Genomic DNA, 71243 nt, shown 5'->3' with positions numbered 1-71243 from the left:
AATAGGAACTGTAAAAATGACCATCAAGAAAAGAACACGGAATGGTGAAGAAACCAGATGTCCTTGTGAGGGCAAAGGAGACTTAAAGGGTATAAGATGAGTTCTAGGATTGTGAAGTTTTCAGGAAGTGACTTGGGAAGCAAATTCCTTGAGGGCTGAGATTTCTTGAGGCCCTACACCACCTGACCCTCAGCTGCCAGCCCTCTGGCACAGGTGCACAGCTGGTGTCCTGCAAGGACTGAGAGCTGGCAGCCTGGGAATGGCCAGCAGCCGAACGCCTTTTCCCCAAGTGGGAGGAAGTTGGTTCCTGTGTGACGATTAATTACATCCTGACTGGGTGGGCACTTTTAACGTCTTTTCCAGGGGCACTCTTGCTAGCAGAGTTCATAACTCAACTGCAGCCAGCCTCAGTCAGGGAGCAGGAAACAACCTTTGGCTGGGGCCAAATCACTTGTTCCGCATCCAAATTTCGTCACCCAGGTAGGGGTCTGAATTGGAGGTCAGCCTGCGATTCTCAATGGATTGATTGTTTCCACCCATCTCCCTCCTGCAAGGTCCGGAAGACGCGAGATAGGATTTGGGGGAAGATTAACATGCTGCTTTACCATATTGTCTATCTGGAAGGCACACTCTGGGTATTGTGTGCAAGGACAAAGAGTCTTTCAGAGTTGCCCTATAAAGGACTGCGTTTTGGAAGATTATGTTTGGGAGTTAGGTGTCTCAGTATCCCCAGTACGAAGTGGCAAGGAGATTTAGCAGTGATCTACATAATCTTATCACCCCAGATCATTCAGATGTTGGTTTTACTGCCCTCAAGTGCACTAGCCAAATAATCAGCAGCTAGTTCAATTACTTTCCAAAGCATCTACTGCTCTACAGACAAAAATGGGCTATTTACTGAGGCCCCATGGCATGCTAAGGTGCTTTGTATGCACTCTCTCCTAAGTTCTTGCATCAAACCCCTTGTTATCATTTCCTCCCTTGAAGCATAAGGGAAGTGAGGTTCCATAAAGGGAAATAATTCACTTAAGGTCACACGGTAAAACCTGACAGTACAGGGTTTAGAACGCAGGTCTGTTTCAGGTAACGAAATACTTGGGAGTGGAGTCAGAATTTTAGTCTCTTTTAAGCTCATAGAGATGATTCTGGCACACAGCCAAGATAGAGAACCACAGCCGTAGACTGAACCTAAGTCACGTGGCTAGTCTATGGCAAAGCTCATACTAGAACCCAGTTTTACCTGACTTGCTTTCTACAAGCTCCACTGCCCCTCAAAAATAGTAAATTCAGCCCCATTCTCAACAACGACTAATGGAACCCAATATACTGGTTCCCTCCTGGATGCCTGAGGTTCAATCCTTAAAGAAAGAGATCTTAAGATTTACTGTCTCTACGCCCGGAATTGATGAAGTAGACATTACTAAGTGCATTACTTACTAAGTACATTGGAAAGAAGACCACATTGCAAACCAGAAAACCTGGGCTTCAGACTTTGCTCTACATTAAAGCTCTACATTAATCCTCTGGACGAACTTGATGTATTCTGATTCCCTCCTTGAGCCCAGGCCATCATTAGATCTTGTGATTCTCAACCCTAAATGTACATTATAATGACCCAGAGAGAATGTAAAAAATTTTATGCCAATGCCTCATCTCCAGAGTTTCTGATTCCATTGATTTGGGATAGAGCTGTAAGTTCCACCCCCCATGTTATTCTTATATTCCACAGGGCTGGGAACTGATGATTTAATTCCAACAGCATTGTAGATGAGTCATTTCAGGGTTCTTCCAAGCCCTTGAATCTTCCACAATTTTATGACGGTTTCCATTCTCACTGAAAATCTAAGAATGACTTCAGCCTATTGTGTAAGCTGCCTGAAACTACAGTTTCTAAAGCAATTTATCTATCGGCCCTGGGTGGGTTCAACAAGCAAAGATGAAAAACATCTGGGCCGAGTGTTAGTTGCTGCAGTGACATGGGACACAATGAAGACAGGGGAGATGGTCCTCGGGGAACTTGTTGCTGGAAAACGCAAATCAAAACCTTTTTATATATAGGTCACTGCTGCTACGATGCTATATTGGTGGGCTTGGTGCTAGGGGACACTTGACTTCTCTGGTTCCACAAAGACCTTCTTTCCCTCCTCCTCACCCAAGAACATCTGAAAACTCACACGGATATTGGCTTAACTCTTGAATGAGAACTACTTGTACCTTTTGGATGGTGAATGTCACAAAGGAAATGGGACAAGAGCATAAATGAGCCCTGATCTACCAAGTGGGGGGCGGGGGTGGGGTGGGGGTGGGGAGGGGAATAAAGCTTAAATTGAAAACCAAATTTGGGGGCGCCTGCGTGGCGCAGTCGGTTAAGCGTCCGACTTCAGCCAGGTCACGATCTCGCGGTCCGTGAGTTCGAGCCCCGCGTGGGGCTCTGGGCTGATGGCTCAGAGCCTGGAGCCTGTTTCCGATTCTGTGTCTCCCTCTCTCTCTGCCCCTCCCCCGTTCATGCTCTGTTTCTCTCTGTCCCAAAAATAAATGTTGAAAAAAAATTTTTTTTTTAAATAAAAAAAAAAAAGAAAACCAAATTTGAAAAAAATCAGTGTTCCCTCTTCTCAATTCCCTTGATTTCCTACTCCTAAAAGGAAGTCAGTTTTACTGTTGAATATGAACTTACTTTCAATATTTACTTGGCAAGGCCTGCACCCCTCCATCTATTTTCCCTTCTCCCAGAAAAACCACCCCACTCTAAAAGTTAGGGTTCTTGGGGCACCTGGGTGGCTCAGTCAGTTGAGTGTCTGACTTCAGCTCAGGTCATGATCTCACAGTCGGTGGGTTTGAGCCCCGCATCAGACTCTGTGCTGACAGCTCGGAGCCTGGAACCTGCTTCGGATTCTGTGTCTCCCTCCCTCTCTGCCCCTCCCCTGCTCAAGCTCTCTGTCTCTCAAAAATAAATAAATGTAAAAAAAAATTTTTTTTAAAAAGTTAGTGTTCTGTATTAAGAGTAGACAATACTGGAGCCCAGAGCAGAGGTAAGTGGGGTCTCCTCCAAATTTTTTCCTTTCTTTTATTAAAGAGCTCTCCTCTACCTATATCTGGCACCAGATGCCTGAGCCTTCTCTTAATGTTGTGGAATTATATCTGCTTTCCCTGTCCCTTTTGACTCGTTCAATTAATTAAACCTATATGGCTTTTCTTCCAGAGAAATTTATGGGGAATGACATTAGACAGAAGGATAAAAACCAAATCTATTCAAATGATCTAATTCTCTTCTAGTTTCTTCCGTGAAAAAGTATGTGTTAAAATTGAACCTCAATCTTTCCCATTTCCAAAAGGAGAAATTTGGGCAACATAACTTTTAAGGCTTTTTCCTGCTCAGATAGCTGTAATTTCCATTTTATCTCAGTCTTCTCCTACAGAAAGTTGTTGCCTATGAAAAGTTCACTTAGCTTTGGTGTTTAAATAAAATATAACATGTGGCCTTTTACTTTATCTTGTGTTCTATTTTGTACTTTACTCCATTAGCATTGATTGTGGCCCCTAAAATTACATTTGGGTTGATGAGGGAAATGATATTAACTCATTGACCGATCCCTTAAGTACCTGTTATTTGCCAAAATTTAACTCAATATTAGAAACGCCAGATAAGATATGGCCCTTTCTCTTGTATGTCTCTTTGTAGAGAGATAAAATTGTACTTTACAGTAAAATGCATCTTCTTTATAAGAGATAACATAGAAGTATGTTCAGATTGCTGTGGAAAAGCAGAAAATTATTAGTTCTGTTTAATGGATTCAGAGAATGCTCCACAAAGGCAATGTCATTTGAGGAGGTCCTAGATGGATGGACAGGAGAGGACCAGTTAGAAAGGAGGTGAGGGCAGCTGAGGCAAAAGGGACAGCATGTTCAGAGTTATGAGTGCAACAGCAAGCCTCCAAGAAAGTCCCCAATCACCTCTGCCTCCTGGGACTCATGCCCTTGTATAGTTCCCTCTCATCATGAAAAAAAGCCAACTTGTGTAACCCATGAAATATGGCCAGAACAACTGTGTGATTTCCAAGGCAAGGCCGTAAAAGACACTATGGGTTCTCCATCATGCCATCTTGGATTTTACACTGTGGAGTAATCAGTCTCTATGTTGTAACGATGCTCAAACAGCCCATAAAGAAGCCCCTGGAAGAGGAACTGAGGGTTCCTGATGGCAATCAGAGCCATGTGAGAGCCATCCTACAAGCAGATCCTCTAGCCAAGTGTTCAGATGACAGAGACCTGCCTGACATCTTGCCTGCAACCTCATGAGACACCCCAAGCCACAACCAGACAGCTAACCACTTCTGAATTCCTGTGAGACAATAAATTTTTATTGCTGTAAGCCACCATGTTTGGGGATAGTTTGTTACACTGCAATAGATTGCTGATAGAGGTGGCATCCAAGTTTATGTCATGCTCAGAGATAAGAACGAGAATGATAAAGGATGGGGTCCAAACGGAAAGGGGAAGATCCAGTTGGAAAAGTTTCATAGTCAGAGTGGACCACAGCGAACTATTAGATTGTTGTTGATTTTAGCAATGTAGTGCTTCGATTGAATGTGTGAGTTAGAAAATACACACCTCGACATGAGAGCACGAGCTGAAGGAAGGTGTTGGCACATATGATATGAAGTGTGAATGATAGGGAATTTTTTGCATTGGCTTATCTGTGTCTATCTTAATTAGAGAATGATTTTCAGAGTCAAGAGAATTTATGGATTCCCACCTACTTCCCTCTTCAAGACTCTCACCCACAGCCTACTTGACAGATGACCTTGCTGCCTCTGCCCAAATATCTCCAGGAATAGGGAGCTCACCACCAGTTGAGCCAGTCACCAATACGTTTATTTGAAAAGCTGTATGACTCCCTATAATTCTAACAGACTCCTGGACTGGGTTTTAGGCTTGTATCTCCCACTGAAGAACTAGTGACCTTGGGACTAGAACTTTTAAGATCAGTGCAGACTGGATAGGATTCAAGATTCTACTGTCTGCCACTAGTTTGCTCATTCTCTTGAGACACAGAGCAGTAAAATGCTCTCTCGTAGAGCAGTAATAAAGTAATAACCTCAGAAATACTTAGTAACTCTAGGTTGGGGTCTGAGAAGTAGAGCAACAGAGGCTTTACCCTTACCGCCATTTCTAGACCTGACCTTACCAAATTAAGCAATAGAATCATTTGAAGGAAAACGGAATACATCGCAATCTCTCTACCTGACATCTCAATTTGCAGCTATTTCAAAGCAATGGACTGAAAGAAGAGGCTTTGTATTGATGTGTAGTTTTCTGAATACTCCAGAGAGTTGGTGCTACAATAGATCCCATGCCATCCCACTCTGATGGCTCTCAAGCCATGGATGGAGGTGGTCTGAAGTCTGCAGTCCCAGGATGTCTGTGATGAAGATGAGGTAATAGTTAATCAAGATTTGGCTCAGATTAAGCTCTGGTAGAGGAAGCATGAGAAGCAGCCCAGCTTGTATAAATCCCTTGTCTCCCTGGCCCAGGGTTACAACACTTGGCGACCATCAGAGTGATTTGGATGTACACACAGTTGCTTAATCAGTAGGCTCAATCATCTGGGGTTTTAAGAACTTCATCATTTAGTGTATTATGTGATCTCTGTAGGTCCTGCCAAAACACAATTTCAAGACAGAGAAAACAGAGTAATGGAAGCAGCAATGTGAACAAGAAGGCCACCTTGTATCCTGTTTTACACTGGAGCTGAAACTTGCATGTCATACCCATGTTAGCATTGTGCTGATGTAGGTCATCCACTGATCTCTGAAACTCTATTTCAGGATAACAGGAGGCCCCATAAGTTTCAGAAGTATAATGTAGAAAAACTGGACTTGAAAGTCCGGCTGAGCCGCTTTCAAATCATGACGGTGTCGGGACATCTAGATTCGATGCAGCAAGGTGTCCGGTTAGCTGAGACTGTCCAGCTTCGGCACCTTCATCACTCACCTCAACTCTGCATGAGGTGGGGATACTGGAGGATGACCATTTCTGCTCAGCTGGGGGACATCTCTAATGGGCAATCTCTGCTCTGGAGCACCCGGTTGAATTGACCGATACTTGATCAAATCCGCCTCATGGTCTGCAGCTCTCCGTGCCACATCCTGTGTCCCCACCCCCCAGCCCACCTCCATTTCTTTGACAGACGTCAGATCCACCCTGTAGTCTTAAGGATCTCCCTCCTGAATTCTGCCTTCTCCCTCTTTGAGCTTTCAACCTCCCAGTCCATTCCCTCCCACAGAATGACCCGCTTGGACTACTATATCCATCTGAGTGTCTGATCCCCAAAGGCTATAACTGACAGAGTAAGTTATTGAACTCTGAGAGTCAATTTCTGCCTCTTTCGAATTCTATTGCTACTGTACACAACATGAGAATTTGAAGAAGTTAAATAAGGTGGAATACATACAGAATCATGGCTTGTAAGTAGACCATCGGCAAGATTTTTTTTCCCTTCACTCAGCTGACATCAATAGGACCACTGGTGTGTAAATATAAGACACACTCCTCACTTTCAGTCACCAACCGTGGTATGTATAGAATAGCATTAACCACCATGAGTGGGGATGGGAAGCTAGAAACATACAATTGTGGAAGAGTGTGACACATCTGTCACAAGTCTGTGAGCCTCTTTGATAGTGGGGACTTTGGGTTTCCTAAGTACCATGACAGGTGCCAGAGAAGAGCACAGAGCAGGTATGTCTAGACTGGCATGTCAAGCACTTGGGAAGGAAACACGTGATTTCAGTCTGGAAGAAACGAACACATGTTCACCAAGCAAAAGATGCAGGTTGTTGCCAGAAGAGGCAGAAGCCCTTGTAGAGTCTGAGAGACACCAGAGAACACGGTAGAGGGAGATAAAGTCAAGATGGTCCACAGATATTATACAGCAAACTGGGGAAGGGGGCAGAGGAGCTCCAACAGAGCCATTCCATGAAGGGCTCAGGGCAGAGATTCTCTGCCCTGCTGGACAGAAAAGGAAGCCAAGTGTGGCCCATAGGGCTTAAATGCCTGGCCCGAGCTCACAGAGTGGTAAAGTCACCTAGCCCCCCCAATAGACAGAGCTCAGGTGTCTGGTGCTCCTCTACCTAAAAGTATAGGAAGGCTCCCCTCCCACGGAGTTACTGAGGTGATCTGCACAAGCCCTCGAGGAGGTCTTACTCAGCAGATTGCCTACAGAGCAAGGAGAGGGGTGCAGTTAACAACCTCAGAACCAACACTTGCGGCTTTGTCCATGGACAGGATCTCTGCCCTCAATAGTTCGGGGAATCTGAGCTCCTTTAAAGCATGACTTTGGGGAAATAGAAGCCAATGTACACATTCACAGCATTCAATTCCCCTGAATCAATTATGCTTAAGTGATGTTAAAGGCCTGACAGAGCCACAAAAGAAAGAACAGTCTTTAACCTCAACACTGAAGCTGATCCCCTCGCCTCCATCTAAGCCATTGTGTCTGGCCCTCCTTGCAAGCCCGGGTCTGGTTCTCATTGCTTTTGCGGATTTAAGTAAAATCCTTCACATAACTGAAATTAGGGTTTGTGTTGATGATACTTCTTTTGTTAGAATATAAAAAAAAGAAAGAAAGAAAATCACCCAAATCCCTACAATCCAGGCCACTGGCCCAGTGGATACACACTGTCCCAAGAGACAGAAAGAACATCTTCCCAAAGACTAAGAGGGATGATGGTGTGGGTATCAGCACATGGGGTGTGAAATGCAGCCTCTTTTGAAAGAGCCAGATGTTCTTGAGCTGTTTCCATCCCCACCATTGCTTTTTGGTGCAGAGAAACTAATGGAAACCATGCGGAATCAGGCGGCTACTACAGAAGCTACAGACACAACCTAGGGAGCAGCTGGATCGAAAGCAGCCTTTGGATGCCATCTATCTAAAAGAAACCACATCGTATACCGGGAGAGAACACAGAGACTAGCCTAGCTCAATTCCCCCCACCTTCTAGCTGGGGAAATGCAGGATTCGATTAGACAAGTGACTTGCTCCAAACCAAGGGTCAAGTTCATGGCACAGGCAGAATTAGAATCCAAACTTTCTGGTTTCCAGATCATTGCTCTGATTTGGCTCAGCTACTCAGAAGGCCACGAAAGGCTTCTGGTCTCAAGATTTCCTTTCCATTTGGGTGAGAAAAATGGGACCCAATTCCGAAAGAACAGGCTACCCAGGAAACAGTGAAAAAACCTAAAAGCCAGTTTGGGCAGCAGTAAGAATGTTGTGAAATGCATTTTTAGATGGTGTATATTGTGGTTTTCTTTGTGCATGCACTGACGGGTGTGTATTTTACCCACATGGCTCTGTGTAAACATAGACCTGTCAGTTGCCTGTACCAAGTGGTTTGGGATTGACAGAGGTGGTCCCCATCAACAGGAAAGCATTTCCACTTGTACCTGATGTTGCAACTATAGAAACACGGAACGTAGATGATGTTGGTAGGGAGAAAAGATTGCCAAAATTGAGAAGGCTCTTAGGAGATCACCTAGTTCAGGATGACCAAAAGAATAATCCACGGGAAGGGGATTTGTTGTGATAGAGGGAGAAAGTACTGTGGTCAAACAGCTTCGGCAACTTGAGCCCGCAACCAACAGGGTTCTTTACCACAGGATTCCTTTACTGCAGGGTCCTTACTGTGGTCACGTGCATGGAGGTGTTCCAGGAGAGGAATGCAAGATAGAAACTTCCCCAGACTTCTATGTCCACTGAACATTCCTTTTCATTCTAAGGACAATTTCACCAAACTAATGTTTCTTGAAAAAAAAAAAAAAAAAACCTTTAAGTGTTGACCATTTCCAACATCCTCGTTTTACATGAGTACAAAAGAGTCTCAGAGAAAAAGTGACTGTCCTTAGGTCACACTAGTCACGGTGACAGAACCAGGACTCAAAACTAGACCCTCAGACAATAGCCAAAAAAACCCCACAAATTCCTTTCTTGTTGCTCTACCCCTATGTGTTTCCAATAGAGTTGTAAGTATTAAGGTGATGACTAACCAAAATAGCCAAGTATCTTGCCTGCATTATGTTGTATGATCTTGATCAAAATCCTAAGGGATAGGTACTCTCCTACTCTCCTTTTTTAAATGTTTATTTTTGAGACAGAGTGCTTGAGCAGGGAGGGGCAGAGAGAGAGAATCCCAAGCAGGCTCGGTGTGCATCACAGAGCCCAACGTGGGGCTCAGTGCCACGACCGGGAGATCATGACGTGAGCTGAAACCAAGAGTCAGACACTTCACCAACTAAGACACCCAGACCTGGGATAGATAGTCTTATTACCAGTTGTACAGATAAGGAAATAGAAACTTAATATACCAGCTATTTGGCCTTGGAATTAGTAGCACACAGAAAACAAATGAATGACTGCATGAATGATACAGGATAAGCCACTCTGGATATAAACAACTACTCCCAGATACTTCCCAAAAAGCAGCAGCCATAGAATAATAAAGGAATATGGTGGTGCCCCATGACCACGGCAGAGATTCTGCTCTTAAACTGGAGCTGAAGATAACACCCAGATACAACAGGTGGGGAACTCAGTCTCCTGACCAACAGTTTATGCACAGACTAGGGACATTCTGGAGGTCCAGCAATGCAGCAGGGCTCTGAGCCTCTCTGATCACACCTGAGAGATCCCATCCTGGCCACAAGGAAAGCATTACCCAAGCCCTCCCACACTTCCACTGTCTGTTCAAAGTTGCTCAAGTCTTTCGTACCATCGTAAAAATCCCATCTCTTGGGATTTCAGACGGTTTCCCATCCCTGCCCACACTTCCATGTTCCTGGCTCACAATGAAAACCTTAAAACTTTAGGCTGGACCTGGGATTGGACTCTAGCTCTGGACCCTGCATGCCGTTTGACTCTGGGCAAATCACCTAGGAGAATCACGACTTTCGTCAGTGTCACTGGCTTTACCTACCACTAGCATCTTTAAGCTTCACAACAAACCACCGGGGCAACTATCGTTACTGTCCACATTTTATAAATAAGGAAATGTGGCACAGAAAAGTTAAACTAGTTCTTCAGTTTATGACCTTTGGCAGGTAACAGAGCTAGAGTTTGAACTCAAGTGGTCTGACTCCAGGGTCCAATGCTGAGTAACCACTTGATAAGCAACTTGGAGGTGCGTATATTGTGTAAGAGTGAATGAATTCTCCTCTATTGTCACAAGCCTATGAGAGAGGTATTATCCCCCCCCCCCCCCCCATTTATAAAGATGAGCTACGAGTCTCAAAGAGATTGAAAATCTGCTAAATGTCACACAGGTCATAAGAGGAGCTAAGAGCTGCATTTCTCTAGAACCCAACCTTTTCTGATTCCATGATGCTTATGTTATCTGGACCACAATTTTCTCGTTTGCAAATTAAGTATAGATGATGCCTCCTTCTCAAGGACTCCAGCAAAGATCACAGTATGTGAGAGGCTTCATCGACTAGATGCTCAGTGATGGTCACTTATCCTTGTCTTGGTCTATGCAAACCAACAAGAAGTCGTCTCTCTGGCAGGCTGCCACATGCCGACTCTGTGTTCATGTGTTGGCTGGACGTTAGATTCACTCACCTAATTTTTTAGGGCCCTGTAAACCATATGAGGTAATATGTCTTTGTTAGTGAAAAAGACTTAGTGATGAATTCACCCAACAGCATCATTAGCCCCAGGCCTGTCTGTCCCCAAGGGAGTCCTTCCTATCTTAGCAAAACACAGACAACCTGAGGTTCGGGGACGTGTCATTTTACAGAATCTAGCTCATCAAACACAAAATGCGCTGAATCAACAGGTCTTTATTCCTGCCACCTCTAAGAGACTCTGCTTCTCCCCAAAGCAAAACAAAGGAGTACTTTTTGCCAGCATTAAGGTTGGCCAAACAACGTAAATTCGAATTGAGAACTATTAAGAATTACTGGAGGCTTCCTCTGCGTTTCTACAGATGCTCCTTTGGGCTTCCAGCAACAAAGAGGTGTGCTTACAGAAGTGGAAGACGCTCGTGATACTTGCGATTGCTTTGAGAATGTGCCTCCACTTGATTTTCAAAATGCTTTCCAAGAACATAAAGGCCAGGAGGTTGCCAGACTGCCTCAAAATGACAGAAGGATTTGCTCAAAAGAGAGTTGGCATTCTAATTTTACATCACGCTTTGGTCCTGCCCACAGAATAGCCCAAAGTGCCAGGAAACGACACGGTTTGCTATCCTTCTCCAGTGGCTTAGGTCACTCGGCCGTCATACGACCTTTGGTGATCTAAATCACCTCTTTCTTGCCTTTGCCAAAAGCTGATTGCTGTTCACTTCTTCCTCCCACCGGCCATTGAGCAATAAAATGTCTTTTCCTTACCAACTGAAGATAAATCCACAGGAAAGAAAAACATCCTGTGGCAATCCAACTGGCAGGAGACGTGTGTTGGCTCAGATGGCTTCTGCCCTCAGGTGCTCAAGTTCACATGCCTTCATAATGGCCCTCAGAGTCACTGGCATCGGTGTCCACACTGTAGCCAAGTGGGTTTTTTTTTTTTTTTGCAGCCAGCTAAGAAAACAGCATATCTCCTCTTGTCCTGGTGAGGTAACAGGACCAAAACCAGGAAGCAGGACTCACCAAGTTGACCAAACAAGGGGATACACCAAGTACAAGCGGGGCTCTGACCAAATCCATGGGAACAAAATAATTGCGAGGCTACTTCATGCAGCGTCTGTGAAATGACATTTAAGCTATATACAAACAGAACTCGTCTATATCTCTTGATGGAAATGTTCTCTTGCTGGACTCCTGCATTGATCATACAAGGCCCTTCATAATCTTATGCAGGCAAACCAGCGCACTGTGGGGCATTGCACCTGACGTGAGAACGTTCTTCTCTTGCTGGGTCTTTCCCCGCAATTGCTTCCCTCCTCCTTGGATACAAAACCCTGTAAACTCCTCTGAACAGTCCATCTGTGCTCACCAACCTCTCTCCCTGCTGTGCTTTGTCCTCCTCTGCTCTCCTTATCAAATTTTATTCATCCTTAAGCTCAAGCTTCAACTCTCGGGAGTCCCCTTTCATTGACTGTACTTCGGGATTTCTCACCACGATTGCCATAGACTGAAGCTCACAGACACAATCTTTTGTGGTTCCTCCTGTCAAAACTAGGTATCTTTTCCTCATTCTTTTTTATAATTTTTTAAGGTTTATTTATTTTGAGAGAGAGAGAGCGCGAGCATGAGCAGGGGAGGAGTAGAGAAAGGAAGAGAGAGAATCCCACGTAGCCTCCACACATCCGTGCAAAACCCGATGCGGGGCTCAAACTCATGAACCACATCATGACCTCAGTTGAAACCAAGAGTCAGACACTTAGCCAAGTGAGACAGCCAGACACCCCATTTCCTCATTCTTTAGTTTCAAATTTGCTTTGACTACTAGGATGCGGGAAAAGTGATGCTAGGTGAGTTCTACAATCTAGTCCTCCAGGGTGCCTTGAAAGGTCTTCCTTTAATCTCCTGAAATGCTGGCCTGTGAAATGCTGACCATGTAAAGAAGGCTGTCCTTCCCACTGCAGCCTGCCAGAAACCAGGCCATCTGGACTATCTCCCCAGTTGAGCTAACGGGTGACAGCAGGTCTGTGACTGATTCTAGACAAACCAGAACAATACCACCTGACTGAGCCCAGCCCAAACTGCAGAATCGGGAGCAAATAAACGGTCATGGTTTTAAGACACAATATTTTGAGATGGTTTGTTAGGCAGCAATAGATAATGGATACAACGAGACCCTTTTCTTAGTGTTTGGGAAGCAGAAACGTTTCCATGTATGTATAGGAAGCCATGGGCAACTTTGTGTTGGAAAAGTGGATTCTTTCCAGGGGAAAATTTTCTTTTTCCCACATTCTCAATCCAAGGGACTCCCATATTCAAGTCTCGAATTAGACTGCCTTTCTCTAAGAATTGTTCTCTGACTCCCCTGAGAAGGGATGAGGGGCTTCTCTGATGGGCTCCTTAGCACCTCGTTCTTTCCCTATTATAATACAGGTCACCCCCATGGCGGTTAATGCCGTTTTCCACTTCAGATTGAAGGGTCAACGAGGCATCAGAGCCATCAGATTGAAGGCTCTGGGAGAGCTGTGGTTTTATACTTCCAGACACGGAAAGGATCTTCTTCCTTCCGCTTGTGTATCTCATCACTACACCAAGTGTTTACTGGCCCTTGCCAGGTCACCCAGGCCACTGTGGGACGGTGATACGTGCCGCCATGTTTTTCCTTAAAGGAGACACCCTCTGTGTCTACTTTCTGTTCTCGGGCCTGTATCTGATCTCCAAGGGCTCCCCAAACATCCCCTGAATATTTCAATACAGGCTCTCTGCTCTCCTAAAATCACTTCTTCTCCAGCCTACAGCGTTAGAAAGAGCTGAGGGCCCAGGGGACGTCTGGCCTGGAGCAGTTAGTGCCTGACCATCCAGTCTCTCTTCTCCTGACCATTTTCCTCTGGCCAAAATGTTGGCGTCAGCAGGAGCAGTCTGGCCAAGGTGGAATAGAGGGAAATGATCACATTCACTACTTAGAACGTGACTCCAAGGCTGATGCCACTTTAATGTGGCTTTACCAGATGGATGCACGGCCCCTATATACAACAGGCATCTGTGTCACATTCATTCCGTCTCACCTGGACCTGAGAGTATACACTTGATCTTATTTATTAACATTCTAGAAAACAAGCACAGCAATTTTCATTTAGCCGTGTTTTCAAAGTCAAATGGTTATTGGGCTCTTCCAGTGCTATTGTGATTACAGAAAATTGTGTTTTATGCAATGCCCCTGTAGAGCCATATCAAGCCAGAATTCCACGTTCCATTCCATTGAACTTGGAACTTGCCTTTGGTAGAAAAGTTTCTATGTAGCACTTGGCAAGAGTTTTTGTTTAATTCACCTGTATTCTATTTGGAAAAGGAAAAATAATTTCAATTGGCAGTAAATTCCTTTCAGAGGAATGAGTATTTCTTGTTGTCCCCATGTTGTAGGAGACACAGTTAGAGGACAAAGGAGAGAGTGTTTGGAATCAGGTAAATTCAGGATTAAATCTCTTATCTACCACTAGGTGGTTTAGGACAATGAAGAAGTGACAGAAGTGAATGGGAGAACCAAGTAATGGGGGATGAAGTTACTTCTCTCGCACCATGAAGCTAGAAATGTATTATGCTATATATATAATTTATATATTCATTATTAAAGAAGTATATACATTTTTTAGAATTTCTTATGATAGGTAACATCCATGATCATTGCACCGGGCACAGAGAAGTACACAGTCTTGATTCTTTATTTGCTGTTTTTACCTACTGGATACAACCTCCGTCCATCTGGTACCCTGGGTGACCTTGGAGTCTAAAAAAATCCCACCACTGAAACATGTATTTAATGTGGAACACTTCTTGTGATTACCTACTTAGATTTTGGCAAAGAGGAAATGGCACCTTGGGATTTAGTAGCTCATTGGCCCTGTCTCAGCTTGGGAATCGTGTGTGTGTGTGTGTGTGTGTGTGTGTGTGTGTGTGTGTGTGTGTGAGTGTGAGTGACAGTCACGTAGGCAGCCACAGAATCCTGTTTATGAATAGGTATAGGGGTGTGTGTGGTTGGGTGGAAGGAGTTGTAGGGGAGAAGGAGTTGTAGGGGGAAACATGGAGACACGGAGACCCTCCGAACCAGCCGGCTCTGCCACCAGTGGTGAGAGCTGGAGCCCTCTTGTGTCCCTTAAATACATCCCACCTTGCCAGCTGGTAGCAGTGGAGGGTTGGCGCATCTCTGGGCAGATGCTGCCATCTTCTGGTTAGACACACACATAGCAAGTCAGACTTGACTGTTCCAGGCCAGATGCTGGGCCTTTCCCACCTGAACCCCAAGACTCAGCTTTTGGAAGACAAGAAAACACAACGGAAAAGCCAGCTGGCCGTCAACATAGCCCAGGATTACCTCCAAACATACTCTGGGCCCATCGTCCCCTCCACAGAGCTGCCTTTGCACTGGGCAAACTCACCAGTTACCCCTAGTTTTCTTTCTGGTCTTTGGAGGTTCTCTTTAAGACTCATGCTTCTGCTGCACGGACGTCATGTCATGTGACGATTCTGTCGTTGGAAGTGACAATTAGAATTAAGCAACTTTACCAGAAAGTTTTAAAAGTTGTTCATACTCCGAAACAGAGGATCCTCAGTCCTGGTAAACAGGCTGTAGCTGAGAAGGTTATTTTTCACATTTTAACTCCTTTCTAACTTCCACCCCCACACGCCACACCCCAACCAGGCCTCTTACCTTAATGCCCCAACCATTGTACACAGCTGTGACTGCACACTTGTCCACTGCTGCCTGACCTATTTGATTACCTCTGCTGACAGAGCTCTCACTACCACAAGTGGCTGAGTTTACCTTTGGACCACAGTATTTACCAGCAAATCTTGCTGATTTCTTTATCCCACGAAAGATGTTCACACACACAAAGATGTCAGTAGCCAGCTCTGTGTCATCAGAAAAATTATTCTTAGCTTCTTCAGCCTCAGCTCTCACGACATAGATCTCAAAGTCTTGATCATACTTTCCTCACTGGATGGGCTTCATTTTGTTAATTCCACCTCAAATGGAGTTTACTCGACTTTTAAGAAACGGCATGAGCCAGGCAAAAACAACAGAACCATGACCTCCCTGCCCTGAACACTAGAGTCGTTTCAGTGTGTTTAAAGATGCCAAAGCAGGGTGTCAATGGATAATAAAGATTCTTGCACAATGTCATCCGGATTTCTTTCACAGGAACCTCCGCTGAATTTTCTATTCTGACCCTGGTCCTTCAGCAACACAGAAATCATTCACAATTACGCCAAGGCAGGGTTTGCAAGGTTGCCATGTACCCCTCCCCTTCTCTCGGCCCCCTATCCCCCCCACCACCCGGCTGGGACAGTTTAAGGCTGTGGCTTCCACTTACCATTCTGGAAGCATGAGAAGGATTTACTGCTTTCGATGCACGTGCCCTGACTGGTCAGAACTGAGTGGAACCCACTCATTTTATTTTACAGGTTTCTTTAAATAAACCCATTCATTTTTTACTTTAAAAAAAAAACTTTCTTATTATCGTATGAAAATCTAGCCCTGGCTTCTTTAGGAGGCAAACACAAAAATAAATAGAGAGAAAGTTAAACGTATGTGAAGTTCTAGAAAAATATAGTTGCCGGGGGCGCCTGAGTGGCTCAATCACTTGAGGGCCCAACTCTTGATTTAGGCTCAGGTCATGATTTCACAGTTTGTGGGAGTGAGCCCCACGTCAGGCTCTGTGCTGACAGTGTGGAGCCTACTTAGGATTCTCTCTCCCTCTGTCTCTCCCTCTCTCAAAGTAAGTAAACATGAAAAAAAATTCTTTCAATAAAAAGGAAAAATGTAGTTGCTGACCTAAGGTGTTACTGAAAGGGGGGTGGGTGGCATTAGAAGTTTTAGGGATGTATTTGAGGCATTTTAAAACAAAATAAAAGTGTTTCTTTTTAAACATATTTAACCATTTTTGAAAGTAGAATAACATCACCACTGTGTGTTTCAATGTGATTCAATGGGCCATCAGGATCATAGACATCATGAGTAATATGAGTCCCACACTTTGGTGAAACACTGCCCTAAGCCATTGATAAAGAATATTGCATTTCGGGGTACCTGGGTGGCTCAGTCAGTTGAACATCCGACTTCAGCTCAGGTCATGCTATCACAGTTCGTTGGTTCAAGCCCCACATCAGGTTCTGGGCTGTCAATATGGAGCCTGCTTCAGATGTCTGCCCCCTTTCTCTGCCCCTCCCTTGCTCTCTCTCTCTCTTTCTCAAAAATAAACAAACATTTGATGGGCACCTGGGAGGCTCAGTCAGTTAAGGAACTGACTTCAGCTCAGGTCACGATCTCACAATTTGTGAGTTCCAGCCCCGCATCGGGCTCTCTGCTGACAGCCCAGAGCCTGGAGCCTCCTTCAGATTCTGTGTCTGCCTCTCTCTCTGCCCTTCCCCTGCTCCTTCTCTGTCTCTCAAAGATAAATAAACATAAAAAGATTTAAAAAAATAAACATGTGAAACAAAAACTAGTTGACAGATTTATTTAGCTTTCAAAGCTGGGATTCAGGGTGAATAGGTAGATATGCTTATCATTCCCACGAATGCACAGACTACATATTATATAATAGTGACCCCCTTAATAAGGGAGGGAAATCGACCCCTTATTTTGTCTTTAAAATAACTCCATTGGGGCGCCTGGGTGGCGCAGTCAGTTAAGCGTCCGACTTCAGCCAGGTCACGATCTCGCGGTCCCTGAGTTTGAGCCCCGTGTCGGGCTCTGGGCTGATGGCTCAGAGCCTGGAGCCTGTTTCCGACTCTGTGTCTCCCTCTCTCTCTGCCCCTCCCCCATTCATGCTCTGTCTCTCTCTGTCCCAAAAATAAATAAACGTTGAAAAATAAATAAATAAATAAATAAAATAACTCCATTGACACCATCATATCTATTTGCATTTATAGGCGAGGTAGTTGGAGATTAAAGAGGAAAATAAGCCCTAGGTCACGTTTAGTTTGTGAAGATTTCAAGCTTGAACCTGAAATGTTCTGCCTTCTAAGACTAGGTGTGTGTGTGTGTGTGTGTGTGTGTGTGTGTGTGTGTGTGTGTGTGTGTGTTTATTGTACCATGAGAATGGACGTGAAAACGTGGAAGAATTTGGAAGCTTCTCCTTCTGGCACTTCAGTGGTTCTCAAATCTGGTAGGCAAGTCATTTGTAAACACAGATATGGATCCCACCCCCCTCTTTCTACATGGAGGAAAAGGAGGCCGAGAAAGCTGAATGGACATCCAAGGCTGTTTGGGGAAAATAGGAATTAAAATAAGAGGCTTAATGCTCCCGGTTGAAAATAAGGGAAGAGATTTCACCTGCCTGCCTTTTCTTAGAACATTTACTTTAGAAAACTTGTCAGCTCTTTCTGTCTTTGAAATTTATATAAATCTTTCAAAAAAAGCTACATAAGCCTCTTACCACGTCTGTGACCCATGAGACTCTTTCTGAAGAACCTGGGAACCAGCTCTGTTTTCTTAAGTTATCTCTACACCCAACCTGGGGCTTGAACTCACAAGCCCGAGACCAAGAGGCTTGCTCTACCAACTGAGCCAGCCATGTCTTTGGAATGTACCCATCCTGGAAGACAGCACCGCCATCTCCCAGGGTCTGTGGGAAGGGAGGAGTCTAACTTGCATAGGTGCCTACCTCCAAAACTCCCTCCTGCCATCTCATTGTCCTTTGGACAAAGCCCATTAGCTGCCACAGCTAGTCACTCCAATTGCCAAATGAGTTTAGGATGGCTCATGCGAGACAAAGGGCGCTATGAATTCTGCCATTCGGGAGACAGTTACTGCTTATCAATGGGCTGTATGTGTTTGGCCTCACAAAAGGGTGGCTTTCTTTGTTCATCCACGGACTGCCTGGCATATGCATCCCACTCTACTTTAACGCTTATTCAATAACAACTAAAGGGGCGCCTGGGGGGCTCAGTCGGTTAAGCGTCCGACCTCAGCTGAGGTCATGGTGTCACAGTCCATGAGTTCGAGCCCCGTGTCAGGCTCTGCAATGACAGCCTGGGGCCTGGAGCCTGCTTCAGATTCTGTGTCTCCCTCCATCTCTTCCCCTCCTTTGCTCATACTCTGTCTCTGTCTCAAAAATAAATAAAAACATTAAAAAAATTGTTTTAATGACTAAAAAGTGATATAACATGTCCAGGTAAAGGGAGTGCCTTGAAAATCTCAATCTCATGATGCTAGGGTGTCCCAAAGACTTGTAATTACCTCCCATAGGTGTGGGGTTTTTATTTTTATTTTTTTTTATGTTTATTTATTTTTGATAGAAAGAATGTGAGCGGGGGAGGGGCAGAGAGAGAGGAGGACACAGAATCTGAAGCAGGCTCCAGGCTCTGAGCTGTCACCCAGAGAGCCCAACGCGGGGCTCGAACTCACCAGCTGTGAGATCATTCCCTGAGAGGAAATCAGATGCTCAACTGACTGAGCCACTCAGGCGTCCCCCTACCCCCCGATGATGGGTTTGGCTTTCATGACACTCTTTGTGGTGGGTTTTGGTGACAACAGGCCAAACATGAGGCATACGTATTGCATCTCAAGGATAGTAGAGTTCTAAACATACATGGAAGTATTTTTAAATGTTTGGTGAAATTTGTAATCCAGAAGCATTTAAGACTGAGTACATAATACAGTCACTTAATGATGGATATTTTCCAAGAGCAAATAGCTGCTAGACATGAAGAAAATAGACTCTCTCTCTCCATGCATATACATAGAACAGGTGACCCAAATTAAAAAAAAAAAAAATTCTCTCATCATTATGCAGTTAGGAAGCAGTGACTCCTTATTTACATTTCACTGTAGGACCCTAGGTTTTATTTGTAAGAAATATTACAACTAGATAAGGGATGTGTGGATCACAGGAAACCAAAGGTTGTATGTTTCTCATGATACTTACAGTTCTATTTAAAAGGAATTCAGAGATAATTTTCATCTGTTTATTCTCTGCAGAGCATTTAAAAAATATTTTAAAATTCATGGGAATAATCAACTCTCAGAAGAACTAGGTCTTGGGCAATGAAGAAACACATTGAGAGGTTTTAGAGCCTTTGCAAACTGCCACTCAGGCTTATTATTTATGAACTCTTTGCTCTTTAAAATTGAGAACAAAGCAATTAACTACAATTTCACACCTTCAGAAAGACTAAGAACACAGTCTGCTATCTATTGTAAATTCCAAAGTGTATTCTTTCACTTAAATTTATAGTTCCATTGCATGGAAAATTTCCTCTTTTTCAAAAGAAAGTTCGAAAGTGAATCTTTTTTTTTTTCACTGAAAATGGGCAATGCATACCAATTTTGTTCTTAAGAAAATAAGCTTAATAGACTCCATTGTAAAAATAATTGAGAAGCCAATATTTAAGAACACAATACACACAGCAGACCCTATCAAGTGGGATAATGTGCTCCTTGGTTTGTTCACTGAATGTGGTGATCAAAATTTGGTAAATGCATGCCGTGGTAACAGGGTGGGTTCTAGTTACTGAGCATGAGCTCTCACTGGGGGTCAGGTCCTTAATCCCCACAGTGGCCCTGCTGTACTCACACGGCTACTAACCTCACATGCACTTGCATCAGTGAGACTGGGGAGGGGCGCACAGGTGGGGAGGCGTGGATTTGAACCCGGGTAGTCAGGTGAGAACTTGAGCACCCCTGTATGCACGTATGTGTATCCAGAAGGTGCTATGAAACGCCACACACGATCAGTGGCGTTATACCAAAATACTACAACTCAACCCCTGTCCCACCAAACAGGATGTTCCTTTTTGAGAATAAAAATAATGAAATCACTCTCCTGATTTTCAGACTTCAGATCCGCTCAAAGAAAGAATTAGAATTGAACTGGCATTCCTGTGGTCTTTAGACCCATCATCTCTGTCTTCTCTGCCTACTGCCTGGGTCAGGCCCCTGCTGCCTCCTTCTGAAATGTTCTAGGAGATGCAACGTCATCTTTCCAACCTCAGCCTCCTGCTCCATTACATTGTTCAGAGTGGCTCTGCTCCTGACCAGTCTACTGCTCAAGGAACCTTTCAATGGGTGCTCCTGAGTATGTGATAAAATGCGTACAACCGAGACTTCTTGTGTCTGGGTCCCAACTGGGCTCTCAACACTCCTCTTCCTTCTCCCCTCAGGAAGTAACCTTTGATCCAACGGTTTCCATGTAATTCCTCTCCCCCACCCCAGCCCCAGGACTATTCTACACATACTTACCAAGGTCCTGCTGCCTTTAGTGGTCTGTGCCCAGCGGGCACCCTGAGAAATGCAAACAAAGTGTACATGGATCCTGCCCTCAAGGCACAGACATTTAGGGCTCATGTGGCCCATGCACACACCCAGCTAAAATAAAATAATTCACAAGAATGCATACAACTTCGGAGATTTTATCTAATTCAGCTGGGAACTGTGTTTTAAGCTCAGCTATTTCAGTTGTCTTAACAACTGAAGCAAATGAACATACCTCGTGTCGAAAAGGGGGCTGGATTTCAGACTGGAGGAGATGAGGTCATGGTGTTGACCTTCAAGCAGAGAAACGCACAGTGATTTTTTTGCCCTCTCTTCTGATTTCACTTCTGTACTTATTTTCAAATTTGCCCCAAATATACTTTCTTACTTTCCCACTACTCGTCCCACAGTTTTCCTGCTTTACAAGAACTGTTTCCTTCCCTCTGCCCATTCAAAATACATAATACCATTACTATTCTCATCTACAAAGCTGCGCATGAAACCCAGCTCAGGGTAAAATGGCCGCTCCCTTCTGTGAGGTCCCCCAGCTCTGAGCCCTGGGGCCACACTTCCTTCACGATGGGGCGCCCAGAAAGCAGTGTGTTTCCTCCATAATCAGGTCAAGATGAATATATCCTCAGTCTTGTCAGAGCCTAGATCAGGGCCCTCAAAACGTGTTGTTCAACAAATATTTTCCCCTCAAAATTCTCCTGGGTCATATTCTTTTTCCTCAATATATTTCCTTTTAAAATTAATTTACCTTTCATTTGCTTTTTCTTTACATTTACAAAATATTTTTCCACCTGCCTTTTCCATGTCAAGTGCTTCAAACATTGAATCTGTTAAGCCTCTGTTCCCTCACGTGTAGATTGAAGATAACGGTGTTATCTAAAATACAAGGTTATTAGGGGAACCGATTGAAACAATGGTGGACAAGGTTAGCACCTGTCAGCAGCAACTGAATGACTGGCGCGAAGCAGAACGACAAGCCAGACTCTAGGCTGGGAACACAAAAGGAAATGTACTACTGCCTTCAGGGATACTGCTGTGTCACAGGGCAGGGAACTATATAGACAGAAAGTAATAACATGGAAAATATTACTAGAGAGATCAGTACAGATGAGAAGAGTCTTTCCATTCAGGATGAGATTATGTTGGATGTTTCACAAAAGCAGAGTATGTGGATTCTAGCATCTGAGGTTGTTTCTGGTTTACTTTTGCCATGACAAGTCCTTGGATGACATATGGGGACTGAAAAAAATATGAAGTTCCCCTAACAGTGGAAACCACACTGAACGGATTCTGGGAAGGGCAGCCATTCTGCACACGCCTGTATGTGGAGCCTGGAGCTGAGGTAGGAGGAAGACTGATAAACTGGTAGCAGGCAGTCCTTTCTGCACAACGGAAGCCAGCGACTCTACCCTGGAAAGGGATCCCAGTCATTCACCCCAGAGGCGAGTTATCGCCATGCACTGACCACATCTGTTTGCAATAAAACACATCTGTTTGCATGAGTGACCAACAGTAAATGGTCCTGTCTTCCCAGTTCCCTTTCATTTTCCTACATATATAAATAATCCACCAGGTGCCTATGTGTTCTAGAGTGACCCCCATTTAGTGTCAGGAAAGGAAAATTTCATCAATGCATCTCCTTCCTCACAGAGCAGTACTGGAAACATCCAGGGATAGAACAGAATAGAGAACCCAGAAATGGACCCAGAAATGTATGTCCAACTGATCTTTGACAAAGCAGGAAAGAATAGCCAATGGAATAAAACAGTCTCTTCAGCAAGTGGTGCTGGGAAAACTGGACAGCGACATGCAGAAGAATGAACCTGGACCCCTTCCTTACATCACACACAAAAATAAACTCAAAATGGATAAAAGACCTAAATGTAAGACAGGAGCTATCAAAATCCTAGAAGATAAAACAGGCAACAAACTTTCTGACCTCGGTCGCAGCAACTTCCTACTTGACGTGTCTCCAGAGGCAAGGGAAACAAAAGTAAAAATGAACTACTGGGTCCTCATCAAGATAAAAAGCTTCAACAGGGCTAAGGAAACAACCAACAAAACTAAAAGGCAACCGACAGAATGGGAGAAGATATTTGCAAATGACCTATCAGATAAGGGGTTAGTATCCAAAAACCTATAAAAAAGCTTAAATTCAACACCCAAAACACAAATACCACAGTGAAGAAATGGGCAAAAGACATGAATAGACACTTTTTTAAAGAAGTCATCCAGATGGCCAACACACACATGAAAAGATGCTCAACAACACTCACCATCAGGGAAATACAAATCAAAACGACAATGAGATACCACCTCACACCTGTCAGAAGGGCTAAAATGAACAACTCAAGCAACGACCGATGTCAACAAGGATGCAGAGAAAGAGGAACCCTTTTGCACTGCTGGTGGGAATGCCAACTGGTGCAGCCGCTCTGGAAAATAGTATGGAGGTTCCTCAAAAAATTAAACATAGAACGACCCTCTGACCCAGCAATTGCACTACTAGGTATTTATCCAAAGGACACAGGAGTGGTGTTTTGAAGGGCCGCATGCACCCCAATGTTCACGGCAGTGCTATCAACAACAGCCAAACTATGGGAAGAGCCCAAATGTTCAATGACTGATGAATAAAGAAGATGTGGGTTATGTGTGTGTGTGTATAAAATCCATTGTGTATATGTATATGTATATGTATATGTATATGTATATGTATATATACATATATGTGTGTATATATATATACATACACATATATATGTGTATGTATATATATATACACACATATATGTGTATGTATATATATACACACACAAATACGTATTTATGTGTGTATATATATACATACACACACACACACACACACATATATATACATACACATACACACAATGGATTTTACTTTGTGATCAAAAAGAATGAAATCTTGCCATTTTCAACCACATGGATGGAACTAGAGTGTATTATGCTAAGCTAAATAAATCAGAGAAAGACAAATATCTTATGATTTCATCCCTACTTGGAATTTAACAAAACAAATGACACTAAGGGAAGGGAAGCGAAAATAATTTAAGAATAGAGAGGGAGACAAACCATAAAAGACTCTTAAATACAAAGAACAAATTGAGGGTTGGTGGCAGGGGGTTGGGTGGTGGGATGGGCTAAAGGGGTGATGGGCATTAGACCCCTTGTAAGGAGGGCACTTGTTGGGATGAGCACTGGGTGTTATATGTAAGTGTTGAATCACTAACTTCTACTCCTGAAATCATTATTACACTATATGTTAACTAACTTGGATTAAAAAAAAAAATCATCCTCAGAAGCCCTACTACCACTTTATAGCATCTCCCCAATTTCTATCACATTACCACATATTATGTAAATTATCATTCTATCATTACCTGAAAAAAAAAACAAAAAAAAACAAAGAAACATCCAGGGGGAATAGGCTCTTAAAAAGAAAAAGATTTGTTTTGATTTGCCAGTGTAATTATTTTTAAGTAACTTTAATCTATTTTGAAATAGTTAATGTATATTTGTTATTATCGAAGACACAAGTGGGTTTAATAAGGTTAGGAACAGGACTGCAAAACTTAGAGCACAGACGGTGAGTTTGCCCTCACTGTGTGCTCCACGAACACAACCTTAGCTGCTTAAACCAGGACATATTTATTTCCGCCCCCCCCCCCCCACCACCACCGCCCTTGGCCACGGGTCAGGAGTCCGGCCACAGCTGAGCTGGTCTTCTGCCCATGGTCTCACGGAGCTGCAAAAGAGGCATCTGCTGGCCTGCGTTCTCACCCGGAGGCCTCCCTGGGAAGGAGCTGCTTGCACACGCTCAGTGGCTCATTCGGGTTGTGCTCAGAGGCAACCCCTCGCAGCCGCGGGAGTGCCTGGCTCTTTGCGGGCGGCAGGACTGAGGGTCCCGGGGGCTGCCCACAGCTCCTAGAAGCCTCCTACAGGTCCTCACCTCAGGGCCTTCTCAGACATGGCCACTTTTTTCCATCCGGTTCACCAGGGGAGGCCCTAGCTCCAGTCTGCCTGGACAGAGTCTTCTACAACCTAAGATAATCACAGCAAGGACATCCCGTTGTGTTCGCTCTGTTGGTCAGAAGCACAGCACGGGTCCTGCCGACGCTCGAGAGGGTGCCGCACAAAGGCACCAACGTCAGGGATTGGGACTCCTTGGGGATCACGGTAGGGTTCATCGGCTACACTAAGTCACAGGGATAACCTGTAAAAACACGTATGTGTCCATTATCTCAATTACCTAAAATTAAAGGATCGAGAGAAATGACTGAGGAGCTAGGCTTCACTAAAATGAGAAACTTCTGCTCTGGGACAGACAATGTCCACATAATGAGAAGACCAGCCAGAGACCAGAAGAACATATTTGCCAGAGACACATCGGATAAAGGACTGTTAGCCAGTATATGCAAAGAACTCTTAAAGCTCAATGTGATGAAAAAATGGGCCAAAGACCTTAACAGACACCTCACCAAAGAAGGTTTACCGATGGGAAATAAGCATACGGAAAAAAGTTCCCTATCATCCCTCTCTCTCCCTCCCTCCCTCCCTCCCTCTCTCTCTCTCTCTCTCTCTCTCTCTCTCAGGTCATCAGGGAAAGGCCAAACAACGAGATACAACTTCACACCTGTTAGAATGGCAAAAATCCAGAACACTGAATGTTGTCAGCATGTGGAGAAACAGGAACTCTCATCCCTCACTGGCTCTGGGTGAGGGCTGTGGCAACAGCTTACAAAACTCGACAGGTTCTTCCTAGATGATCCAGCCGTTATGCCCCTTGGGAGTTCCCCCAAAGGAGGTGAAAACCAGGTCCACACAAAACCCTGCACAGGGATCTTACAGGAGCTTTATCCATAATTGTACCTTGTATTTAAGAATCAAAACTTTCAGGGGCGCCTGGGTGGCGCAGTCGGTTGAGCGTCCGACTTCAGCCAGGTCACGATCTCGCGGTCCGTGAGTTCGAGCCCCGCGTCGGGCTCTGGGCTGATGGCTCAGAGCCTGGAGCCTGTTTCCGATTCTGTGTCTCCCTCTCTCTCTGCCCCTCCCCCATTCATGCTCTGTCTCTCTCTGTCCCAAAAATAAATAAACGTTGAAAAAAAAAATTAAAAAAAAAAAAGAATCAAAACTTTCATGCAACATTTTTTTTTTCTAATTGGCTTCTGGAGAGTAAAATAAAAACCATAGGTGAGGGGCGCCTGGGTGGCGCAGTCGGTTAAGCGCCCGACTTCAGCCAGGTCACGATCTCGCGGTCCGTGAGTTCGAGCCCCGTGTCAGGCTCTGGGCTGATGGCTCAGAGCCTGGAGCCTGTTTCCGATTCTGTGTCTCCCTCTTTCTCTGCCCCTCCCCCGTTCATGCTCTGTCTCTCTCTGTCCCAAAAATAAATAAACGTTGAAAAAAAAAAATTTTTTTTAAAAAACCATAGGTGATAGACAAAAGAGAATCCTAGCCTTTCGTGTGGGATGGAGCCACCTGACCAAATTCAATCTTAGCCTGCAGCCAACAGTGATGTTTGAAAGTCAGGGACTAATTTGGGGAGTAGACAAGTAAATAGTTCATTCAATGATGGCAAGTCATTATTTTTAAAAATCTTCAGGCATAATCTCATTTCTAGGTACAGGCTTATAGATTTAGATCTAAAATTTTTTAAAAATAGTCCTTAGTATAAAAAGTTAGTGAACACTCCATTAAGTCTTTTAAACCTTTACTGAAAATCATTTATATATACCAGACATCATTCTAGGCATCAGGAATTGTATTGGTTATCTATTGATGCTTAACAAAGTAACGCCAAAACTCAGCAACTGAAAACAGAAAATACCAACACTTCCTGAAGATCCAGAACCCAAGAGGAGTGTAGCTGGGTCATTCTGACTCAGCATCTTCCATGGGGTTGCCATCAAGATGGCAGCCTAGACTTTGGTCATCCGAAGGCCTCCCTGGGGTTTTACAATCTTCTTCTAAGGCCACTCATGTGACTACCGGCTGGAGGCCTCAGTTCCTCACTGAGTATGTCCCCTCCATAGAGCTATTCATGACATGGCGGCTGACCTTTTCTTCCCTGAGCGCACGATCCAAGAGGGAGCAAGTACACCACCAAGACAGAAGCAGCAGTTGTTTATGACTTAATCTCACAAGTGACATCCCATCCTCTCGTCTGCATTATATTGGTCCCGGAGACCAACCTTGGTGCAAGGTGGGAGTGAACTGCACAAAGGTGTGAATCACTAGGATCCTGAATCCGACAGTAACACAGACATAAACCTTTAAGAATAGGTATCTTTATCTTACTAGGTAGGCTTTATTTCTGATGACCACCAAAGTCATTTGGTGCCAACAGGACGAATAAAGGGCATGAACAAGCCGGGTAATACTGGCTTCCGTCCAAACCATCAGTTGGAGGCAATCATTCCACCCTCCCCAAGATTAGCGCGTGCACGCCTCACGGCCGCTCACCACGTTCCGCCCCTGGACCTCCTTTCCCGGCCTGTAAAATAATGTCCGTTCTTCAGGTATCCGTTCAAATGCTGCTGCCTCCATAAAGGTGTTGACCTCCCCTTCCAACCCGATGTTACTCTCTCTTCGCAATTCCACCCTCGGGTGTTTTAAATGTCTCCTGCACCAACCCTAACTTTTTCCTACATTGTAGTCATTAATCTAAGCATTTCTTCCTACTAATCCAGTTTCAGTATTTTGCGAGGAAGGACAGCGTCTCCTTTCCTGTATGTCCAGCACGGTAGGCATTTCAGCAATTATAGAAAATAGTGCGTTACCGCGTGAGAGAGGGTATATTACACAGCACTTCCTTTGTCTGAAGGACTCAAAAACGGGGAAGGGTCCAGGAAGACATGAAAGGATAATTGGTAAAGGGGCAAATACATGGAGGCTGAAAGCAGAAAAACTAAGTATAGAACTAGGCGTTCAAGGATAATTCTATCCACCATATTGACCGTATTGCCTGCACGCCCTTCCCCCAAACTCTCCAGTGAAGCCAATGCTCTATAAATTGGGGACATTATTGGTACAGCACTGAATTTTAACATTCTTGATGCATACATGGTTACAGTATATGCACGTCACAAGACTTTAAGCTTCTACCCATTTCCGTCTTCTTTTGAAAGTACAAAGATCGAAACTGGAAAACCACGCCATCTCCATGGCATTGTCAATTCCTAAATCCCGCTTGACACGACACCTTATCCCACGGCTTATTGGGCTGCGTTGCATCAGCATACATCAGCAATTCCAGGATTTATTTTCTAATCCACTGAAGTTCAACAGAATCATGTTAAAGATTAAACATGAATTAAGATCTAAATCGGCTTCCACCACTTAACCTCAGTCTGTGTCTTTTCAAAGTCTCTGTCCTTCCCTTCAGCACAGTGGCCCCATCACAAAGTCTGTTCTTCTCCATCGGGTGGTCTGAGATGGCCTGTCTTCATCACTGAAGTGGGTGTCTTTGAGTGTACCCAGAATAAATGTATTTTATTCAATAACTTCAATTGAATAACAGAAATAATACCAATCAGTAAAGAAGGAATTACTACCATAGTGGCCCATCTTTGGTGTCTATTTCAAACACCTTCCTGTGATTTAAAACACCTCAATAGTACAAACTACACCTTCCCTGGTTTCAATTCTGCCTCCCTCTCAGTACCCTGTCTCCCTTTTCATTTCTCAAATATGTGAAAGCTGTGACCATCTCCAGTCCTTTCCTCATGGCACTTCTTTTCCCTAGAATGACACTGTTCATTTTTCACATGGCAGACCGGTTTTCACTGAGTTTTGGTTTAAATACAAACTCCTTGAGGGACTTTCCATAAGCACACTTTTTGACTGGGAGCCCAAGTAAACTATACTCTATAATAGCATTCAAATACTGTAATTTAGTATAAAATTTGAATTTTTACTTGTTCCCTTGTTTATTGATTGAATCCTACATTGAACTCATCTCCTAGGACAGTGGCTTTTCTTTGTTTTTTAATCAAGTTATAACCAAGCATTATACAGCGTTGGTACATAGAGGACATTCAGAAACACTACTGAATAGGGTAGTGGGTGGCTACCTGGGTGGCTTAGTCCTCTGAGCATTCGACTCTTGAGTTTGGCTCAGGTCATGATCCCAGGGTTGTGAGATCACGCCCCATGTCCGGCTCCACACTTAAGATTCTCTCTCCCTCTGCCCCTCTCCCATGCTTGCTCTCTCTCACTTGCTCTAAAAGAAAAAATACTCCTGAATCAATGAGCGAATGAACATGTCATCAGTTGAACCCAAAGTTTTGCTACTAATCTCTTACAAAATTTTCCTTTTCCCGAGCTAACATTTTAATTCATTTTTACAGAGTTTTTGTGTTATCATTCACCCAAACAATCAGCCTATCTAAAGGACATTTTAGGAAATGAAGTCAAAGCCGTCCTCAGGATGGGACCCATCACATTTACCTTCAGTGGACAGGCAGGGCAATAACGTGCCATCATCGAGTCTAGGATAGAAGAGAGCCACCACACTGAAATAGAGCAATTTCCAGAAACTGAAATGGAACGAGCATTAAAATGTGTCTTTTAACAAAGTAAGAGCATGAAGCTGCCAGCTGAACATCTATCCCAATAGACAACCGCACTACAGAAGGTGGAGATGTTTCTGGGTTTCATTAAACCCCATGGAAAAGGCTGTAAATAACTGCAAATAGCGTCAAAGTCACAGAGCTACAGAGCAAAAGTGATTGGACCAGGCTAAGTGGTGCATTTTTCTGTCCTCTCATTGTTCTTTGGCCTTCCCACTCTCCTTTATTACGTGCCCAGCAGGAAACTCTGCTTGCTCTGCTTTTCTGAGATCTGTTTGTGATGAACCTTCGCCTGCATGTGCACATACAGCCATTATCGTGTATTCACGTCCTTTATCGGGTGCCAATACATTGGTACATATAAACTTTACAATCTCAGAAAAAGGGGAAGCTGCCATCTTGGGAATGAACATTCTTTCTGTTTGCCTTACTTTACAGAAGCCTTTTTCCCAGGTTTGTTTCTGTCATGGCCAAGCCGTTGTTTTGCCAGTATTTTTATGGGATATAATCAACTGTGGAGAATCTTAAAGCAGCATAAATTATGGCCTAAAACTGTTAAACTTAGGAGCACCTGGGGGGCTCATTCAGTTAAGCATCCAACGCTCGATTTTGGCTCAGGTCTTGACCTCACAGTTGTGGGATCGATCCACACATCAGGCTCTGTGCTGACAGTGCAGAGGCTGCTTGGGCTTCTCTCTCCCCTTCTCTCCGCCCTGCCCCAGATCACTCGCTGTCTCCCAAAATAAACAAAGAGACTTTTAAAAAATTGTTGAGGGCACCTGGGTGGCTCAGTGAGTTAAGTGTCCGACTCTTTGTTGCAATTCAGGCAAAGATCTCACTGTTTGTGAGTTCAAGCTCCCCATCAGACTCTGTGGTGGCCGCACAGAGCTTGCTTGGGATTCTCTCTCTCCCACTCTCTCTGCCCCTCCCCCACTCATGCTGCCTGTCTCTCTCAAAATAAATAAATTAAAAACTTTTTTTGAACTTGGAACTCTAGAACGTACATGTTTTTGTAACTCCGAGGAGAACGGATGAGAATACTTCAATGTTCCTAAACAAGCTTTTGAATATGGACTTAAAATCACCAAGGTGTTTGCAGAATTGGGAAACGGGCTGATTCCTATTTCTTTACAGTATTTCTAATAAAAATAAATGATCATCTGCCTCAATGATCCCCAACAATGCTTACACAAGCCCTATAGATCTGAACATAGGCTTAAATTTTTAAAAATCTCGTGCTCTAAAACTACAAACTAATTTGAAAGTGGAAGATATCGAGCCAGAGAGAACAAACAGTAAAACCAAGCAACCAACTTTTACGGTGAGTATTTCACTCAAAGCTCGTGATCGCATTTTTTGATAAGTTTTATTCGTATTTTACAGATGAATAAATCCGGACATAACAGTTTGCAAGTTTGATTTATTAAGTTCCTATTTCCAGTGAGGCCAGGGGCCAGATTTCAAACTACAAAACTTGCTGTGCTAGTTCGGCTCTTTTTCTAAGATAACTCAGAGGATCCATCTGTAGTGAGTTCCATAGTCTGTGCCACAAATTCATGTCTACTCAGAGTATCTGAACGTAACTTTTTTTAGACAGAGGGTCTTTGGAGAATTCATTAGTTAGGAATCAAAATAAGAACATACTGGATAAGGATGGGTTCTAGGCAGTAAGAATATCTTCAGAAGAGGCAGAAAAGGATACACAGAAGCACAGTAAAGAAGGCAATGTGAAGGTGGTGACAGAGACTGGAGTGAGATGTCCACAAACCAAGATATACCAAAGATTTGCTATAACCACCAAAGGAAAGAAGAAAAGTATGAGAAAGATTCTCCCTCAGAGCCCCCAGAACACCTAACCTTGTCAACACCTTGATTTTGAACTTCTAGCCCCCAGAACTGTGAAGGAATGCATTACTGTTGCTTTACACGACCCAGTTTGGGCTATTTTGGTACAGTGCCCTAAGAAGCCGGTACACCACCTCGGATAGAGAAGAATTTTTATTTACTAATGAAAATCATTTTCCCCATGAGGCCAAAAAGCCCTTGATTCTAATGTCTCTTGATAAATGTCAATTGTTCTGGAACGTATCTGGAATCTGTGAGATATCAGCGTCATTTTAGCGTTTAGAATAACCACTTCCATGGGCAACTGCAAACAAACTAGCTCATGTCATGGCTGGTTTTATTAGCGGTAGAGGGTCTCTTTCTAAATTCTCCTGACCTCAACTTATCTTCTTAATATTCTTATTCAAATACTCTTCCTGTTTCAAAATAACTGAATTGCAAACTCATGGAGGCCAAAATCCTGTTTGTCCACATTGAGCAGATGACCTGAACTGGAACACCATTCACTGCCTTTTTATCAAACCAAAGCCCCAAAGGGACTTCCATGGTTCCAACTATCTCTAACCTTCCGACCCTTATGGAGCAACACCACGCACAGAAACGTTCCCAAGGCTAGGCTAGAGAAGGATAACAGTACCTTATTTGACGTTTTTAAATGCCTTCAAGGCAGAGCAACTATGGGTCAGGTCTTCGATGTTCCCTTTCTCGGATTGAGCTTGTCCTTTGTCTTGTCAATCATGTAGCCATTCTACTACGACAGGTGGATTATCCTGGCGACCTTCTCATCTTTTTACCTCCCCTCTCCAACCACACCCATCCCTCCCTTTTTATTTAAAATCGTATCAAGATGACCTTTCCCTGGAACTCACGTTTAACAAAAATCTAGGACATAATTCTCCAAAGAAATAATAGTGAAGACTAGATTATAACCCTGATTTAGTATTTAGAATCGGTTCATTTGTACAGCACTTACACACAATACCGTTTGTTTCCTGACTGGGTACTTCACGGTGCTCGGGGCTGAGAGACTGAAGGTACAAGCGGACAAGAGGCAGAACACACGGGGGGACGGGACCCCCCACAGGCGCTACCACCTGCCGGAAGCCATCCGACAGTCCTCACGATCCTCCTGACCCAGGCCAGGAAGCCAGACAGCAACTCCTTTAGCGACTGTCCCCAGAGAGTCAGGACTGGAATAACCGACCCTCTTCCTCATTTCGGCCCTCACTTCCAACTTCGGGCCCACGGACAAAGCCTTCCCCGCGGCCCCAGGAGAACGCAGCCCCACCCAACCACACAGATGAGCCCCCTGGGGTCAGCCCCGGTTACAGCCTCCAGCCAGGGCCACCCGCAGCCTCGGGTTTTGTGCACCACAAAGCTCTTCTCCTCCCATCTGCCTTGGAGTCCCTGCCAAAGGCGAATGACGGTGACTGACTCCCTTGCTATGGGTCCACTGGGAACAGCGGCTTCGGCCTGTTCCGGTCCGGGTGGCCCGCACTTACTTCCACCGGGAAGCCAGAAGCGATGGGCCCCGGACGACCAGGGGGGTCCCGCGTGGCTGTTCCGCGCCCAGAACCACAGATTCGGCCAGTCCTGTTCTCAGGGGCCGGTTCTTTTCAGTAACTTGGGCCTATGCAATCATTAGTCCTGTTTCTCAACATCTACTCTGTACTCCGAACCCAACTGTGTAAGCACCTGGATGGGGCAGCTGGAGTCCTCTGAGGCGTTAGGTAACACACGTGATTCATTTTATTAGATGGTCTCTTGTAACACTTGCTTGTGTTTTTATTTCTACTATTCTATGTGGATTCCAGCCTATCGTAGATGCCAGTATGCTAGCAGTTGCAATGTCATTACAGAAGGGTTGAATTCTTACTTTCAGCTGGTGCCATGTTGACCTGGAAAACTCAGGAATTCTTTCCCGACACAAGTAATGCGTTACCCGGGAGCCTGCTGCTTCCCAAAGACAAAGAGCTGGTCACTCGGTACACAGGACATTGGTGGGCTGCACGCAGCAAATCCCGACTTCAGACCAGGGCGTCAGAGGACAAAGCCAGAGCGTGTGTTTCCAGCTTCCTATCGTCTCCCTCTTTCACTGGTCAAGATTGGCCCCACCAGTAGTTAACGCCTTCTCCTCTCCAGCTCGTCATCTGAGCATTTCAGCGTTTACTGGTGAAGCCATACGGCACACTCAGTTAAGCCATATGGCAGCCCTTCATTCTCGCCCAGAGGTGGGGGGAGGAAACACAGCCTCTGGGGATCTATCAAGTCAGAGCTGCCTGCCGGGGCTCCCGTGTCTCCCATCCAGTGGTGACACAGGAGTCCGTCCGGATGCCACGTTGGGGGAGAGAGGAGCTAGTCCATGCTGCGATTAGATGAGGTCACGGTGGCCATAAGGTTTGCCCACGGTATGGACTCTCTCCATTAACAAGTGGTCAAAGCCCAAGACACAATGAGGCCAAGAGACATGTGACCCTCACACGTTTAACCCGGGAAGACTGACAAATGAAGGGTCAGCACCATAAAACATCCTGAAAAAAATAAGTAACTCGGAGACACTGGAAATAGCAAGCTGCAGTACCCCAGAATTTGTGTTCCTGGAATATATGGCTCCCTGACCTCCCAACACAGGGAGCAAAATTACGCCATAATATTTAATAATTGGCCTCCACCTGGGGTTGGTACAGAGAAGAAGCAGTGAAAATTAAGTCCCTCTGCCTGGCTTGCAGTTAGGCTGACCAGGACTAAGACAAAACAGAGAACCTAAGACATTTCTAATGCCCGAAAGTAGTCATTTTGAGAGCAAAGATCACTAGTGCCTTTGACCTATAAACATATTTCTACACCCAACAAGGAAAGAGCGCTCGTTCAAGGAAAAGCCACGTTAAATGAGCTACCACGATGTTTAACTGTTTTACTGCATAATATGGATCTCGATATTTTAATTATATCTCTGTGTGTTACAAGAACTTAGAAAATCTCAACTGGAAAATGATCACAAAGTGCGTCTACGTGTCATTTTCTGAGTCAGGAATGAATCAGGTCCTGGGCACATGTGGTCTTGTAAGACTGCAATCATCCAAAGCGGTCCTGACGAATATGGATAGGAGGATATTGAAGCTGGGGGAAATGCACATATTTGGATATCGGGTGACTTTTCCTCCTGTATTTCTGTGACCCCTGTGGCATGCAGCACAGCAATGAGCTCCCTGCTTGTGTTCAACAAAGTGTCAGGTACGACAAGGCCCTGTGGCCACTTCTGTCCCCCCACCTCCGCGACTGCCCAGGGAGGCCCAGCTCTCCCGCTTCACAGGTCACCTTCTCCAACTACATCCCGTGAGGCCCAGGGAAACACTGCCGGAGCCCAGAGCACTGGCCAGGCGACGGCAGTCAGGGGCCTCTTTACACGCCTGAGCTGGCTGCCGCTACCGATGACTGGCGGAGGGATTTGATTTGCAACAGGACGTGACAGGAATCACGGTGGCGTTCAAGGTGTGGTTTAAAATGCTAAGCATGGGACTTTTCCTGTGACGCCGGCAAGGCGATTTCCTCTCTGAGGACTGGGTTCCTCATTCAAACAAGGCAATTCCCAAACCGCATTAGAATATAGAGCCAAGAGTTGTAACAAAACCCCAAGAGAGGAGCAGCCTGAGCAAGTGAGCAGCTCACTTCCCCTCTGCCTCATAGGAGGTCTCACAAGAGGTGACCCCTCTTGGGTCCTGGGCTCGAAGGACCCCTCTGTTCTTACTGTTCCCCTCGCCTTTAACACAGTCACGTCCGTAGGGTGGAGGGGCCCACAGTCAGCTCCCAGGAGGGAATCACGAGGTGTGGAACACCCATCCCCCCTAAACCCCGTCGGAAGGGCACAAGCAGTGTTGTGCTGAGGGTGGCGGGTCCCAGCCCAAAGCCAGCTTTTAACCCCTCAGCGTGTCCAGGAGTGGTCACACACAGCCTTTATGAAAGTTCAATTACAGAAACGCACAACAATTTATATGAAAAACAAGGGCAACAGATACTCAAAACTCAACCCTTCCCGATTACGTTAAGCGTATTTTACTATCTATGCTCTTACAGGTGGTTATTTACCAGTGTTGATGCATGCAAATAATACATGACCATAGGCTACCACCGATCTTTTCCTGACTCCAAGAAACTTGACGTTGGTAGCTTGAAATCCATCACGGCCGGTCTATTTACACTACAGAAATTGGCAAAGCCTGCAATTCAGGCCTTAATTTATTGTTTTGTTGATTATCTAGACCAGCAGCTGGCAAACCAGCCCACACCTGTTTGGGTTCAGTCCTTAAACGAAGCATTTTTTTACGTTTTAAAATCTAAAAGGAAGGCAGAGAGAAAATACATGACAGCAACACGTACTGTGTGTGGCTGCAAAACCTGAAATATATACCAGCAGGCCCTTTACAAAAAATGTTCCCGAACCTGATGGAAAAATATTAATAATGCAAATGAATTGAAAAGTGTCCTTGCTGGCTGTCAGCTGGATGGCCTCCTGGGCTTACAGAAGCGGCCTCATTCCTTGTCACACGGCCCCCTCTAGCTTCAAAGCCAGCAAGGGCGAAGATCCCCTGTGTCCAATCCCTCCCATGGTTTGAATCTCTTTCACCAGGAAGCAGCCAGTCTCTCTCTGGGTTTCTTCTTTGTTTGTTTGTTTTTGGTTTTTTAGTGTATTTATTTGGAGAGAGAGAGGGGAAAAGAGAAAAGAGAGAGAGAGAAAGGGGGACAGAGGGGAGAGAGAAAGGGGGACAGAGGATCTGATACAAGCTCTGTGCTGACAGCAGAGAGCCCAATGAAGGTCAGGCTCATGAATGTGATCATGACCTGAGCCACCATCTGAAGTCAGACGCTTCACCGACTGAGCCACCCAGCTGCCCCGCACCCAGTCCCTTTTAAGGGCTCCCCTGAACAGGTCAGCCCCGCTGAGGACTGTCGCCCTTTCTTGAAGTCAGCTGTGTCATAAGGCATACTCATGACAAAGTGACAGCCTGTCACCTATGTAGGATTCCCCCCAATCAAGAGGGTGAATTACACATGGTCGTGGATCATGGAGGGCGATCCCAGAGTTCTTCCTTCCACAAGGGGAACCTCACAGCTTCAGCCACATCAACTTCTTTTATTTACATCATTATTTTGAGAATATAATGAGATCTTACACATAAAAAGCACCTTATTACTATATAAAGTCTATCATGGTCAAAAATGCTCTCAAGTCCAGTGTTACCAACCTCTACTGAGTCCCAATTCACATACCTGAATCTTTGCTAACAGAGTTCCTTTCCAATTCCTAGTTGAGAACCCGGGATGGAGGTCCATCTCTGACCCTGCTTTGGTTTTGCCCTTCTTCCAAGGCGTCCTGAAGAGGGCATCCGGCCCAGCCATAGGATGGGGCTCCAGAACAGGGGTAACCCACGAACCCCTTCGTCGTCTAGCAAGTTCCACTTCACTTTCCCAAATGCAAGATTTTCCATTCTTCCTTCTCTCCTCTCCTTCCATTTCCCTCCCTGGCCTGCCCCCCCCCCCCCCTTTTCCTCTCCCTCCTCTTCGCTGTCTCCCTCCTTCTTCCTTTCCTTCCATCCCTTTCTTTCCCTGACGCACTCAGAAGCCTGTACACAAAAGCAAAACCATCTCGAGTTTAGCAACAGGAAGGGAGTGGAACCTTTTGTCAGTTCCTCCACACTGTTTTTTGGCCAGAGGCTAAAAGATAACAATGACAAATTTGTCACGTCTTTACCACGTGCGTCCGGTGCCCACAGTATCCACTCAAAAGGTACTCAGATTTCCTAAGGAACTGAGGCAAAGAGAAGGAACACGAGCTCCTAGCGGACCCAAGCGGGTTTATGCGCCCAGGGACGCTCCAGTTTCTGAGGCTTCTTTCAAGAGGGAAGAGCTCCATTTGATGTGAGCTCCTTCCTCAATGAAAGCAGTATTTTAAGCACTGATGGTTAACAAGAACTTATTTCTGGTGCAGAAGGAAAGCAGTAACCAGCAAGTGGGATTTCTCACAAGGTCCGCACAAGCACTTGGAACCCACACGCGTGTGATGATTTATAAAGAAAACTGCATCTGGCCCTTCTAATGCCAGGATTTCGCCTGCACCCCGTCTTTTTAACAAGGATAATGCCCCCACCCTTTGTTACAAACAAGACAATAGGCCCCAAATGGAATCACTATGCCAAGCCCCGGGTCATGAAACTGACACTTCACTTAGTTCCACTTTGGGATCTCTCAGAAGCAGACTTAAACCGGTCCATCAATCACCGGATCAGCCCTCCACGCATGACCTACCTGCTGGACGCCCCGCCCACCCGCTATTCCCTAAAGGAAAAGAACTCTGCAGTAACCAGCCCGCTTTTCTGCCTAGAAAACTTCTTTGCTCGCACTCCAGGCTGCCTGTAGGCTCCTTCACTGTTTCCACTCCTTGGAGCGCCTTTCTATCTACTGAACTGGATGCTGCCGGATTCGAATCCATTTTTGTGCAGATAAACTCTTAAACTCTTTAATGGGCCTCAGTTTACCTTTCAACCGTTCTGGTGTCAGAGAAGGAGCCAAAGGAGACCCTGCCATCCCCCAGGGGCCAGAGCGACCAGGTGAGATCCTACCTGCCGGCTCCCTGGAGTTCCCTGCTCCGGGGCGTCTGGAGGTGGGGGCTCGTCCCTCTCACATCCCAGGTCCTGGCTCCACGGACTTGGTGTTCGGAGCTTTCAGGCTATCGGAGCACCTCTTTTTCCAGACAGCGGCCGGAACCGGAACGGGCCAGGGATTGAGCCAGGTCCGACTTAAAAAGCTAACAGCTTCCGACTCTGAGCCAGTGTGAGTCTGCAGGTGAATATAATTTTGTTTTAAGGCTGAAAACAAGCAGGTTAAATGTATCAGAGATCACCTTGGGCTAGAGTGGCCATAGTGGAGAACTTTTAGCCTAGATGAGCGTATCCATTTACGAGGCACTGTAGAAAAAGAAGGGTCTCGGCCACTCGCCAAAAGGGAAGAGGGAGAGTTATTTTTCCTCCTTTACAGTTTTTGATAACAAGGATGAGAGTCCCGGGGACACCCCCACTCATTCCAGCGCCTGCAGATGGGATCCTGGGAAAACTGGCAGAAGCTGGTGTTAAAAGTCCATTAAAAAGAGAGACAGAAGTAAAATCAAGAAATCGAGGGGTGCCTGGGTGGCTTAGTGTGTTCAGCATCAGAGTTCAGCTCAGGTCATGATCTCACAGCTCGTGGGTTTACGCCCCGCCTCGGGCTCTGTGCCGACAGCTCAGGGCCTGGAGCCTGCTTCGGATTCTGTTTCTCCCTCTCTCTCTGCCCCAACCCAGTCACATTCTGTTGCTGTCTCTCTCAAAAATAAATAAATATTTAAAAACATTTTTTTTTTAAATAAAGAAAAAAGAAATCTCTGACGTAGTAATCATTACAAGCTTATTGTGCACTCACCAGAAAGACAGCCACAAGTCAGCACTAATGAGATCATCCTCCGGATAGACCCCTGCCATCTCCTGAAGGAAGGTGCGTCTGCAATAACCCACCAGCATTTTTGCCCTAGAACTTCCTCGTTCCTGCTCCCTTCTGCCTAGAAGCCTTTGACTTTGTACAGCATCTCAGGGCAACTTGCTATCTGCTAGATTGGATGCCGCCCCATTCAGGAATCATTGAATAAAGCCAATAAGATCTTCAAATTTTATTCAGTTGAAATTTTTTTTTTAAAGATGAAGCAGAAAGAAAGAAAGAAAGAAAGAAAGAAAGAAAGAAAGAAAGAAAGAAAGAAAGAAGGAAGGAAGGAAAGGAAGGAAGGAAGGAAAGAAAGAAAGAAAGAAAGAAAGAAAGAAAGAAAGAAAGAAAGAAAGAAAAAGAAAGACAGACAAACCTGGATGGAAGGGGGAAGAATGGAGTGTGGTGTGTGGCATGTGGAAGAGGGAGAATTCTCGACTCGAGGTAGGAAGACCTGGGCTTGAATCCCAGCTCTATCCTGGTTGTAGTTAAGCGACCAACCAGTGGTGTTGATGGGGATCTGCTGTGATCGCTGACGTGGTGACCAAATGTGAATACAAAAATTCTTTGTGGTAATGATGGCAGCTATGTCCAACCCAGTGCTGTCCTGGGCCAGGTCTTGTCTTGGGGGCGTTCTAGATGTTTCTTTAACCCTCACAAGCCTGTGCTTTCCAGATGAGGACACTGAGGTGAAGTGAAGCTAACTGACTTGGTGAAGTCACACAGCAAGAGTGAGGCGGGGCTGGGCTGCTAAGGGTCCCCGGAGCTGGTCCATCACCTGGACAGATGGTTGAATGTCCCCCCAAGATGCTACTGAGCTTGCCTGCCCCTCCCTTTCCCCGTGTGTGAACGCCTCAAGTCCCTCTGGCTCCTCCCCCTGCTTTTCAAGGTTGGCTCCTTTCTAGCTCGGTTCCCGGGGGGTTTGCTCTTCAGCCTTTGGCAAAGCTGAGCTCCCCCACCCTGGGATCCATTCACATGTGAGCCTGAAAGACCAAGAAGCAAAGTTCTGGGAATAAATTCAGGGAACTGAATACCAGCCCTGCGGACAGAGGAGCTGGGCGGGGAGAGGGAGGTCAGTTTAGCCTGGAGAACAACTAGCAGATCAAAAGCCAAAGGACACAGATTTGTTGTAGACCAGGAAAGGCCACCAGGGTAGAGCCCCATTTCCTTCTGGAGGCTGCTGTAGGCCGGGCCAGGCTTCATTCTCCCTTGTAATTCCAGAAATCCCTGGCCGAGGAGAGAGAACATCTCCCGACGAGCAATGGCAATTGGGAGAGCCTGAGAGCCTGAGATGCACTTCTCATTTCTGAGGAACTGAATACCAATAAAGAAATTTCATTAAGAAGGCAGAGTCGAGCTGGGACCTAACGAGAACATCACGAACCAGCACGGTCACCTCTGGAGAAAGTCAAGAGTTTGAATGAAGAGGTGTGCGGGTCGAGGACAGGTTCTCGAGTCTGGTGTTACCCGTGCTCATCCCAAATGTAAAGTCTGCCATCTCAGGGGCTTCCCACTGGGACATTTAGGAGACAGGAAGGGGCTATGGAAACGGAGCCCCAAGTTTCCGCTTATTATTAGGTTTATGATAAGGGGTTTCAAGTCTTGAAAAAGAATCATACAACCTCCCCCCCCCCCCCGCAGACCGATTACTAGTCTCTTTCTGCACCCACTCTATCCTCCCCGTCTCTGAATCCACACACGGACCCACTTCTGCTCTGCGAAACCATTGGAGCACTGGTGGCAGACATTAGGAAACTTAAAACCTACTTCCAACCGCCTCCCGCCAAGATAAGGACACTCTCCAACCAACCCCCTGCCAGTGCCACTGCTAGAAATCCACACTAATTCCACCCTGCCATCCAAATTTCACTCTGTTCTTAAATTTCCCCCAAGGACCCCACCATGTCTTTTGCAGCTGTTTTCTCCCAGCCTTGATGCAGGGCCCAGTCAAGTTTCATGAATTGCCTTTGGTCTCTTTGGTCTCTCCCACTCGAGAACAGTCCTCCAGGCTGGTAGCACAGAATAATGGCCCCCAAAGATGTCCATATCCTAATCCACACAACCTGGGAGTATGTGACCTAATGTGGCTGGAGGGACTTTGCAGGTGTGGTTTAGTTAGGCGCCTTGGGTTGGGGGACTTTCCCCGATTACCTAATGTCATCAGAAGGGGTCCTTGAGAGGGAGGCAGGAGGGTCAAAGTCAGAGAAGGAGATGTGCAGATTGAAGCAGGGATTGGAAGGAAGGAGGCAAGTATTTAAGGCAGCTGGAGAAGCTGGAAAAGGTAAGGAATAGATTCTAAGAGCATCCAGAAGGAGCAGAACGCTGACGACACCCAGTTCCTCCAGAACTGAGACTTCTGGCCTCCAGAACTCTGAGGTAACACATTTGTAATGCACTTGGTTTAGCCACCAGGTTTGTGGCAATTTATTACCGCAGTGACAGGAAACTGATACATAAGAGCTTCTCCAATTCTTCACGACACGGACCTGTTCCTGATGTGCACGGGAGCTGTGCTACAGAACCCTCACCGTAGTTTCCAACTGATTCAATTTAAGTTAAGCATTTTCATCAAGATCCTCACATGCGTGCTGATGGGTACCTGCCACATGTCGCACCAGGAAGATATGGTCAAGTGGCCCCCCAGCTGGTCATGCGACACTCAGCCCCTGGTTCAGGTGGTCTCGCCCTCTGATCTCCCCACTGTAAAGGTACACCCCCCCCTTCAGAGTTAATAAATAAGGCGTAGGGTGAAAGCTTAAGAACATGTGATTGTCCTGCTCCTCAACAGCCATTCAACAGTTCTGATGGCATGACAATTGTGTAAAGTGTATTCCTGAAGCCTGGGCATTTTGTAATCTACACGGTGGGCAGTGGGGCAGGTGATCAGGGGCAGGCCAGTCGTCAGCTGGGCCTGGTAGAAGCCATGGAACAGGGATTAAAGCTTTCTGTGGCCTCATCTGTGCTATAATAACAATGGCGAGACTGAATATTTATTATGGGCTTACTGTTTACACTCAGTGACTCAATTTTCTTCATCTCTAGATTGGGAATGATAAGAATAGTAATGAGAATAATAAACAGTAGGTACAATGTATTGAGTATTTATTGCATAAAAATCCCTGTTCTAAGAGATATACACACCTTGGTGTTCCTCATCTGTAGCCTGGGAATAACAGTAAATTGATGTGAACCGTTTAGTAAGCACTTAATAGATTACAAGCCCCTGTTCTGATTTAAAACCAGGGCCTCCAATAGTGCCTGGCACACAGCAACCAGCACGTTCATTTTATGAATACATGTTTGGTAAATGACAGGACCCTGGCGCAAGACATCTTTTGAATTTTAATTTTTTTTAATTCATTTTATTTTTTTTTGAAAGGGGGAAGGGGCTGAGGGCAGAGGAAGAAGAGAATCTTAAGCAGGATCCACACTCAGAACAGAGTCGCACCAGGGCCTCGATCCCACCACCCTGGGATCATGACCCAACCAAAATCCAAGAGTCAGATGCCCAACCCACTGAGCCATCCAGGCGCCCCAACAAGACACCTTTTGGAACAGGGTCCCCCACGCCAGCCTCCAAGGGAGCTGACATACTTAACCGACTTGCTGTTGTAGAGACCTGGGGGAAGCCCCCCGGGGGAAGCCCCCCCCCCCCCCACCACGTGAGGACACAGCAGGGCAAAGGTCCTGAGATGAAAAAGTACTTGGAGAGGGTGCAGCAGCAGCTGGCTGGAACTGCCCGGGTGAGGGGGGCAGGGAAGGGGCCCGAGGTCAGTGGCGTCTGTGGGGGATGCAGGGGCTGTTGGGAGGCTTGGATTTACTAGGAGACATACAGGACCTTACATGGGTGTTTAACACGTTCCCTTTAGCCCCTGTTGGTAAAAGTTAGGAATTGGAGGTGCCGCCGCGGAGATGGGGTGGCCTCGACACCCACGTGTCCTTTGAGGAACTCAGGGAAATTCACTGAGCTTCCTCCTGGAGCCCTTCACGCGACTGGTGGGCGGGGGCCCGACCGAGGCCCCGCTCAGAGTGTCTGGCCACGCCCCTGGCCCGCAAGGAGCGAGGACCCCGCCCCCCACTCCCCCACCCCACTCCCCGCCCCCTGCCAAGGTCGGGGGGAGAACAGACTGAAGCTGGAGGTGGAGGACGGTCCGAAATCCTCGCCTTTATTTCCGGTCGCCCTCGAAGGAGGGGCGTGGGGGGAGGGGGCGGGACGGGTCCTATGGGTCTGGGGGCGGCTCCAAGTCCTCGCTGCGGGCGCTGGAGCGCTCGGCGCCGGCCTGCGGGAGCCACGAGTCAGGCTGCGGGCCCCGGTTCCCGAGGGCGCTGGCCTCCAGGCACGCGGGCGGGCGGCTGCCTTTACCCTGTTCCTCACGTCCTCCGCCGGGACGCCCTGCTCCCCACGGACGCTGACTCCCAGGGTCTCCGAGGGCAGCCCCGCCGTCTCTGCCCCCTCGCCGCCATCGCCGGGCTCCCTACCTCTCCTTTGCAGGCCGCGTCCTTTGGGGGGCAACGGTTGGGGGCAGTCTCCTGCCCCTCGAGTATCTCCACCTCCGCCGGCTGCCTGGAGAGCAGGGGGGGCGGAGAGAGGAAGAAGAGAACGAGAGTGGGGCGGCAAGGGGAGGAAGCCACCGAGATTCCGACAGAGACCGCAGACGCAGAGCAGCCGAGGCGCGAGCGGCAGGGGTGCAAGGAGCGCGGCACCCCAGAAGTCCCGCCAGCCCGCCCCGGGGTCGGCTGGAGGCTGTGCCGGAGCGAGGGGGGAAAGTTAGCCCATTCCCCTCCTCCTGGTTCCTTCCCTTTCACCCCAGGGCCCCTGCCCTCTCACCCGTGGTTCACCATCCGGGCGCCCCCGACCTCGGGTGGCGAGCGCAGCCACCGCTCCACCTCCCGCAGCTTGTCCCGGGCCAGTTTCTCTGTGGGTGGGCGGGGGGTCACGGGCGGGGCCGGGAGCTCCGGCGGACTCGGCCCCGCCCCTCGCCCCTCCCCCTGCTTGGAGTACAACCTTCAGTGAGCAGCTGCTCCTGGCTGCTCTGCAGGGCACGTATCTCCCAGGTCAGTCGCTGCTTCAACATCTGCGAGAGAGGGGACCTGTCCGTCTGTCTGTCCTCTCAGCAAGTCCTTACCGGAATTAGGTCATTCATTCATTCATTCATTCATTCGATTTAACTCCATGTGCAGTTCCTGCTGTGGTTGGTGGTAGTGAGACACATTTCTTCTCCAAAAGCTCCCTATATCCCCGTGCACCTCGCAAATCTCTTCTCACTCTCCCCACTCCCCCACCCCACCCCACCCTACCCTTTGCTCTTCTTCAAATACCCAAGACGCGCGTCAGCCTCAGGGCCTTTGCATTGCCTTTCCTTCTTCCAGGAGCATTTGCACCAGGATACCTGAATGTTTTCCTCCCTTACTTTATGTCTGCATTCAGATGTCACCTGCTTAGAGACGCCTTCCCCACTGACATTACATGATCTATCTACTTGTTTTTTTGTTTGGAGTCTGAGTATGCCCCCCACCCCCACCCCCCAACCATCCTGGGGACAACAAATCCTTGACCCCTTTGGCTCCTCACTGTCTCCTCCTGCTTGGAATGTTGCTGGATGCATCCAGCAACATTAATTGAATGAAGGGATGATCAAACCGTGGCCTTTTCAGGGTTCCCATTTGCCACTGCCAGGGGAGCGAACTCTAGGTGAGCAGGAAGTAAGCAGAATGCTCGGCAAAGGCTACTGCAACAGGCCGGGCCATAGATGCTAGACGTGGCAATGCGGGATGGTAAGAGGTGACTAGATTTAAGGTAGAAGCTGAAGGGCTGACTAGGTGGGTAAGAGGAAGAAAGGAGACAAGGACTGTCCCATGGAGTTGGGGCTGAGCAGTGGGTGGGCACCGAGCCAGTCTGTGGGGACACAGAAGCCAGGAGAGGAAGTGCTTTGGTTGGAGGCAATGAGGATGGCTCACGTGCAATTCCCAGAGGTCCTTGTGCTGGCTCATCAAATTCTCCAGCTGTTCTTCAACCTGAACCCTAGGGGCCAAGACCCAGGAATGAGACAGCACATGCTAGACTGACACTGAGACTGACACCCAGCCTGGCCCAGTCTGGGGATTCCTCTGGGGGACCCTTGGATCTCTGCCTGGTGCTCCCTCTACTAGGAGCCCCTTTATGGGCTTTCTTCTCCAAGCCTTGTTTCCAACAGCTCCTCTTCCAACAAACTCTCCCTGATGCAAGCCCCACTCCCATGCCCAGCCATTGCCACATCAGGCTGTAGATGTGGGGTTACCCCAGCTTCCTCTGCCTGCAACTCTCTGTAACTTGACAGTTATGGACAGAAATTTGCTCTGTGCACTCCTGCAACATGTTCTTCCTGGAAGGAGAAAGACAGCTCTTAGTCATAGTCTCTAAATAAGCCTCCATTTCCTTCAGCAAGGTTGGGGGGTGGGGTGGTCTGTTCATAACCTTCATCATTCTCCTTTCTTCTGTGACACAGTGGGCAGCATTATGGGCCTCTGAGATGATCACCCTGTTCATCCTGTCCCTCATCAAACCATGCCTTCCCAAGAAACTTCAGTGAGGGGTACAGTAGTTTGGCTTCATAGATTGTGAAGTCCTGACCTGAATTCTGGATCTGCTATTCTACTGGGACCCTGGACAAGCTACTCGACCAGTCTAGGTCTCAGTTTCCTCATATGTAAAATGGTGGAGTGGTGGGAAGGTGACAGTAGCCCTTAACTCCTGTCCTTGTCATTGTGAGGATTAGGTAGAAAAACGAACATAAACTGATACGTGTGGTGTGGTTAAGCATACATCCACTTTATCACCGGGTTTTCCTACACTGTTAAAATCATGGTCCGCCAGGGTGTGAGACATCTGGTCACAAGAAAGGAAACGTTCAAAGGATGGAGGTGGATAGAGAGATGGTCGGATGGACAATAACTGGATGGGCGGGTGACTGGCGGAAGAGAGGATAGCTGGCTGGACAAATGAAGTGTGGAGGGATGGTGGCTGGACAGAGAAATAAAGGAAGAATTGCTAGAAGGATGGATAGATGGCTGGATGGATGGTTGGGGGAAGAAATAAACAGCTAGATGAATGGGTGATTGGAAAGATGGAGTGAGGGTGAATGGGTGATTGGATGGAAGACATAATGGTTGGCTGGCTGGCTGGCTGGCTGGCTGGCTGGCTTGAAAAGGATTGCATAGATGAGTAGATGAATGGATGGGTGGGTGGGTGAATGGATGACTGGGGGGCCTAAATGGGCAGATAGATGAACAATTGAATGGATGGTGGGAGAGCTGGATAACCAAGAGAAGATTCAGAATAACACAGTGGGTGAAATTTATTTAATAAAGAAACTAGCAATGGACATTTAAATGAGTGAGTTAATCTCAACACTATTATCTGATATCAAAGATGAGAGAGTCTCAAGTCTAGCTACTCTGCAGAAAGGAAAAAGGAGAAGTGTGTGTCCAAGGTATATATTCCCTAGCTCTTGCCCTATCCTCCTTCAGGTTGGGAACAAAGTAGGGAAGAGTTGGGCAGGACCTCTTACCTCTGAGCTCCACTTTCCTTCCTCTGGCAGTGCAGCTGGAGGATCCCCAGTGCCTCTGTGGGGACAGGAACCAAGGGAGCCCTGTGTGAGCTCTTGGGGAATCAGGGATGGGAGGACGTCATGGGCCCCACATCATATCACACATCGGAGGGCACTCAGAGGCCCTCAGTGTTTACTTCGAGTCAGGTGGCAGCCGAGAGACAGATGTGAGCAGAGAGGGAAGCACCCTGACTCGGTGTCAGTGGGATTCCTCTAGCTATTCTGGGAACGGTGGGCATTTGTGGGTAGAATGGGGTAGAACAATGAAGACAGAGAGCTGATAAATACCTTGCTTTTTGCTCAAGACCTCCTCTAGGTGAACTTTCTCTCCATTCACTGGAAAACACAGTGACACTTTGAGCCTCCGGGGGCCACACCCCGTGCCCCCACTGCCACTTCGCGCACAAGGCATACCAAGGTTACCGAAGGTAAGATACAGTGCCAGGGCAGGGGGGGGGCGGTATCTTCTTGCCACCCGCACCCATCTCCTACTGGGGGGGGCATCCTGATCCAGTTTCTCCCCCTCACTGTCCACATTCTCTGCAAATGCCAAAGGAGTGAAGACTGCAGAATGCACAGGGTTTAGGCCAATGGGATAGATGACTAGAAATAAATCTGTTATGTCAAGTGGAAATAAAGGCTGTGAAGAAACGAGTCAAGCAGGAAAGTGATGGTGACAGACAGAAGGTGCCATTCCATATTCCGATGGGGCATTGAGGTCGACCTGTTAGAATGAAGTTTGCGCTGACAGCAGAAAGGTGATGAGACAACAAAAGGCAATCTGGATTATAGGGGTAAGAGCAATGCAGGTGGAGGGAACATCCATGCAAAGACCTTGAGGCATGCAGAGAACATCAGCAGTGCTCCTAAGATCTCTGGGTCCCTCTCTTAGTGCCACTTACAGGAGTCCAGTTCCCTGTGCAGGCTCTCCCAGAGAGCTTGGGCCTCTACCATTTCCTCACTGGATTTCTTCTTTGCTAGGCCAAAAAAGAGAAGACACAGTGTGAGTGCAGCCTCTACCTCTGCTATTCTCTTGCACACTGAGACTCTGCACACTCATCTTTAAGGAAGCCAGAGGAGCCTGGATTTTAGAGCTGAGGAGGTGGAGGCACTCCAAGTCGAGGTTCTTCCTGGCCAGCTAGGAAGCCTAGGTCCTGGCGTTTACCTTGCTGAAGCTCATTAATCCGGTTAATCAGGTCTTCAATCTGTGGCTCCAGACTTCCCTCTGCAGAACGAAAGGGAGACTGAGCCAGAGAAGACAGACGCCTGGCTGTCTAAGGCAGATGGAGGTGGGTGGGTTGTTGGCACAGTGTCTCTGCTACTAGCAATCAAAACGCATTTATTGAGCGCCTGCTACACGTTGGGTTCTGTGAGAGGCCCTTGCAGGGTGTGCATCCTGCATGGGAAAAATGGACATTGAACGGAGATACGGGCTACCAATGTGGGCGACAGTAACTGCGGTGGATGGAACAAAGCGAAGCAAGGGGTTGAAGAGGGAAAGGGTAGAGGGTGCTTCTTGATATAGAGGTGAGGGAAGGGAGCCCTGCCCACTCCATGGCGTGGGGAGCATGGAAGAGGGAACCATGCCAGGCAGAGGGACAAGGGCAAAGCTCCAGCGGTGGGAGCGAGTGAGGCAGATGCCCAAGTAATGGCTGAGGGCCTGGTGTGGCTGGTGTGAGTCTAGCGAGCAAGTCAAAAGCACCAGGAGGCAAGGTGGGGCAAGTGGGATGGCAGATCACTCAGGGCCTCCTGGGGCATGCTGGAGGCTTCTGGATGTAATTTTGAGTGTGGTGGGAGTGGGGAGATCTCCCACCTGCTCCACCCTGTTGAAAGCCTGGCAGTCACTTCTGTCCATCTGACTGTGGTCTTGGCCACATTTGAGAAATGAGAAAAATGCTTTCCTCTGTGGATAGCAACTTTAAGGTTCTCCCGTGACAGGGAGATCATTCTCTCTTTAGGGAACCATCTCTAACTTCTCAGTCCCAATTTCAGGGCTCTGTATGGAAAAGACTTCCTCCTCAGCCCTCTCTGACTTCAGTCAGCTGCACAGAATTGGGGCAAAAGCTTCCCACCCCTTGCTGGGTCTCACTACCAACCCCTGAGAATCTGGAGTTCCGGAGTTAATAAACTCAAGCCCTTGATTTTCCCAGGCCACCAACCCCATCCCCTGAGACTTCCAGGAGCCTGGATGCTCTCCAAGGTGCTGATTACAGTAACAAATTCCTGAGGGTCTTCACTTTACTGGAGAGGGTCACCAACACCCTGCATTTCCAGTCCCGTAAGTTCTCTACCTAATTTTAGCCTAGGCAGCAGCCCCTATGCACTTCTGCAGGTGGCCATGGGGGTTGGGAGGACAGTGTGAGGGCAGGAGGAAGAAGTGATTCTCTTTTATTTGAAACAGACCAAACAGACCAACGGATCACAGTATTTAAGTTGCAGATGGGCTGGGGTGGGGGTCAAACCTCAAACGTGGCCAGTACCCTGCCCCAGCCCAGATGTAGGCTGGCTCCTGGGCCCCCCTCAACAATGGAAGCAAGGTACAGTCATTTGCATTGCCATTTGCCATCGTGTATTAAAAGGGAGGACAAAGAATACACACCCATGAATGTATTTTGTTTAAGCTCTGGAAAGATACCTAAGAATTTAAAAATAGTTGCTGCGAGCCCTTGGGTCAGGGACACGGGTGGCTGGTGTTTGTGTGTGCGTTCATGTGTGTAAGAGAGGAGGCTTTTCCATCCTCTTATACTTCTTGAATTTTGAAGCTATATTTTTAGTTCAAAGAATTAAGTTGTGCAAGAGGGAGAATGTGCAGTGGGATAATTTCCCAAGGTTGTGAGTTGAGTGAGAGATCTGGGTTTGAACCACATCTGCCTGCCTCAAAACCCCAGGCTGAGCCTCAGACACAAAGACATGCATGACCTTTGTGCAGCTTTTTCACCATTGCCAGCAAGTCTTCAGGCACCTTCAAAGGCTTGGTCTGCCCTGTGGAGATGAAAACCACAATTTCAGGAGGGAGGGAAGGTCCAGGCCTTCTGGGAAGGGATGAAGGAAGGCGTAGACACCCTTGACCTGGAACCGAGGGCAGGCTGAGGGGCTTCCAGACAGAGCAGGCTCCTGCAAGAGCCCGTCCCTTGTCCCTGAGGTTTACGATGTGTGCTGGATGAATCAGGACTCCTCATGTTCAGCTACTCCCAAGAGGTCAAGGGACACCACAGGCATCTCCTTAATGAAATGAAACACGGGGGTGAGAGAAGGAGGGGATGCATTTCTGTTGCTGCTGCTGTTTAGAATCAGTATGAAGTTCAAACTGATGCAGTAGGACAGAAAGATTTCAGATAATTTTTTTTTTTAAATCATTATAGGCCACAAGCTGCAAATTCTTAAAGAATCAATGGGTCTGGGGTGCCTCAGTCAGTTAAGTGCCCGACTTCAGCTCAGGTCATGATCTCATGGTTCATGAGTTCAAGCCCTGAGTCGGGCTCTGTACTGACAGCTCAGAGCATGCTTCAGATCCTCTGTCTCTCTCTCTCTCTCTCTTTCTCTGCACCACCCCTGATCTCTCTCTCTCTCAACAATAAATAAATATACTCCTCTAACATCTGACTACCTGTATTATAATATGAAAAAATTTTAAAGTAGTGAAACAAATTTTTAAAGAATCAGTAGGTCCAGGATATGGTCATCAATGACTAGCATCAAAAGAAGCACCACAAAATGGGTCTTCCCTTGGGGTCTTCCTTCTTTGTGTGTGTCTGTCTTCACCTGGCATTCTTGTATTTCTGTATGTACAAATTTCCCTCTTCTACTATCTAGTATGACTTTATGTTAACTAGTTATATCTACAAAGACCCTATTTCCAAATAAGGTCACATTTTTAGGTTCTGGTAGACATAAATTTGGGGGAGGGCCACAATTCAACCAGAAAACCAACCCCATACATTCTTTTTTGTGCAGGTATGGGAATATATTTACTGGATAAATTCCTACTAGGCTACCAGCTGGATTAAAGGGCATGTGTGTTCCTAAATTTGATGTGTATTATGAAATTGCTCTCCACTTGTTTCAAGCAGGTCCACAAAAGACTCCTTCCCCGTAATCTTAGCAGCCAAATACGTTTTCAAACTTTTTAATTTTTGCCAAAATGATAGGCAAAACCAGTCTTACATTTCAAGCTTTTTAGTAGTAAATAGTAAAAAATTAGTCAAATCCTCCAGATCAGAAATTCCATTATCTAGGAATCTATCTTAAGAAAATAAACGCTGGTGGGCAAATTGTTCAGTGTTTCTAATCTTAAAAAACTGAAGCAACCTAAAGATATCTTAGTTAACTACAGCACATTCGTAGGATGAAATCTTTTGTAGCCATTAGAAATCATGTTTTAAGTCATGGTTGGGGTACCTGGGTGACTCAGTCGGTTGAGCATCCGACTGTGAGTTTGAGCCCCGCGTCGGGCTCTGTGCTGCAGCTCAGAGCCTGGAGCCTGCCTCGGATTCTGTGTCTCCCTCTCTCTCTGCCCCTCCCCTGCTCATGCTCTGTCTCTCTCTGCCAAAAATAAACAAACATTTAAAAAAAGTAAATGAAATTTTAAAAAATGTTTGGGGTGATATGTTCACCTTCTGTACATCTTTCTGTCTTGTCTGAAATCCTTTACAAATTAGCATGCATTAATTTAATTTTGCTTTTGAAGTTTTCAGCACTTAATAAGCTAATGTAGAAAAACCTGGACCAAAAGTAAAAGCTTCCTCTCATGAACAGCCCCTTCATCAAGTTACTCCCCTTCCCAGAGGTAACTACTGCCTTTGAACACACTCAGACCTTTTAGTAAAATGTATTTCATGTATTGCTTTAATTTTTACTTTCTTACCCCCCAAAACATTCAGACACTACAGAAATTGGTGAAGTTAAAATGACACTTTTCCTTCTCGCCTTAGCCCTAAATCTTACTGCCTTTCTCTGATATAATCAGTAATACTAGGTGGGTATGTCTCTGCTTGAGATTCTTAAATTTTTATAATATTCAATATTTGGAAGTGAAACAAAAATTAAAGCTACTTTATTAACAAGGGGGAAGTATTTCTAATTATTTGCTTTCTTTTTAGTGTTCCACACGAAGATTTCCAAACGCACACAAAAGTAGAGAGGACACCATGATGAACTTTTTGATTTTTGCGTGGCTGAGATCTGACAGCTGTTAATATTCATCCGTATTTGCTTCAGCTACGTTTTTCCTGTGCTGAGGTATTTTCAAGAAAGCCCTATGCTTCCTGACATTTCATCCCTGGATATTTCATGAAGAGTCTCAGCTACTTAAGGGATTTTCACCAGATGACTCCAAACCTTTAACCATACCAACAAGAGTAACAGTCATCATGTAATACCATCCAGTGCCCAGATAACGTGATTTGATTGTCTCCGTGTCTTTTATAGCCGGCTTTTGTAACCATTTCTGCCAAAGCTCTGTCTGTATTTTTCCTCCCCACCTTATTTCTAGTCCTAGTCATAGTGAGTTATCAGCAAATCTTTTAAATAATCAGACTAACGTCCTGATAAACATTTTTAGGAGTGTATATTATAAAACAGCCTGTACAGCAGGAGTCCCTTTTAACATTTTATTTTGAAATAATTTCAGATGTACATAAAAGTGGTAGAAAAAGGCCCCAGTGCTCTTATCTGCCTTGGTGTCAGATTTCCCAGTTGTGAGCATTTCTGTAACACAAATTGCAGGCACCATGGCCCATTATTCCTTACTATTCCAGTGTATATTTCCTATACCCAAGGGGACTCTACCAGGTAACCACAGTATAACCATCAAAACTGGGATGTTAACAGTGCTCAAGGTCACTATATGACCCTCCGATGCCATTCAAAAATCCCCCTATTTCTCTTATATTTTAAAATTATAGAATACATTTTCCTGAAAGAAAAATAAAAGAGAAAAAAAAAAAAACATCACAAAATACCTCCACCTTTGTGCACTCCGAAAAACCTACGTCCCTTGTTGAGGGTCGTTAGGCCTTTAGCTTCAGACGCTGTTCTGTGCGACATACATAGGGCTCTAGTTGACAAGGCCCCCTGGTTTTTTTTAAATCCCAATTTGCTTTCCTCTCATAAAACTATGATCACCTTTGGAGCTCCTTCTGTGTCAACAAACCATGATCTTACGCTTTTAAAACCCACTGTTAAGTATCTTAGATGAGATTGGATTTTTCCCCCACTGCTTAAAATAATGTCCGCCACACAAGCATTCCACGAAATGCATGGACAGATCTAAATCCAGCCATTTCCCTGATTGCTCCTTGTGTTTTACTTCCATCCGCAACACTCCAGTGATCCTTTGTGGTCCACACATCTGCATACTCTCTGATTACTGAGCACAGTGACTAAAGATACGGAATAGCATTTTAGATGCCAACCATATACTTCCAAACTGCTTCTAGCAAAGTCTTTAGTGGTCAGTTCTCTGAGTGAGGCAAGAGACAGGCTGTTTCCCCACAGAGTAATCAATACTAGATTTTAAAGCCTCTCTTTTTAAAGCCATTTTCAATGGGCTAGAAAATGATAACTTGATATGCTTTTCAATTTTCTCTGCGGCTGGTGAAGTTAATCATAACTTCAATTGTGACTAATTTGAAAGCTTGAAACTAAAATAGTTTTCAGCACAGTTGTTACTATCATAAGTGCTATAGTAACTGCTCAATACATGAGATCTATTTGCAGCTTTCTCATTTCTGTCTGTTCTTTGCTTATAGCTGGCGCTCCACATGTAGCCCTCATGTAAGAGAGCTCTTCCTGGTAAAGTTATTAGTTATCCATACAATACAAAAAAGAAAATTACTGAGTACCTACTATATACCAAGCAGGCCTTGTTTTAGGTGCTGGAGAAACAACAATCATAACTATTGACGATGCCTGCATAGATAGATCTGGAAAGATGCAATCCAACATGTTATCAATATAATGGTTTAAAGAGTGTGCAGGAAGGGGGACAGGGATAGATCAGAGGAGGGCAGAGAGTCGACATTTGAAACCAGAGTGATGGGTACATGGGCCTTCACCATGTTATTTGCTGTAGTTGTGTACATTCCGAAAATGTCTGTAACGAAAAAATGTTAGGGGGGAGAGCGGCGGCTCACCGTCTTGGGAGATTTTCTTCTTCTGGCTACACTGTGATTTCTAATGATCTCTAGGGCAATTTTTCCCCTCTCACTAGGGTGTGGGGTGTCATTACTGACAAAATGCTGTGGAGAAAAGCTGTCCGTGGGAGAGGCCATTCTCCATTAAGACCCAAGAGTCCACGCGAAATGTGACGTGGGCTGGGTGTGAAAGGACACTGGGGAATTACTGGGGATTTTCTTCGGTGTGGCGGCAGCTGGGTGATTTTTGTGACAACATCCACCTCCGTGTTTTGTGTGAAGGGATGCATACCGAAATATACAGGCTGTTGTTTCTTCCAAACATTTAAGTCAACATACCCAACGAAGTTGACGGGAGTTAATCTAGATTGAGAATAGTTAGTTGTCTCCCCTTTGATGAAGGGTTTTTTATAAAAAGCTTAAGTTTTCACGTTTTTAGTACCGCTACTAACATTTCGTTATTGTTACGGGACAAAGCCTCCCTCCCTTCTGACCCGACTGCGGAGACGCCTGCTCGCCCTCCCTACCTTCAGCCTCCTCGGTCTCCTCCACAACTTCCGGTGGCTCCATTGCCAAAGGCTCTAACTTCCCCGCCATTTTCTTACGCGCGGGAGGTTGCGCTTGCGTGCGCCTCGGATGACGATTGGTTAAAACACAAAAACAAAAAAAACCCCACCTATGCGAGGGCTACAGGCTCTGCGGCACGCATGCGTGTAGTGCGTGTCCGCTCGCCAGTTGACCCGGGCGGAGGAGCAATGAGGCTTCAGCTGTAGCCAAGCGCGGACCGGTGCCCCTGATTGACAGCGCGCATGCGTCTACCCTGAGGCCCGCCAACTCCGGGGGAGGCAAAACAGGAGCACAACTGGGTCTTGGTTCGGTTGAGGAATGAGTGCTGTGCACACACATACAAACTCTAGGGAGGGCTTTCCCTCTCCAGGTTGCTGTGCAGGTTGTGAAGGTCTGGGACACATACACGTGTGCTGTGCGGTGGTACACAAGAGGTCGAGTCCCCTTTCGTTTACAAATCCTCACGTGACAGCCTACGCGATGTTTCCTCCTTTTCGTAGAGGAGTACAATGAGCCTTGGAAGCCGAGGGCACCGCCTGCGTAAAAAGTCTGGATCTCAGCCATGTGCGAAGTCAGGTGCTCTGCCTGGGTTACAGAGACAGGTAGGCCCTGGAGGCCGCCTTCTCACTACTAGCAGCAGCAGCTACATTGATGGGGGCCACTTTTGACAGGGTAAAGATGAAGTACGTGAAGGAGAAAGGAATGTCCTCGTGGGAACCGGTTTTAGGCCTTTTATGTACAGTCTTTTTTTCTTTAAAATATCCCCAGGCTGGTTCCAGCCATAGGCTGGCACCGCATTCCCAATTCCAGAGGCCCTGCGGGCCCCCCATGGGGACCCTGGCCAGCCCTGGACACTCAGGGCTGAGAGCCCATCAAGGAGGCCGACTCTTGATGCAGGACACGGGGTGTGGGGGAGGAGACAGCCCCTAACAGAGGCCGGCACATCATCCAGGTGGAGAAGGTGAGGCAGAGGGAGAGGGAGGCAGAGGGAGGCCTAAGGATTTGCCCCAGAGGTGGAGGTGCCGGGGGAAGCAGCCTCTCCCCTGCCCCTCCTGCGCCCCATTTCCAGGGTGGAGACAGAAGGTAAAAGCTAAAGGTGGTGGTTCCCAGCGCTGCTCAATCTAGCAGCCTCTCAAGGTCCAGTGAACAAGCCATTATGGGAAGGTTGGTCTGTAGAGGCAGCTGGGGCTGCTGGGGGTGTGGAGTACTTGGGTGGGTAACGAATGAAGAGCCGGTCCTCCTCTTTCTTCACCCAGCGCAGGAGTTTGGTCACTACCAAGATGGCACCAGCCTTTGTCACCAGGGGGCTGAGGCAGGTATAGAGTTCAAATTTGGAAGTCACCTGCAGGTTTGAGAGGGGACAAGAGTCAGTTGAGCCAGAGCTGGTCATGCCCTGTCCCGTCTGCCCCACCCTAGCCCCATGCCTGTCTCCTGTTTGGAAAACACACTTGGCGAGGGCTCCCACCTGGTGCTACCTGGTCACTGGGCTAAAACAGGTAAGCTAACATCACGGCGGGCCAGGGGTTTTCAGTTGGGCCAAGGAATCAGCTGGATCTAGTGGCTTCAATTGGGTAATGCTGGCTGTGTGTGTGTGTGTGTGTGTGTGTGTGTGCGTGCACGCGCGCTTCCTGGATATCAGTTTGCTCGTCTGTGCACCGAGTATAACAACAACAATGCTTAACACTTAACAACTTCACAAGCTTAACACTTACGGAGCAGCTGTTGTAGACAAGCCCCACATTCTCCCTCTAGAAACCCACATGGCCTGCCACCTCCCCCTTAGATGCCGTTTCTTAAGTGAGTCATCTCCTGACAAGCCAATTTAAAATCCTGAGCCTACCGTATCTTGGTTTTGAAATGCCATTCTCTACGAAAAGGCACAAGGGCTCGTTAGACAAATGGCTCATTCCAGGACGGGCACAGAGAAAGTACATGATGAGCCTGGAACATCTTGTGCCAGAAAATGAGAATGCTTCAACAGTGATGGAGACGTATCAGACACAGGGGCCAGCCTGGCTAAATCAGAGACCGTTTGGGCACCAAAATAAGTGACAGAAAAGTCTTTGAGCCCACAGTGAATTAAAGAAAAATCCCTGAGACCGTATTGATAGAAAATTAAAAATTCAACAAATAAACAGGGGGAGGAAAAGTTCTTCCATATAGTAGTAGAATCTCAACCAATAAATGTAGATGGGATGATGGAGTTCAAAAATCACCACCTGGTAAACACCAAAGTTGTAACTCTTGCAGGCAAGAATCATTAATGGATATTAAAATTGGTGGACGAAAGTATGATAAAAAAACAAGTCTGACATAATCACCACAAGATATTTGCCGGTTATGAAGGAGGCAAAACACTATAGTGGAGAAATCTGGGAGATGTCACCTTAACCAAGTGAGCTAAGTTAGCATCAACAGTGGGACAAACTGATATTGTGGACCTCCTGACAGGATGCAGAGGACACATCACTCACTCGGGGGATATTTTTGCCCAAAACGCAGGATAAAATATCAGAAAAACCCAAGTTGAGGGACACTCTACAAACTAACTAGCTGGTACCCTTGAGACGTGCCAACGACATGCAAAACAAAAAAGACTACGGAGGGTTTAAACGAGACAATAAGTAAACCCAGCCTATGATCCTACGCTGGATTCTGGAGCTGTAAAAGGGCGTTAGTGGGACAACTGGTGACATCTAAATGAGGTCTGTGGATGAGATGATGTTGTAGTGATGCTAATTTCCTGATTTTAATAAGCGCCTGTGGTTAACATCTGGGGAAACTCGGTGAAAGACCTATTTATGGTAATTATTTGTACTGTTTTGTAGCTTCTAAGTCTGAAATTGCTTAAAAATCAAAGTGAAAAAAATGTAAAAGTAAAATAAAATTCTCAGGTGAGAACAATGCCTGATACACAACAGACATACAAGAAGTTATTTAATATGTGCGTACTAAATGGCAGAGCCTGGGGGAAGGTGCTATTTCCAACGGGGTCACCTTGACCAAACTCCCTGAATAGCTGACCCTTAATAAACCCACGGGAGGGGAGGCAGGAGCCCCGGAGACCCCAGGGGAGAACACCCCGGGCAGAAGGCACAGCCTGGGACCAACTCTGTCATGTTCAAGAGCGCTGGGGACTCAGAGTGACAGGTGCACTGAGCACACACAGGCAGGGCTAACCGGGAAGCAGGAGGCACACTGATGGCTGTTAATGTGACCTCTTCAGAGTCGAAGACACTGTACTGGTTGTTTACGGGGGAACAGAGAACAGATGGGGCTACTGGAGGGCTGGAGACCCCGAGATCCTCCTGGGTTTCAAAGACACACATGTAGCGTCACGAACAGTGATGCAGGCCAGGGCACAGCGTGCTCGATGGAGGCTGTTACGGTCGGAGGGGATCCGGTGGGGGAAAAGGAGGCGTGAGGTTGGGAACGAACCCTTTCTGACCCCTAGCCGACTCACCCAGGCCAGCAGCGTCTCCCTCTCGGCCACGTGGTAAATGAGGCGCAGGGGTCTGGAGGAGCTGTGAAGGCGCGCGTGCAGGCGGTGGTACAGGTCCGACAGGCGCTGCCGTTCCTCTTCCCTGCCGTACGGGGCCTCCAGCTCAGGGCTGCGGGGACCGCGGGAGGTAAGGCCAAGGTCAGTCAGAGGCCTCCTTGGCTCGCCCGTCTCCCCTCAGTCTAGGGGTTCAATGAAATGAGGCAGCCGAGCCTTCCCCATCGGACTTGGGGTTTCTCAGGGGCTGGAGACCCAGCTTCCCCAGCAAACGAGGGATTGATTCCTTGAGCACTGGATTAGAGTAAGGGATTCCTTGAGCCTCCCTCATTACACAGACACCCATTCGATCCCACCTTTCCTGAGGATGCCCGGCTCTCTCCCGCCTCATGTCCAGCAGAAGAATCTTTTAGTCAAATAAGCCTGCCTGCCCAGCCAACCGCCCATAGGGTCAGGGCCTACCTGGTAAACTGAGGCAGCTGGCGGTGATGGTCGGGGATATCCAGCGGCTTATAGAGGAAGTGGCGGAGGCCGGGTGCTCCCACAGCCTGCACACTGTAGGCAGGGGCACTGCTTGCTGGGGCACTAGAGAAGCTGGCAGCCTCCCGGAGGGCACGCGTGGCCCCGAGGGTGTGCATGCCCTCTTCCACCAGGCGCCGGCAGGTGGCCATGTCATGGAAGGCCTCAGGGTCGGTGCCCAGCAATAGCAGGCAGACAGGCATGGCATCCAGGCGAGCCACGTAGGCGTAGAAGAAGCCATCGGGGTTGAAGCGGGGCAGGCACACAGGCGCCCATGCCTCTCCTGCTGCAAAGGCCGGCGCCCCCACCCAGTCGAGCAGCAATTGGAGGTCGGCCGGGTCCAGGCGGCACTCGGCCAGCACGGTCCGCTCCTGAGCTGCCGTCACCAGTCGCCCTCCGATCGCCAGCACAGACAGAGCCAGGCCGGGTGCCGTGCAGCGGCGCAGCAGCGCGCCCAGTGCTTCCCGCAGTGGGCGCGCCAGGGGCACGCAGCGCACCGCGCCCAGGAGCAGGGCACCGGGGTCGCGTTCCACACTGTCCAGAAGCCGGTCGAGCGTGCGCTCTGAACCGGCCAGCAGGCGGCGGAGGTCGTAGTTCTGCTTGCGCGCGAAGATGCGGGCGACGCTTGCGCGTGTCAGCGTGCTCACTATCTGTGCGTGCACAGCCAGCAGCTCCCCCCGCAGCTGGGCTGCCGACTGTGGAGTCCTTGACACGGCCACCAGCAGCAGTGGGCCCTGCTGTAGGAACACCAGCTTGTGGTCCTCTAGGGGAGGGAAGGGTGGGGGCGGGGGGGAGAGATGGGTCAGTGGCGACCGGAGGGGATCGGGCGGGGCTCTTCTGCTCTTTGCCTGAACCCACACACTGCTGGCCCAAGCTCACGCGGTCACCCCATGGTACACTTGGGCTGGGATAAGGACAACTGGGGGGAGTGTGGGTATTCGCAGAGACACCATGGGTCAAGGAATCAGGTGAGACACACAGCATGGATGACACAGAGCAAGGACTGACACAGAGCCCAGCAAGACACCCAACTCAGCCATAGAGCCCCCGAGGTCACGCTTTCAGATAAATAAGGAAGTTTATCCAGCCAGTGACTTAGACCCGGGCGAGTTAATCACTCAGAACCCAACTGGCCAAACAGACGGACAACAGACAGACACCTGGCCAGCTATCCACACACACACACACACGGACTCACCCCTGGCTGGTGGGCTAGTCCCCCAGGCAGCCGGTGGGCCAGCCAGCCAGATTCCCCGTCACCATCCCCCGGTCTACCTCCTCCTTTGCTCACCGGCGTAGATAGCACGGATGGCATCTCCTGCACTCTGCACGAAGGACACGAGGGCTGTCATCACGCCCATGGTCGTGGACAGTGCCTCCACACTGCCGTACCTCGAGTAGATGGGCTTGCCTGCCTCGCTCAGCACAAACACGTGCTTCCGCTTGCTGCGCCAGTCCTCGTCACTGGGGTCCCCACCCTGGCCCCCAGAGCCACTCTCAGGGCCACCTGTGGGACTATTCTCAGAGACTGCGGGATCCCAGAGCCCACAGGTGCATGATGGGGCCCCTGACTGGGGCAGTGGTGACAGCAGGCCGGGTGGCTGGTCCTTTGTCTCGGATTCTGAAAGAGAACTCCTGGTGGGTCATCTGGCTGTGGACCCCCACTAACTCCAGGTACCCAAGGATTTACCAAATCTCCACCGGCTCCCCAATGACCCTTGCTGCTGACGCAGACCTCCAGGTGTCTCCTCTGCCTCTCAATGACACCCAAGAGATCCCTCTAAAACCCCAACAATCCAATCTCTCATTGTCATTATTGAACTATGTCCCTAGAGACTATTTATTCTTTCAATAACTGCCATTTCCAAGTTTTCAAAGCACCCCAGTGCCTCTGAATGACCATTATTAATATTTCCATCTTCAGTGATTCCCCACTAAAACCTCTGACCCCTCATTTATTCTCCTGGTACCTACTCACCCCTCATTGGCCACCAGGACATCTACTAATATCTCTGTATTCTCTCATTTAAATCCTTCCCCCTGCCCCACTCCTCCCTAACCTCTTATTTATTTTCATCAATGTTCACTGATCCCTAATGACCTCACTGACTCTTCTGGTCACCCATGTACATTTTTGATGATAACCACTAAATCTCCCAATGACGGTCATGAATATCCACTAACACCCAGATCTTCAAGCCTTCCTTAATCCACTATTTACTCCCACTGCTGTTCACTAACATCCCAGTGACCCTACAATATCACTAATTCCTCCAATGACTGCTCTGTCACACAATCTAAAATATTTTACTCCATGGGCACTTCATCCCCACCATGACCACCATCAACCTCTACTAACATCTGAGACTTCATATGACCTCCACTGACTCTTCTGACCCTGTTATTCCATTCTCCCTTCACTCCAGTGACTACTATTAATCTCCACTAACACCCGGGACTTCAGTGACCTCCTCTGATTTCCCTGGCCTCCCTTTATTTTCACGGATAGCTACTCCCTTCCTCACAATACCCACTATAATATACACTAACACACAGGACAATAATAATGACTTTCTTCATGACCATCATTAATATTCACCAATAAAACCCAGGACTTCACTGCCCCCTACTGACTCCCTTGACACTCCTCCCTTTTATTCCAGTCAATATCCATTCATCCCTCAATGACAACCATTATTATCCATTGGTAAGTATGTCTCAACAATTTTCCCATAAAATCCCAGTGACCACATATTCCCTCATTCTCTGGTTGACATTCACTGATCCCCCATGTACCCAGTTACCAATTACCTCCTCCCAGTACCTGCCATTAATTGACAGTAATTCCCAAGTTCCCCCTACCACCACCATTTATTCTCAGTGATGTCCACTCATCCTTCCTGATGATGCCACTAACATCCACTCATTCCAAAGTGGTCAGTGAACATCGATTCCCCAAAGACTCCCATTGTGTCTCCACCAAATACCTTTACACATCCAGCTGGGTCTTCAAAGACTCTCCTATAGGTCATCTCAGTCTCCAAATAAACTCATTGATGTCCACGGCCTCCCTACCGATGATCACCGTTAACATCCACTAATTTCTGGTTCCTTAAAGACTGCCCCCAACAACTCACCATTGATTCCTCAATGATGAAAACACTGAGTGCCCACTGGTCACTACTGATCCCCTTTCCCACCGCAAGGACTTACATAACACCTTAGCCACCAAAGACACTGACTTCTAAATAGTTTCCCTTCGACTGTATTAACTTTCTTTTGGTCATTCATTGATTTAAACATCCTAAATGCCCATGCCCCTCTGTGACCCCAATCTCTTCTTGATTCATCAAAGACCTGAACTCACACCAAGGCCCCAGGGAACATCCCCTGATACCCACGGATTTCCTTGTCATTCCTCCATGATTTAAATTACACCGTGTGTCCACAATGACCTCCTACTGATCCTGCTATGGTTTAAGCTACTTTCCTGAGTCCCAAAAGACTCTTCGCTGGTCCTCCATTGACCTCCCTCCACAAAGACACTCCGTAGGGATTCCTTCCAAGACCCGAATGAGGGGAAGGCATACCTGTTTCCTCCTGGTCCCCGTCTCCAGGATCCGGTGGGTCTTCGCGAAGCCCTCCACCGTCTCCTGCCATCTCACTGGGAAACCGAGTGTCCTCCAAGTCCTCCACGTCCCCAGGGGGTGGGGCAGTAGTGTCACCTCCAGCCTCCATCTGCACATCCCTGTGGGGTAGAAGAATTGAAGGTGACAGGCGGCAAAAGAAAGTTCTTAAAAGCCTCTACTGAGCCTGGCCCCCTCGGACACATTCCTAGTGCTCATTTCCCGTCGGGTTTCAACAGGATGAAACAGTCAAAAACATGCCAAATACGCGCACCCTCCAACATTTTCCGAAAAGGGAGGTCCCACTGGGCCTTAGAAAATAAAGATACATACACACCTGTTTTAACCCCGTATCTCAATTGGCCGGGTACCATCACTTCTCAAGCCGCCGTAGCATCACACTTCCGGGTGCGGCGTCCGTCTTGCCACACTTCCGGGTGCGACGTCGCTCCCAAGACGATTCCGGTTGAGGCGCCTTATTCGCTCTCCGCTGCGCCGCAGCCCTCTCTCCCGCCGCCTACTGGTGTCCCCGCACCGTTGAGATGACGCGCGCCCCTCCCAGATTTACGTCGCTCCGGTTAGGGATCCAGTGAGCCGCCTATAACCGCACTGGCTGGTCCGGCTGACACAGGCGAGCCGGGCCCGCTTCTCCTACAGAAGGCTGCCGGCGTGAGGGGGGCGCGGCTCACGTTCAGCCAATCCGGAGTCGGAGGGCGGCACTGCCTCCCTCATCGCCCAATCAAAAGAAACCGGCTCTCCTTCAGCGCTTCCGCCGCTACTCTGGCCGCCTATCTCCACCAGTACTGTGCACTGGCTTGAGATTGCACCCGCCCATCTTGACTGACATATCCCCGGGCCCAATCGTAGGCTCAAGCCGATGTCCCTCTTCATTCGAGGACTTTGGCAGCCTCAGTCATGATGGATACTGGTGCCCGACCAATAGTGGTGCTCCGCCAGAACAGAGGCAACTTCACGCTCCCTTATCCACCCGAGAAAGCGAGGGGATGAAGGTGGAGTGGAGTAGTCTGTGCATTGAGGAAAGGATTGACGGACAGCACCCCCCCCCCTTCCAATCGGAGCGCTGTGCGCAGCCTGGCCAACCTATGGGACTTGGCTGCTAAGGCGAGAGGCGGGCTTCTCAGAAGTAGGAAGTATTCATGGGTCTGTCTGCAGTCAGCCGGGCGAAGGGCTCGGCGCACTCTGGAAATAGGGAAGCGCGAACCGTGGACGTGCTCATGACGAGGGGGGAGTGAGCTTACGAAGGCCACGTGCAGGCTGCCCAGAGCTTGCCCAGACTCACAAAAGGCCAGGCAGACCTCTTTTCCGAAACAACGGTGGGCTGAGCTGCAGGTTTAGGAGTATCCGCCTAAGGCAGGGGCATGGGGGCGTGGCTTTGAAAGGCCGCGGAGCACTGGTTGGTTGAGGAAAATGCCCCTCCGGCCTCTGCGTGCCACCATTGGCTGGGCTAGGGGAGGCGAAACGCCTTCGCCTCTGGGGACCCGCCCCCTAGAGGGTGTACACCTGGTTTAGAAAGATTGCCTGGACTGGATTTGTTCTTAACCTGGGCTGGAGCGGTGGGGCAAAGCCCTTGAGGAACCGTGGAGTGAATTCCTGATCTCCATCTACACTGGGGAATCATAGGAGAAATAGACTTGATCTCTGATCACTTTGTCTTCAGGAGATTGAAGAGTAAACTCTTCCCTGCCTTCCCGACAGGGGTTCCCTGAATTGCGACTTCCTTTCTCTCTGCGTGGCGTGCTTAATTCCAAGCTCCTTGTCATGTTGGCTGAATCAACATCCCCAGGTAAACAAATCAACTCTTCCCACACCCAGATTCCCTCCAAAATACAAGGCATTAAAAAACAGCTCCGGCAAGAGTAGATGGGGTAAGTTCTGGAGTCCAGTGAATCTTGGAGACCATAGTAAGTATCCTGGGCTCACACAAAAACTTTTCAATTCATTGCAGAGGATTAAGGCAACCGAAGGGTATTTGAGTTTATTTATATGGCTGCTAAGGAGAATGAATAATTGGGCTTACATCCAAAGTGTGCATCCCCAGTGAGAAATTCTGCATTTCGGGTGAGATGATCAATCTTAAACTCAATCTCAAGGTGCCCTCTCATCTTCTGCACAAACATTTCCGTACTGGGCTCTACCCACAAGTCCTGGAAAGAGTGCCTTTCTAAGGATTTTTTTTTTTTTTTTCCATGAGGTCACTAGCACATTGTTCCCAGGGCTGTACAACCATTCCTACTTCTAAACTTGTCCCAGGTTGTCTTGAGCCTCTGGAACCGACAATGCATAAACCACACCAGGAACCTACCTGTACCTCTCTGGATACATTGTGATAACTCTCCCACAATTCTAGACTTCCTGAGTGCTGGGAAATTGAATTTGAATATATACAGTGGAAATTGGAGTGGAAGAAGAACATAACTATGTGCAAAAACAAGGCAACTTGTAGTGTGTCTGTGCTGTGATTGGCTCCCTCAGCTGTACCTGCAGTGCAGGAACATTTGTGGTTTTCATTTCCCTATTTCCCATCCCTCTTCTGTTCCCAGCTTCTTCTCTCTTGTCTATGCTCCCTCACCTTGTTCCATGCTCTCTTCTCTGATTTGTACCACTGCTCCCTGCTCCTACTTTTTGTTCCCTGCCATGTCTTGCTGTTCTCTGCTCTGTCTCTTCAGCCCTTTCTCCCTGCCCCCAGTTCTTTGCCTCTTCTTTCTCTGTCTTGCCACTCTTCTTGTCTTTGATTCCCCTGATCTTATTATCTTCTCCAAACTGGGTCGGGAATAGAAATAAGGAACAGAGGTATGATGATCTTAGCTACATTTACCACACTCTTCCATGGGGAAAGGGTTGGATGCTTTACTAGATACATAGTTTTGAATTGAACACCCCCTGTCCTGCAGCCATCAAGTGCAAAACTTGAATAAGATTAGCCTACCCTTTGGAACTAATCAATGTAAATGGAATCACAAATTCATAGCCTTCTGCACTCCACTCTCTTTCACCCAACAGAGGTCTAACCCCATTCCCAAGCCTACCATCCTGCACAAGGCAACCAATTTCTTCAAATTTCTGAAATACTCAAATCTCATTTAACCAAGCCCTTAAGCACACCTTAAGTCATCAACCTCCACAAAACATTCAATGTTGCCAATTTCAAAAACCTCCCCAAACACTATTCCTCCCCAAATCTGTTAACCTCTCCCAAACCCCATCTTCACCACACCCACCAGTGTTCCCAGAACTCTCACTCTTCCAAGCCAAGAAAATGTCCAAAGCACCTAATCATGCCACACAACCCACCATCCATGAATCTACCCACATCCCTAAAGCTGCCACCTTCCACAAATCAGCAATCTTCCAAAAACTCTAGCCTCTAAAACCAAACACACCAAAACCTCAGATTCCCCAAATTCACCGATGTTTCATGCTCATCAACCTCCTCAAGCTCAACAGTGCCCCATGCCCATCAACTGCCCCAAACCCACCAATATCCTTATGCCACTCAGCCTCCCCAACCCTGAAAACTTCCTAAACACACCATACTGCCGGAATATACCCACATGATCAAACCCATCAAACTCTCCAAACCTTTGTCCTCCCTCAAGGCCTCAATACTTCCAAATTTTTCAAGCTCCTCAAGTCCCAAATTTTCCATGAAGCTCAAATCCCCATGTCCACTTACCTCCCCCAAACCACCAATCTCATAACTTCAAGTTTATCAAGCCCTGAACCAATCCACCAAATTTTGCAAGCCCCAAATGGCAAATTTATTCAAAAGTCTCCAGATACTTGTCCCGTCCCCCTAATTCCACATGTCCCCAGTGCCAAATCTCCAAGTCCATCAAAATCCTCAAACCCACAGTCACTTTCAATTTCCTGCCTTCCTTAAATCAACGTATCCAAACTTTCCCAAAATACAAACTGACCAATTACTCAGAGCCACCAATCTCTCCAAACAAGCAACCCTCCCCAGCAAACATGCTAGTTCCCACAATTCTACCTGACTACGGATGTCAACATCCTTTCCAAACCATGCCACCTTCCTAGCACCATCAAGTACTGTTGTTTTTGATGTGTTCTCCATGGACTTTCTCTTGCTCTGGTAGCAAGATGCTACCCGTTGATGGTACCATGACCTATAGGAATGAATATAAACGTAACAAAAAAACTCACACAGATGTCCCCCCGTTGCACAAACACATTTCTTTATATAGTTTGTATATCATTAAACTTTACCAAGTTCCTGGATTTAAAAAAAAAAAGCCCTCACCTGTCCAGAAACACCCTCTGTAACTTCACTCAATTCCTTTTTGTAACCTCCTTCAGTCTCTCCTTCATCTAAGAACCACATCCCTGTGTCTGTTCCTTTTTGCTTGAAATCACACCATCTCTCCCCACTAGGGGCAATAAGACTGTGGACCTAAATAGAGTGTGAGATACAGACAACTCCGAGCTAAGACCACAACAGGAAAGGCATGAACACTGCTTAATGTTTTCTCTCTCTCTCTCTCTTTTTTCTTGACTGAAGTGTAGTTAGCATACAATGTTATAGTAGTTTTGGTTACAAATGTCAAAATCCCTGTGGCTCCAAGAAGAGGACTCTGGACTTGTGGTGGGCCCAGTCCAAGGTCGAGGACTCTTTCTCCACAGAGGATACACATGCCCGAAGGGCATGGGCAGGCCAAGTGTTGGTACCAGAATTGTGGTGATTTTTTCCCAACATGCCTGTGACATTCCCCTATCTGTCTGGCCCTGGTCGCGGGTTGGGGAGGTTGATCTCCTGTTTTGAAACAAAGAATACAAGACTGCTAGTGTAGGGCAGATGGCTCAGAAGGAAGCAGAAGAGGTCCCCCTTTAAAGACTAAATCCAGACTCCTTTTCCACAATAGAGCATGGCCTGACCCAGGGTGAGCCTGTTATGTGGCCATACCAGGGCTGGGGTGAGGTGGGGTGAACAGACACAATTACTGACTTGTGTGCAATCTCATGACTATTTGTGGAGGTGCACTGAGAGCCTGGGGAAGACCATCCACTGAGTGTCTTCCCAGCCTTGAGGGGAAGGCCTGGTTGGGTTCATAGGCTCTTCTCCTCCAGAAAGCACCCCAGTTCTTCCTGCCTTTCTTCTTCCCTCCTTCCTTCTTTCCTTTCCTTCTTCCTTTCTTTCCTCCTTCTTTTTCTTTTTCCTTCCTTCCTTCCTTCCTTCCTTCCTTCCTTCCTTCCTTCCTTCCTTCTTTCCTTCCTTCCTTCCATCCTTTTTTCTTTCTTCCTTCCTTCCTTTTTTCTCTTTCTTTCTTTCTTTCTTTGCTTCTTTCAGCTTAAATGGGGGTAGAACCTCATTTGTAAAGGCTTATTATTTATCACTGCAATTTTATTCCTAATAAATATTAGTATTAGTAGCATTGAGCATTCAAAATAATGGCTCTCTAAAAGTGCCCACATCCCAATCCCTTGAACCTGTGAATATATGGCCTAACATGGTAAATGGGGCTTTGCAGTCATGATTAGGTGAAGGTATTTGAATTGAGATTTACCCTGGGTTATCCAGTGGCTCAGTGTAATGATATGAGTCCTTAAAAGTGGAGAACATTTCCCAAATTGAATCCTAAATAGTTATGGAAATGGAATGAGTCAAAGAGATTCTACACAGTTGGCTTTGAAAATGAACACAGGAGGCCAAGAGCCAAGGAATGCTGTCAGCCTCTGAAATGTCACAAAGCACAGATACTCCAGAAGAGCCTCCAGAAGAGAAGGCAGCATTGCTCATATGTTGATTTGAGCCTGGTTGAGGCTCTGACATACAGAAATGTACGATATTAAATCCGTGTTATTTGTGTGGCTAAGGTTGTGGTATTATGTTGTATACGTACCAAGAGTAAACTAGCACATAAAGATATGAAGCAACTCGTAACAACAATCATAATAGCAACAGGATTAACATGTACCCAGCACAGCCCTGTGTGTTCTGTGTGCTTTAAGTTACTTAACACTGTATTCCCGGTGATGTTGGATGACAAAGTTATTCTCCTATCGCATTAAAGAATCTAAGGGACAGAGGGGATGAACGTCCTGTCCTGAGGAAAGACACCTAGGAAGGAACATAGCCTAGGTTTGGTCGTAGGGTAGTTTCACGCCTGGCTCCATTCATGTCTACATTGTTCTACCCTGGGTGATTAAACAGAAAGTTGTTGCAAGTCTCTCGATTCCATGTTTGGCCATGTTACAGTGATACTCTGCTGGTGTCAGTATACAGATAAATACTGATGTCAGAGAATGGGCGAAAAACGCAGCTGCAGGTGTTTGACAAGAGGAATAGAACCCCAAGGACACTTTCCCATCCTTAAGTCCCCCACACCCCCTCGACCGCTGTGGCTGAGGGACACAGGAGGGGCTCCGGCACCCAACCAGTCCTGGTGAAGTATCAGGGCTCTTTTGCCTGCTCCACTAAAGTTCTTTAGTTTCTTTTCTGTTCCCCCACACGCTTTCTCCTCATAGATGATCAAAAGGGCCGAGGGACAAACGATCTCTTCAAATTAGCTAAGTCAGTGATTCTGTATTCTAAGATCAATGAGTTTGGCTTTCCTACAGAGATTTCCTCTCTGGGGGTGTGCTGACCCCTGCCAGGTTTCTTGTCATATTATCTCACAGAACAGACCCCTGCATCCTGGGTCCCATGCAGGCATCAAGTCACCACAGTGCCCATCGCTGCAGGCATTTCACCCACTGAATCACCCCCTGGTAGCTGTATTCACAGCTCTGGCAGCCCTGGGCTCCTTTGGTACCTGCATCAGGACGTCTGAGCCTCTGGGACTGACCACCTATGACCTCCAAGCAATGTGTGCCTGTCAGTGGACATCTGGACACACTGCACTGACCCCTTTTGCTGTATGCTGTAGCATCTGTTCCTGCATGGTGATTTGGGTGGTAATAAATTACACCTGACCTGGTACGATATGATTTCTCACAGAGAGGTCAACAAAGACCAGACAGAAGGTTGTGCAAGAAGGTGGCGAAGGATGTAACCCTAGTTTGAGTAACCTCTCCACAGTTTCTGTCGCCAGGCCCCAGTGCTGGTTTTTATTTCCTTATTGTCTGTTTCCTCTCCATGTTTCTTACTCCCTTAACCTGAACGATGCTCCTTCTCTGTTGGCTGTTGGCCCAGCCACTGTGCGCTTGACTCACCCCATTTCTCTATTCCGAAAGGAGTCGGACTCAGGGAAAGAGGGTTGGGGGTTAACTTTGCTGAGGTTCCTTCACTCCCCATATTGTTATGGCTCTTATCTGACTTCGGTTCACATCGTAATGTAATGGCGCTGTGCACCCCATCCTTCCTGATGGCTTGCTGTGCCCCCTACACCTGGAAGAGACCAGCACTTGCACCTCCTGGTGTCAAGGCTGAACGCATCTTCCAGTTCTCCCACATCATGCCATCTCATGCACATCCGAAGGTCTAAGACCATGACATTCCCAAGGAGTGCTTAGTCCTTCCTGCAGCCCATGAGTCACTGAAGCATTTCAAGTACCTTCATGACTTTCTCTTGGTCTGGGTGCTGCAGTGAATGAGAGGTGGTTTGTTGCAATAAGTAGATGTGTACACAATTCTTTCTCTGGATGATGCATCAATAAACTCAAGGAAGTTCAAATATCAATAAATTACAAGGAATGTCAAAATCTCATCATGTTGACAGATTCTATCTATACCTTCATTCAATTGCTCTTCCCACCTCATTCTTTTTTATTTATATAATTTAAATTCATAGTGCTTTAAAATAAAGATTTTCTAGCAAAGCAGGGTTAGACAATTCATACTTTGGAGGGTTTTCTTTTTTAATGAGTCAGAATTTCATTTGTAAAGCAATGTTAATTACTGCTGCAATTTTATTCCTAATACAGCGTGATGAAAGTAAGAAGAACAATAACCACTAACAACTTCTACTTTTTCTCCTGAATCTGGTCAGTGTCATCTTACGTGGCAGAAGGGACTTTGCACATGTGATTACGTTTGAGGATCTATAGAAGGAAGAGGTTTTCTGGGCTACACAGATTGGTCCAATCTTAAAGTACGAGTCCTAAAAATAGAACCTATCCTGGCTGTACTCAAAATGAGATTTAACAATGAAAGAAGGACATCAGAGAGATGCTATGTTCCTTGCTTTGAAGATGAAGAGGCCCAAAAGCCAAGAAATGACAGTGTCCTATAGAATCCTCAAAAAACAAGGAAACAGATTCTTCCCTAGGATCTCCAGAGGGAAAGCAACCCCGTTAATACCTTGGTGTTAGCCTGCTTAGACCTGTTTTGGACTTCTGACCTACAAAACTATAAGATAGTACATTCGTGTTGTTTTATTTTATTTTTTATTTTAGGTAGAGAGAGCAAGGGAGAGGGGCAGAGGGAGAGAGAGAGAATCTTAAGCAGGTTCCGCGCTCGGCTCAGAGCTTGATGTGGGGCTCAATCCCACAACCCTGGGATCATGACCTGAGCCAAAATCAAGAGTCAGACACTCAACCTACTAAGCCACCCAGGCGCCCCCATTTGTGTTGTGCTAAACTGCAAAGGCTGTGGTGCCTTGTCACAGCGGTAAGAGGAGCTAATACATAATTATTTTGAAGATTTACAAAAACAAAACCAGCAACATATATTGACTCATTAATGTGTGCCACATACTTCTTCTCCATGTGCTTTCCATGTTTTAATTTTAACTGTATATTTTCAGGATCAGAGATAAGTGTCCTGTTCCAAGACGTCATAACCTGGAAGAAACATGTCTTGGATTTGATTAAGGTAGTTTGAGGCTAGTTTTATTCATTTCAACATTGTTTCCACAGAGTGATTAAAGGAAAATTTTTGAGGGATCTTGAATATACTTCCATGTTCTGTCTATATTATATTGATACTTGGGTAGTGGTGATGTCAGCAGGGACACGTAAAGCAGATGAGGACACAAGAACTGAAAATGGCCGTCATGCACATCAAATGCTCATAGAGGATTCAGTTATCTTCATTTTGCATCTAATTTTCCTATAAATCAGGCTAAGAATATAAATAAAAGTAAACAGGAAAAATTTTAGGAAAAACATGATCTGTGCTCTTTTTTTTTAAGTTTATTTATTTATTTTGGGAGAGACAGAGGCATCGTGAGTGGGAGAAGGGCAGAAAGAGAGAAAGAGAGAGAGAGAGAGAGAGAGAGAGAGAGAGAATCCCAAGCAGGCTCCCAAGCTGGCTCCATGCTGCCAGTGCAGAGGTCAACATGGGGTTCAAATTCACGAAATCATGAGATCATGACCTGAGCTGATAATAAGAGTCTGTCACTTAACAGACACTAAGTGTGCCTAAGTGGACACAGACTGAGGGGTGGGGCCAGGCCAAATGTGTGTCAGGTATATGGTAGTTTTTCTCTGACATGCCTGTGACTTCCTTTCACAGGAGAGAAGTGAGGAGACTGATGTCCTGTGTAGTGATGAGACGTGGAGGCTGCTGGTGCAGGGTAGATGGCTCAGA

General features: G+C 46.9%; 2 protein-coding genes across 3 annotated transcripts; both read right to left on the bottom strand.

Annotated features, from left to right (window-relative positions):
• Positions 1-42953: 42953 nt before the first annotated feature.
• On the bottom strand, positions 42954-54162 carry SYCE1L (synaptonemal complex central element protein 1 like). Of its 2 annotated transcripts, XM_045443610.1 has the most exons (12): positions 54055-54162; positions 49314-49376; positions 47560-47619; positions 47297-47371; positions 46683-46730; positions 46356-46410; positions 45087-45170; positions 44767-44830; positions 43814-43883; positions 43637-43724; positions 43288-43372; positions 42954-43088 (listed from the first exon to the last, which is right to left on the bottom strand). In XM_045443610.1, the coding sequence occupies exons 1-12, from the start codon at positions 54122-54124 to the stop codon at positions 43029-43031; spliced, it is 822 nt and encodes a 273-aa protein (XP_045299566.1). In that variant the 5' UTR covers positions 54125-54162; the 3' UTR covers positions 42954-43028. The 2 variants fall into 2 exon arrangements, with proteins under 2 accessions (XP_045299566.1, XP_045299567.1); XM_045443611.1 differs by lacking the exons at positions 42954-43088; positions 43288-43372; positions 43637-43724; positions 43814-43883; positions 45087-45170 and having other exon boundaries at positions 44118-44830.
• On the bottom strand, positions 51990-62403 carry MON1B (MON1 homolog B, secretory trafficking associated). Its single transcript, XM_045443609.1, has 6 exons — positions 62073-62403; positions 61700-61857; positions 59401-59730; positions 58053-58872; positions 57558-57705; positions 51990-55436 (listed from the first exon to the last, which is right to left on the bottom strand). Exons 2-6 carry the CDS (start codon positions 61845-61847, stop codon positions 55227-55229), a joined length of 1656 nt encoding a protein of 551 aa, XP_045299565.1. The 5' UTR covers positions 61848-61857; positions 62073-62403; the 3' UTR covers positions 51990-55226.
• Positions 62404-71243: the final 8840 nt, after the last annotated feature.

Source organism: Leopardus geoffroyi, chromosome E2, assembly GCF_018350155.1.
Source record: "Leopardus geoffroyi isolate Oge1 chromosome E2, O.geoffroyi_Oge1_pat1.0, whole genome shotgun sequence".
NCBI lineage: Eukaryota > Metazoa > Chordata > Mammalia > Carnivora > Felidae > Leopardus > Leopardus geoffroyi.
Note: the sequence above shows the minus strand (reverse complement) of the source record. Positions and strands in the feature narration are given on the sequence as shown.

Coding starts and splice junctions, on each gene's coding strand:
- SYCE1L (XM_045443610.1), bottom strand. CDS start 54,124: ATGGCGGGGAAGTTAGAGCCTTTGGCAATGGAGCCACCGGAAGTTGTG. Junction 44,831..45,086: donor TGCAGGCAGAGGAAGCTGGG/GTAACCCCACAT, acceptor CTTGGCCCCTAG/GGTTCAGGTTGAAGAACAGC. Junction 43,884..44,766: donor AGGACCTCTGGGAATTGCAC/GTGAGCCATCCT, acceptor CCTCTCTCGCAG/ATGTTGAAGCAGCGACTGAC.
- MON1B (XM_045443609.1), bottom strand. CDS start 61,847: ATGGAGGCTGGAGGTGACACTACTGCCCCACCCCCTGGGGACGTGGAG. Junction 59,731..61,699: donor CGGGGACCAGGAGGAAACAG/GTATGCCTTCCC, acceptor GTTCTCTTTCAG/AATCCGAGACAAAGGACCAG. Junction 55,437..57,557: donor GGGAGACGCTGCTGGCCTGG/GTGAGTCGGCTA, acceptor TCAAACCTGCAG/GTGACTTCCAAATTTGAACT.